At 39.7% G+C, this 52,734-nt stretch overlaps 4 protein-coding genes and 1 pseudogene across 9 annotated transcripts; 3 read left to right on the top strand and 2 right to left on the bottom strand.

Moving 5' to 3' along the window:
• Positions 1-1,365: 1,365 nt before the first annotated feature.
• LOC122654099 lies at positions 1,366-5,400 on the top strand. Of its 2 annotated transcripts, XM_043848077.1 has the most exons (8): positions 1,366-1,703; positions 1,791-1,877; positions 1,959-2,001; positions 2,035-2,249; positions 3,113-3,283; positions 3,414-3,467; positions 3,693-3,839; positions 5,015-5,400. In XM_043848077.1, exons 1-8 carry the CDS (start codon positions 1,476-1,478, stop codon positions 5,390-5,392), a joined length of 1,323 nt encoding a protein of 440 aa, XP_043704012.1. In that variant the 5' UTR covers positions 1,366-1,475; the 3' UTR covers positions 5,393-5,400. The 2 variants fall into 2 exon arrangements, with proteins under 2 accessions (XP_043704012.1, XP_043704011.1); XM_043848076.1 differs by having other exon boundaries at positions 1,369-1,703; positions 1,959-2,249.
• A 2,902-nt stretch (positions 5,401-8,302) lies between these two features.
• LOC122654100 (ketohexokinase-like) lies at positions 8,303-19,968 on the bottom strand. Of its 4 annotated transcripts, XM_043848078.1 has the most exons (13): positions 19,659-19,968; positions 19,415-19,504; positions 19,105-19,182; positions 17,871-17,945; positions 16,587-16,639; positions 12,954-13,104; positions 10,615-10,725; positions 10,167-10,293; positions 9,904-10,007; positions 8,882-9,020; positions 8,645-8,697; positions 8,465-8,564; positions 8,303-8,403 (listed from the first exon to the last, which is right to left on the bottom strand). In XM_043848078.1, the coding sequence occupies exons 1-12, from the start codon at positions 19,920-19,922 to the stop codon at positions 8,481-8,483; spliced, it is 1,329 nt and encodes a 442-aa protein (XP_043704013.1). In that variant the 5' UTR covers positions 19,923-19,968; the 3' UTR covers positions 8,303-8,403; positions 8,465-8,480. The 4 variants fall into 4 exon arrangements, 3 of the variants coding, with proteins under 3 accessions (XP_043704013.1, XP_043704014.1, XP_043704015.1); XR_006331874.1 differs by lacking the exon at positions 8,645-8,697; XM_043848079.1 differs by having other exon boundaries at positions 8,303-8,564; positions 9,904-10,004.
• LOC122654101 lies at positions 11,287-12,733 on the top strand (annotated as a pseudogene).
• An 11,329-nt stretch (positions 19,969-31,297) lies between the features above and the next one.
• On the top strand, positions 31,298-36,282 carry LOC122653809. 2 transcript variants are annotated; one of them, XM_043847752.1, is made up of 4 exons: positions 31,298-31,459; positions 31,490-32,036; positions 33,647-33,910; positions 36,263-36,282. In XM_043847752.1, exons 2-3 carry the CDS (start codon positions 31,556-31,558, stop codon positions 33,892-33,894), a joined length of 729 nt encoding a protein of 242 aa, XP_043703687.1. In that variant the 5' UTR covers positions 31,298-31,459; positions 31,490-31,555; the 3' UTR covers positions 33,895-33,910; positions 36,263-36,282. The 2 variants fall into 2 exon arrangements, with proteins under 2 accessions (XP_043703687.1, XP_043703686.1); XM_043847751.1 differs by lacking the exon at positions 36,263-36,282 and having other exon boundaries at positions 33,647-34,059.
• Positions 36,283-47,936: 11,654 nt separating this feature from the next.
• LOC122656280 lies at positions 47,937-48,732 on the bottom strand. Its single transcript, XM_043850762.1, has 2 exons — positions 48,218-48,732; positions 47,937-48,092 (listed from the first exon to the last, which is right to left on the bottom strand). The coding sequence occupies exons 1-2, from the start codon at positions 48,542-48,544 to the stop codon at positions 48,030-48,032; spliced, it is 390 nt and encodes a 129-aa protein (XP_043706697.1). The 5' UTR covers positions 48,545-48,732; the 3' UTR covers positions 47,937-48,029.
• Between the last annotated feature and the right edge of the window lie 4,002 nt (positions 48,733-52,734).

Below are 52,734 nucleotides of genomic sequence, written 5' to 3'. Positions count from 1 at the left end.
GGAAACTCAACTACAAAGAAAATTAGAAACTAGAGAATATGAGTAGATGATTGTGGAGGGTAGTTTGGTAAGTTGAGTTTGCCTTGATTTCTGAGAGTCAAATCCGGTATGGTAAATGATGGAGAGAGGGAGCCTGACAAGCCAAATTTCTTTCTTTGAAGGAGCATTTGAACCAAGAAGCATCCAAGAATGAAGAATAGAAGAAGCAAACCCGATTAAATTATCTGAATTTATTATTTACACCTTATCTCCATATGCATTTATTAATTTATTCCATAGATGCACCACATGGAAAAGAGTGCATTGTAGCTCAGATCAAGGGATGATTGCTTACAACCCAAAACTCAAACTTCTAAACCCTAGAAGTTATCAGTTTAAATTAATTACTCTTTTTTTTTTTTTAATCATTTCAAAAAGAAAACTATATGATGCTCCCAATTCTATTCTTGGTGGGCCCACTTAGGGTCAATATCAACATGGATCAACACATTAAATTGAACAAATGGTCTTGATCAACATATGGGTCCACCAAATTTTAATTCTAAAGGATGGGTAGGGGATCTTTATCCCCTGCAATTCCCTGCCCGGTCCAGTTTCCCTAGTACCCCTAACAAGGGGGGTTGCAATGACCATTACACATCCCTGCCCGAACACTGTGCCTGGGTAGGGTCTACCCCTTTTATTACAAGCACTAGGGAATTGGACCGGACAGGAAATTGTAGGAGATAATTTTCTATGGGTAGATCAATCAAGTTCATTTGTTTCGAGGTTTCGTCTCTGGACTTATCTGGGTCGAAACTTAGGTTTTGACCATTGATTTCGTTTCGATCAAACCCGAAATCAAGACAACTCGGAGATTTTGATCAGTTTTGACCGATATTTAATACCATGCTTAAATATATTTCTCAAAAATAAAGTTGAGAAAATAAAGACAAGAAGCCCATACACAAAGGAAAGAGATGGTTGAGGGAAGGAAGGAGGTATGTGTGGTTTCAAAAATGTATTAATGGTTCATAGTGAAGAGGCAGATGGGATATTCAAAAGGGTGTAATTAAGAGAGTGTATAGAGACGGATTGGTTGGTCAGAGTTTTTATAATGCGTTTGAAGAGCCCACACAGCTTTCTAAAGTCTCAGCTGGTGCAGACTCAAATGTCAAATGAGTGATAAAGATATGGTGAAGCTGGTGGTGACGATGATGATGAAGCCGCAGTAGTAGCTGGTGAGGGAGAAGCAAACTGATGAACAAGAGCGCAGGTCTGTATTAACGTTCTTCACCCACCAACCATTTTTTCCATCTAAAGCAATAAAAAGGGGTCTCCTTCTTTGGCCTTGCTTTTAATTTCTTTTCTTTGTTGGGTGTTTGCCTGTTTGGTGTTATTAATGCAGTAAGAGAGCGTTGGCTCTGATTTGTTTGTATCTTTGTTGTGGTGTTTGGTTGTTTTACCAGTTATGGTGTTCTAGGTGTTTCAGTCTCATGTGGGCACAGAATGCCATGGAAACTGTAACAATTAGAAGAAGAGGAAGAAGAAGAAGGCCTTCTCTTCTCTTCTTCCTCTCAGTTTTCCTCTTTCTGTTCTTCCAAACATGTACCCTTTCTTTGGCTTTGAATTACACAAACTATAGACATGTTGGAAGCTTGAGATTGGCAAGGATTCAGAGACACCTGGATAAGATAAACAAACCCTCCATTAAAACCATACAGGTACTCTCTTTAATTTCTTCTTTTCTAGATTTTATTTTTCATCAGCTGGGTAGGTCTGGTTTTTAATCTCTAATTGATTTTGTTCAGAGCCCAGATGGAGATGTCATAGATTGTGTCTTTAAACACAAACAACCTGCTTTAGATCATCCTCTCTTAAAGAACCACAAGATCCAGGTACTTATAACACTTCTAATACCTTCTTTTTCTCTTCTCTGTTAGAGTAACTTAGTTATGGGTTCTGTGTTTGTGTGACAGAGAGTGGCACCAAAGAGGCCAAAGGTGAGAATGGTGAGCAGAGAAGGAGAGGTAGTGGAGGAGGAGAAGAAGAGATACAATGGGAGTGAAGGGGTGAGACGTGCATGGCAAACATGGCATCAAGGAGGAGAGGAGTGTCCAAAGGGTACTATTCCAATAAGACGAAGCACAGTGAATGATGTGTTAAGAGCTAAATCTTTGTATCACTTTGGCAAGAAACAACGCAGAAGCCCTCTTCTTCCTCAATCTCGCATCGCTGCTCCTGATGTAGTCAGTGGCAATGGCCATGAGGTATCATCATCTGTTCACTTCAATCCCCTTTGTTCTTCTTCTTCTTCTTTACTTCCCAAACTAATTAATAAGAACTGCTACAACTCATACCCAAAACCAGGGGGAAAAAATGTTTTTCCCCTAATTAACGAGTGGGAGAAAGTTCTCTCTCCGGGAGTGTGGCCTATGCCAGCACAACAAGTTAACGGGTCCAGTTACGGGTGCAATTTGGATCCTCTATAGTGTGCTGCCCGTCCTGCATCGTGCTGCACAGACATAAGGCCACGTGCAATGACCGCCTTACCCCTACTCGAGCGCCTTGCCTGAGTGGGGAGAATCAGTTAGGAGAGTCAATCAGCTGGTTTTGGTATGGGCTGAATCAGTTTCGGTGTGGAAAGGGTGAAAAACTTCGGTTTCGGTTTGGTTTGATTTTGGGTTCTTATCAATTTCTCTTATTGGTTTGTTATCGAATTGATTTAGTTTGGGTTCGGTTTGACAAAGATATCTGTATGCAAAAATTATGGAAAAATACCTTTTTTTAGTTTTTAATGAGTTTTCGGTTGTATCAGGCTACATCGTTTGTTTCGGTTATGGCCCGGTTTTCACATGTTTTGGTTTTGTTTCGGTTTAAGTTGATTTCAGTTTGATTTCAGATGTGCAATACCCCAACCCAATGTTGATCTAATAAGGATCGATTTGGTTCGGTTCAGACTAGGTTTTGACACCCTTAGGTCCAGAGTCCAGTACCTTTATCCAAAACAAAAAAATAATGGGTCTAATACTCATGGTCCACACAATTTTATGCCGCTAGATTGGAATAACTTGATAAACAATTTTATTCTTTTTAATTGGGTGTGTGTGTGTGTCTGTTATGGATTATATAGCATGCAATAGCATACACGGGAACATCACAAGAGATGTACGGAGCAAAGGCAACAATAAACGTGTGGGACCCATTGATACAAGTGGTGAACGAGTTCAGTCTCTCTCAGATTTGGGTTCTCTCGGGATCATTTGACGGAACGGATCTCAACAGCATAGAAGCTGGTTGGCAGGTACTTACTTCCATCTCGTATATCGCATCCACACGCTATCAAATATCATAGAAATTCTAAATTTCTATTTTTTTTTTTATATTTTTAAATTTATTTAGTTTTCTCAAGCGTTGATTCTTCCACTAGTCAGGTCAGTCCGGAGCTTTACGGGGATAGCCGGCCTAGATTATTCACATACTGGACGGTCAGATCTTTTCCTCCTCATATATATATATATTTTGTTTATATTTAAACATTTTTGTGAATGTTAACAAATACACGTGGCGAATGTCAGATGGAGATGATCCATCTGATTGAAAATAAACTCAATTGGACCCTCCTTTCAGAACCAAACGGACCGGGTTGAACCATATGGTCTTCTTGGCATATAATCTTCCTTATTTAATTAAAGATTATTAATTTACTACAGAGCGATTCGTATCAGGCGACGGGGTGCTACAACCTTCTGTGTTCAGGATTTGTACAGACAAACAGCAAGATAGCCATAGGCGCTGCTATATCTCCCACCTCACAGTTCTCTGGCAACCAATACGACATCACCATTCTCATTTGGAAGGTTAGCGACTCTTACCATGAACATGTTACATTTGAAAAAAAAAAAAAAATATTCCTGCTAACCGAATAGCTCGCATCCATCGAAATGGAATAATTACTTTTTTCTATAGATTCACAAATACTCTCTTAAGTTTTTTGTATTTCCCAAAATACCTCTTTTAATCGGAGCGGGATTCTATTTCGATGCCTGCTATTACTAGAAAGGGGAAAATTCTTCCTGCCCGGTTTGCAGGAAAATTGTCATGCTACATCTAACAACCCTTTAATTGATGGGGTTAGTTTGGCTATTTCGATCATTTGTTGGAAAATCAGGTTTTCATAATCTACTTGACCTTAACAAAAGCTGGTGATTCGAGCGAAATTGGTGAGGGCGAGTCACGGTTCATCTTTTTTAAGTGGTTTTCCATTCCGCTCATGTTTTGGGAAGAGGGGGAGGGAATCTCTCATGCCACACTAATCACGGGGAGGAAAAAGTTAATATGGAGCCCAAATAGGTAGACTGCGAGAGGATCTGAGGAAGCATTCTCACACAAGATTTTCCTTTTTTTAAATACCATAATCTCTACTTGTGGTGTTTCGTATACCCTCTTACGGGCCACTGTGAGATGACGCCTCTGCCCCCTGGGTAGATACCTAGGCGTGTTCACTCAGTGGCCCAAACGCTTGTGTAGAGACCATGTGGCCAAATACAATAAATATCATAAATCATTAAAAATTAGACAACTAGAGAAAAAATATATAAAGATTAAGGAAAAAAGAGAGAGGGATGGTTATGCTAGCGGTATACCATATGCTAGCACCCTATATGTCTATCTCTCTCTTTTCCTTTGAAATGATTCTCTTACCCTTCAAAGAGGGCAAGAGAGAAATAGACACATAGGGTGCTAGAATACAGTATACCATTAACATACCCAACCTTTTCCCATAAAAAAAAAAAAGAAGGGATCTATAAATTTTGATTGTGAGAACTATCATCTAAAGACTACGAACGAGGGAGAAGGAAAATGACCAAACTCGAGGAGCTTTGAACCATTTGGGTAAAAATCCCAAGTCATATAACTTTTTAAACACTGGACAAGTTTTCACGGCCCTTGTTTTTTGCCCTTTTGGTTCCTTTCAAGTCAAGATTTTTGATGTCCTGATGGTATTTTGTTTGAACACATGTATCCAAATCAGGATCCAAAGTTAGGGAGTTGGTGGTTAGGGTTCGGCGAAAATACGCTGGTCGGATACTGGCCGGCGGAACTATTCACTCACCTCGCAGATCATGCAACAATGGTGGAATGGGGTGGTGAGGTGGTGAATTCAAGGGCCAACGGTGAACATACATCAACCCAAATGGGGTCAGGTCACTTTGCCGAGTTAGGGTTTGGGAGATCAAGCTACTTCAGGAACCTAGAAATTGTTGATGCAGATAACAGTCTGAGCTCTGCTGAAGATATATCCACACTTGCTGAGAATACTAATTGCTACAATATCATGAGCTCCTTCAGTAATGACTGGGGTACACATTTTTATTATGGTGGACCTGGGAACAATCCACAATGCCAATGACCCATCCATCCATCCATCGTCCATCATCCATCATATTAATCCACACTTTAATTTATAGGATCTTAAATGCAAGTAAATTACCATACTCTCTCTCTCTCTCTCTCTCTCTAGCATCTAGCCTTCTTTGTTCATCAAATCTGTAACTTCCATAAAAATATCTATTGTTTTGTAATACAAAGCTTAAATCTCCCATTTAGTAATATTTTAATCTATCAAAAGTTCAAGGAGGAGATTTCATTGTGCTCTAACATCTTGTTATTTTATCTTGACACACAGAGATCTAAGTACGGATTAGGATCGTCTTCAGGGAGCCCAGCGCCTAGGGCGCACCCAGCGGTTGAGCTGTGCCACATACATCTCAGCGCATGCCTAGGGATGTGTGTAGCACAGCCCAACGGATGGTAGCACCGTGGACGTGCTGGGCTCCCCAGAGACGAGCTAAATTCTCTAAGTACTATTATAGGTGGTCTTATGTGGTCCTTGGGCCTAGATGCCCTTTTGTGCTATCTGTAGGGTTTTAACTCACAAGTTGTTAATGTAGGGCTCAAACTAGTTAATCAACATTACTCTTGTATTTGTTTATAAGAGAGAGAATGTTGTTTGGTCATGTGGCCCCTCCACTAGTGCGGGCACCTATAGGAGCTTCTGCCAGGCATCCAACATGGGGTGGGCCTGTCATTTTGAAACCCCCTGTGTCTGGGTGTAGGGGCACGTGACCAAGTAGTTTCTTTTTTGCCATTATTTATTTATGAGAGAGGGTTCTCTGAAAGATAGCGTGGCTTCAATGCCAGTGTGGGGCTAGTAGGAACGTGCACACGAAAACGTCAACATGGGTGGGATTTTTGCTTTTCGTGAGAGCATGGCGATTGTTTTGTGTTCCTCTGTGTTTGGGCGTAAGGACCACATTGTCTTTCAGGGTTCTTTTTCCCTTTATTTATTTTGAATAATATGACCATAGATGGTGGGTCACACTATATGGGCCCTAACCCATGAATAGGTCAACCTTTGATCCAAAATCTTAATAGAATATGATGAATTCGAGGAGGAAAAGATCAATATTCAGACTTTGAATTACTCTAATAAAAGATGACCCAAAGTCTTTAACTTGATTAAGAGGCAAGTAGAATATTATAATAGAGCTGATAACACGGAAACATAGAACTATTAACTAAAATTTTAAAAATTTGGATTATACTTAGAAGATAGAATAGAATATAGAAAAGAAAGAAATGGAAGTTTTGGGATTTCTATCTCAAAGTGAGATTTTGTAGGCATTATAGGTTTTGAAGTCAGAACTGAAGTAGTAACAGGAATCTCCACATGCAGTCAACACCTCGAAGCATATAAATGAAAAGGAGACCCAAAGTCAGAGAGAGCTTTTTGTATCTTTTGTTTTCTAGAATCAATGTTGCATTAAATTTTGAGTAAATGTAAACAAAGAAGGATGAAAGAAAGAGAGACTCCATTTATGATCCTTTTAAAAGAGTCTGGAAGCAAGTAAGGATTCAGTGAGATGGGCCCATACATGAGCAGTGTAGGTTTGATTCCAGTGTCACATGGAATCAAATCAACCTATGAAGTTGAGATGATGGACAGGGAAGGAACTGAATTAAAGGCAAATATTAGTTGTATTCATTAAATTGCATTAACTACTAGTTAAAAGGGGGGAAGGGGAATCTTGCAGTTCGGGTCTGAGAGTTCAACATGTGGAAGATACAACATCCAACGATGCCGAATTCAAAAAAAAAAAAAAAAAAAAAAAAAAAAAACTGGGTCAATCGAGTTCATACCATTAGATGAAACATCTTTCACATTTTAGAGGGACTTGCAGAGGATTTTAATCCATGAAAGGGAGAGGAGTTGGGAGTTGGGAGTTGGGAGTTGGGAGTTGGGAGCTGAGCTACCACTATTTGGCATTGAATGTGTAGAAACAGTAATCCTCTCTCTGGTTTGTTCATCACCTCGTTCATCTCATATCTCTAAGTGGCCCGGAGGTAGGACAAGCATGGTGTGGAGTATTTAAAGGCCAAAACTTTACTATGTCTAACATTATTGTCCAAGATTTCTTACTTAGGAAGGGTTCATGGTTATGGTCTAGTTATCTTGTGCCCTTTCTAAGAGGCTCTGGGCAGCTGGGACTTTAGGACTAATCTGAATTTCTCCAGGCTCATGTTATGACTAAATGAACCTGGAGAAATTCAGATTAGGGAGATCTAAATTTACCTTGCTTTGCTTCTCTACCTGAATCAATTCTTGTTCAACTTCTTCTGTGTCTTTACTAGACATCCTTGAGCTTACTAGGAGTTTTAAATTTGCAACCAATGAAGCAAGATGGGCTTTAATGGTCATTTTTAATAGAAACTATTTTGTTGTAACTATGGACTTTGGCTATGTAAGGAATGCTCAGTAAGTCAAAGCAAGGAGAATGCTTAAAGGGTTACAAAAAGCAAGATCATTGGGAGCCAAATGCATAGTTAGCTGATGAAATTATGTTTGATGTAGCTTATAAGTTAGCTGGGCATGCTAAGATAGCTAAAGTTAGAGATGATGTAATTGATAATCTGGAATTCTTTCCTCCATTCCTAAACAACAACAAACTCAGCCTTATCCTAACTTAATGGAGTCGGCCACATGGATCCAAACACAATAAAGTAGGGAAAACAGAGTTCGAACCTAAAAAGAGAAGAAAGTATAGAAAAGAGAGATGGGGAAAGAAGTGAAAAATGAAAAAAAGAGAGACTAATGAAAGAAGGAATATAAATAGAAAGATGAAAGATAAAAAGAGGAAAAAGGCACAACCCAACACGTCAAGAGATTCTCAACTACATGAGGGCTGCGACATGGATCCTCACCCTCCAATAGGTTCTGTCATTTAGACTATACATGTCCTTCCTTACCAAGAAAATTCCATGTAAGGTAAAAAGCAAATATACACTGCTTTATCTTATTACACAGTTCAACCAAACGCAAAAAACAACTCCAGCACTCATATTTTTCAGGGTAAGCTGGCCCTAGAACATCCTTAAAAAGAAAAGTGGGTAGCCCATTGGTTCCATTTCCGAAATGAACTGTTTGAAATTTGGTTCTCTTAACATAAAAATGGAACCAGGCGTGGATCCGTGTGCCATGGAAGACCACTTCGAGCTCCTAAGGCTCTACATCCAGCTGCTGCCTGCGGATAATGCCACAGACACAGGTCAGATAAATCTGTATTTGCACAGAATAGTTGCATAAGATAAGAGGGTTACTTACCACTTGAGCAGCAAAGGGCAACATTTTCTCTGGTGGCATATCTGCACAAATAGCTAACAAACACCAGAGAACAGGAATAAGCAAATCCATATCCAGCATCCTCATCTACCAAATTACTAAAACAAAATGATCAAAACTTGACCATGAAAAGCCAGAACAGAACTGTCACAAACACGCACATTAACACTCACACCAAGGCAAAGAAACATATGTAAAAGATGATGTGGTTTCACATACCGTAAAGAATTGCTCCAATAAATGCGTCTCCAGCACCAGTAGTGTCAACAAGCTCAGAAGCTGGTATCTTCTCAGCTGTTCCCACAAACAACCTCCCATTCACCATCCCTATCCCATCCGCTTTCAACCTCTTTACTGACTGCAGAATTCAAAGACAAAAAAAATAAAACACATTTTCTTACTAAATTTATAAAATTTAAATAATGTTCCCTCAACTAATCACGAATAAATATCCAACCTATTAAAGGCTATTCCAATATTACAACAGTTATCATGTTCAAATAAAACCAAGCATAGCCCAGGACTCAACCCAAGAATATGTATCATCCATATAAGTCGCACAAAAAAAAAACTGTCATTATGCAGTTTTGAGTTCATTGTGAAAACAGATTGATTTACTATTTTATACCCCCCCGGCCACCAAAAAAAAAGTGTCGATAGCTGAATTTATGAAAGAAAACAGCGGGGACACACAAGTCCAACAGGTCAACAAGAGACCCCATCTATCCAACAATCAACCCACTCCAATCCTACCCCATTCCCCACAAAACAAAACAGCCAGGGATTTTCTTCTCCCACCTTGGATCTTCAGTCTCCCTCTGGTTCATTATCCCCAAAAGCCCCTGCCTTTTCTGCAAGTGGAATCCTCAATCACACCAACTTTCTCAAACAAATAACCAGTTCAGCCTTTACAACATTTATTGAACAGAATTCCTCCTCAACCTAGAACAAGTTGGTACTCTCTCCATCCTTTTAAGTTAATCAAACACAAACTTGCATTCTATGATAAGTTTCTCCTATCTTGAATATTCAAATAATTTGTTTGCCTAAAAATTCTGGGAGGTTTCAACCTTTTTTTGCTTTTTCCAAAAGAAAGATTACTTGCAACTGTGATCATTCTTACGCACAATTGATAACAATTTTTTTTTACCATCACCTCAAGAATATATTGAATCTCAATTACACTAAATGAGCAAAAGGAGACAAAGAATTGAATTGAAATTCATCCAATATTTTCAGACCTTGGATGGAATACATGCTGGGATAGTGTTTTCACCATTGATCTTCTGCCTTAATAATCCTACTGCATTGTCTACATCCATTTCTTCCAGCTCAGGAATTTCTGCTCTAGGTGATGATCAATCAGTAAATATAAATGTAAAATGCTAAAACAAATCAACCTTTCATAGAAAAACCATCAACTTCCTATCCATAATCTCCCAACCTAACCTCTGGGGATCAGCCTCATCTTCAATGGTCAAGGACCAGTCACAGGTACACTCACCTTCTACACGTCTATCAAGCATTATGCAGCCATCTTCTCCAAGGGTCACAATTATAAATTTGATCTTTGGCAATCTCACAAGCATGGATACAAGTGCACTAGGAATTGATGGGGCCTCTGTCCATGCCTGCCATAAAACAGAGCCGACTGTTAGGTAACAAGTTCCTCAAGCTTCCAGACTGCATACAATAGAAGTTTTCCAGATCTATTATCTAGCAACCAAAACAAAATCTGAGGACGATCAATCAGTACTAACCGATGACTGAATACTAGTAAGACACTAGGTAAGAACACCATAAAATATTGAAAGTGTTCTTAAGACTAATTAAATCAAACAATTTTCAAGTGTTGATGCAAAGCCAGGATCCAGTTTATCGTCAATTTCAACATTTCATGACAAGAAAAGCATAAAATTATCATAATTTATCCTATAACATCAATAACTTACCTGAGGAAATTTCGCTGAGCATACAACATAATCTGCTAAATTCAAAAGACTATCCAACCCTTCCCTTGGTCTCTCAGCATCAACTAAAATAGGTAGTTTCCTGCAACTTGCCTGCACTGGAATAATTCAAGAGAAGGTGGTAACTTCCATCCAATGATTATTGTTATCGGTGGCAGTGGCAGCAAGTAAAATAGGAGAAATATTAGGAAGGCATACAGAAGCACATGGATATGATAGAAATTTTTGATGTGTACATAAGTTCTCAGAAGAAACATGTAATTATAAAGATCCAAATATAGATGTGCACATAAGTTTTTGGAAGAAAAATGTGATTATTCGGATATAAATATAGATGCGCCCAATGATATTGTTGTTGCTATCTGTTCCAATAACGAATCCATTGAAAAGTCTTAATTTTTTTATATATTTTTATGGGAGAGGGTTCTCTGAGCAAGCGGGCATAGAGAAGCCCACCTATGAGGTGCGGTAAAATGGTACTGTACATTAGAGGGCAGAGAGTACATTTCATGTGAGGAGAGAGAGATAGACACAGGTGCTAGTGTACCCTACGCCAGCAGCTCAGAGAATCTTTTCCCTTTTCTAGTAATATAAAGCATGACAGAAAGATGCAACCAAGTGCAGAAGCTAACTCCCTAAGTTCTTCACGTCAACGTCGCTTCTCGGTGTTGTCTCTTTTATGAAATCAAACAAAGGGAAGCAATTTTCCCGTGTTTACGAAAATACATTTCTGAGTTAGTTGGTTCTTCAACAGCCCACAAAGATGCAGCCAAGTGCAGAAGGTAGCCATTGTATCGCAAGGATCTCTGCTCATCCCTGCCCCTCAAATCTTCAGATGGAGGAGAGTTACATTTTGGGGCGTGCGAATTGCTGAGCAAAAGGTTGTGCACCTAGATTCAAAGTCGCAATCTTGGGAGCTGCCGGAGGTATCAGCCAGCCTCTTGCAATGCTGATGAAGATGAACCCACTGATTTCAGTTTTGCACCATTACGATGTCGTCAGTCCTCCCGGTGTAACAGCAGATATCAGTCACATGGACACTGGTGCTGTGGTACGTGGTTTTCTGGGGCAGCAGCAACTGGAGAATGCTCTTACAGGGATGGACCTTGTAATAATTCCAGCCGGTGTTCCCAGGAAGCCAGGGATGACTAGGGATGACCTTTTCAACATCAATGCTGGAATTGTTAAGACCCTCTGTGAAGGGATCGCTAAGTGCTGTCCTCATGCTATTGTCAACTTGATCAGTAATCTGTCAACTCTACCATTCCAATTGCGGCAGAAGCGTTTAAGAAAGCTGGTACTTATGATCCAAAGCAACTTCTGGGAGTCACGATGCTTGATGTTGTGAGAGCCATTGGTGTGATCCAATCGACACCTTGCGGTGCGAAGCCCAGGTGGTTCGTTGGTGGGATTGGAGTCTGATCCAATCGACACTCTGCGGTGTGAAGCCCGAGTGGTTCTCCTTCAAGTTTTCTGTCCAAGATTCGAATACTTTTGTGGCAGAAGTTCTGGGAATTGATCCTAGGGATGTTGATGCTCCAGTTGTTTGGGGCCATGCTGGAGTTACAATTTTGCCTCTTCTGTCACAGGTTAACCCTCCATGCTCTTTCACCCAAGAGGAAATTAACTACTTAACAGACCGGATTCAGAATGGTGGACAGAAGTTGTTGAGGCAGAAGCTGGGGCTGGTTCTGCAACATTGTCATGGTATATGCTACTGTTAAATTTGCAGATGCATGCCTACGTGGCTTGAGGGGAGATGCAGGCATTGTGGAATGCTCTTCCGTGGCTTCTCAGGTGACGGAACTCCCTTTCTTTGCATCGAAGGTAGACTTGGTCGTACAGGAGTTGAGGAGATCTTCCTTCTCAGGCCCCTAAATGAATATGAGAGGACTGGTTTGGAGAAGGCAAAGAAAGAGTTCGCAGCAAGCATTGAAAAGAGGGATTCTTTTGTTAGGAAATACATCAACACCAAATAATACAATTGTCTCAGAGATGCTCACACCTCTGATAGGATAGACATATAAGTTCTGTTAGTTTTTGAATTTGCCTTTTATGAGCCACAGTTCCTTGTAAGCTGCCTCTTAACAACCCCCCCCCCCCCCCCCTTTAATGCTTCTTGGAACAACTGTTTGTTACATGAAAAAAAAAGCATGACAGAAAGAAGGAACAAAAGGTATTCGGGAATCAGCTGAACAAGTATAAAAATAGATTCAAGGACTCTTAAGAAAGTACATTTTCAGGCATCCTATCCAAGATAAGAGGTTTAGTCATTAGTGCTCCCAGAATCAGTGCAGAATGGAATACTCTTTTGCAATTACCTCTTGTGCCAGGACTAAAGCAGTCTCATGCAATCTTCCATCCAAGTATACAAGTCTTGCTCCATCCACTGCAGATGATAAGATTTCCTGGGGAAGCTCATCTGGCACCATGGGAGGGTTTCCCGGAGAGTGAATACAAGTGCGAGTCTTCCTGAAAAAAGCAGTCAAAATTAATATACTGAGGATGCACTTGTACATATCTTACCACATGTACTACAGACAAGTGTTTGCCAATGATGCACTCATGGGACACATCTTGGGTTTCTCTCATTTTTGAGTCATACTCATACTGACCACTTATATGGAAACAGCCTCTTTGCAAAAGCAAGGGTAAGGCTGCGTACATTATGACCCTCCCCAGACCCTGCAGTGGCGGGAGCCTCATGCACTGGGTACGCCACTCATACTGACCCACTTAGTTCCCCAATTGGGTCGGTCTACCAAGGTTCTCTGTAGTTGGCTTCTTGACCCATCAATTTGCTGGTTACAAGTCACAGTATATGATCAGTTGGTCAAATATAAGTCCAAAGTTAAAACCTGCTCCAGGGTTATAGTTGGCTCAAAATTTCCCCCTTGTTTCATCTTTTACATGTTGTAATTAGCAAGTTCAAATTTTTTTTTAAAACGAAGTGTTTCAATGAGCATAAGGATAATTATATTTCCTGCAGATGATACTGTACATGACAAAGTTAAAACATGTCAAAAGGTGACCAACATGACCAGGTCAAAACATGACACTACAAAATCTAAATTTTCTTGCTTATGAATCAAGGTGTGTGAATGAGATACATCAAGTGACTCCTAATATGTACTAGAAAGTACTTTGTCTAAATATTTAGCAAATTGAATATGGTATTTAATGCTTATGACAGACCCAACATAAGGTTATCCCTGGAGAAAGCCTAACCACCCAACATAGACTGGTGGTCTTGGTTATGTGCCTCAATGCACATAAATGTAGGAGGAGGGAACCTATGTACCCTAAGATAAGGTGGTGGAGATTAAAAGAGGAGTCCCTAAGGATATTTACTGAGAAAAAGGTCAAACAGGGAAAGTGGGACTTTAATTAAGGGAGACACCAATGCGATGTGGAACAAGATGATGACTTGTATTAAGAGGGTTGCCAAAGATGTGCTAGGGGAAGCGAAGAGTAGCCGTCAAGCCCCTAGGGAAACCTGGTGGTGGAATGTTGAGGTCCAAGCAACCATTAAGTCCAAGAAAGATTGTTTTAAGACGTAGCAAAGGACTACGAAAACAAAAGATAAAAAGAGGAATAATGATGCCAAAAACGACGCTAGGAAGATTGTGGGGATGGTTAGGGCGAAGAGCTATGAGGACCTCTATATCATCTTAAACACAAAAGAAGGGGAAAAAGTTATATATAAGATAGCTAAGATGAGAGAAAGGAGGAGTAGAGATTTTGATCAGGTGAAGTGATCAGGGGGTGATGGAAGAGTGTTGGTAAGGGACGAAGACATTGTGAAGAGATGGGATGAATATATTTGTGGCCTACTAAATGGAGATAGGTCGAGTAGAAATGACCCGGAAGATTACATTGCTCAACAAAATACTACACGCCATAGATATGTATGAAAGATTAGTGTGGCAGAAGTTAAAGAAGCCTTAAGAAAGATGAAAGCAGGTAAGACACCGGGCCCAGATGAGATTCAAATAAAAGTATGGAAAACTCTAGGTGATTGTGGGGTATATTGGTTAACCAATATGTTTAATAGGATTATGAACACAAGGAAGATGCCAAATTAATGGAGGAGAAACATTGTAGTCCCAATCTACAAAAATAAAGGTGATATCCATTGCTACAATAACCATAGAAGCATAAAGCTAATGAGTCACACTCTGAAACTTTAGGAGAAGGTCATTGAAGCCCGGCTGAGAAAAGTGACTCATATATCAGTGAACCAATTTGGCTTTATGGCAGGTAGATCCATGACAGAAGCTATCTACTTATTGAGGAGGCTCATGGAAAGATATAGAGATAGCAACAAGGATCTCCATATGGTCTTATTAACCTAGAAAAAACCTATGACCGAGTCCCTCGAGATCTAGTGCAGGCATGCAGCATGTTCTAGTGAAGAGAGCGGTGTCGAGTAAATATGTGCATGTAATTAAAGATATGTATGAAGACATGGTGAGTAGTGTGAGATGTGTGAGAGGTCAGAGCAAAGAATTCCCAATTACGATTGGATTACATCAAGGATTTGCCTTAAGTCCGAACCTCTTTGCGCTTATCATGGATGACCTAACCAAGAACATTCCAGACGAGGTTCCATGGTGTATGCTCTTCGCCAATGATATCGTTTTGGTGGATGAGACAAAAGCAGGGATTAATGCTAAGCTAGTGTTATGGAGATCAACCTTGGAAACAAGAGGCTTTAACATTAGTAGAGTGAAGACAGAATATATGATGTGTAATCTTAGTCATATTATGATGGACACTGACACGGTGGCGAGTTGGGGAAATAGAGATACCACAAAAATGACTTTTTTCGATATTTGGGGCCAACCATAAATAAAGAAAGTGACATAGAGGATGATGTTTCACAGAGAATTAAAGTAAGATGGATGAAGTGGAGAGGCGCATCCGAAGTGTTGTGTGATTGACGTATCCCTTTAAAGCTTAAAGGAAAGTTCTATAGGACTATTGTACGACCAATTATGATGTATGGGGCAGAATGTTGGGCAGCTAAGAGGTGTCATATTGAGAAGCTATGTATTGCAGAGATGAGGATGTTAAGATGGATGTGTGGAAAAACTAGGAAGGATGAAGTAAGGAATGAGCATATTAGAGCTGACTGGAGAGTTGCCCCGATCATGACAAGCTTCGAGAGAGTCGTTTGAGGTGGTATGGTCATGTTCAACGGAGGCCTAGGGACGCCCCGGTAAGGGGGAGTGAAATGATCCTGATTGAAGGAGCTAAAAGAGCGAGGGGCAGGCCTAAAATGACCATAGGAGAAGTTGTGAGGAAGGACAAGCATACTCTAGGTCTTGTACCAAGAATGACCTCGGATAGAGCCTTCTGGAGGGCAAGGATCCATATACCAAATCCCATTTAGCTGGGTTTCTCTTGACTTGTTGGGTTGTGCCTCTTTCCTCTTACTTTCATCCTTCTTTTTCTTTTTTTTCTGTTTAGTTTCAATCTTGTATTTGTCATTTTCCATTTTTCAGTTCTCATCTCATTTCCCATCCCTCTTTTCCCCATCTCTTTTTTACCCTTTTTCTGTCTAAACATCAGCCTCCCCTTTGTTTTGTTTAGATCCACGTAGCTGACCACATTAAATTGGGATAAGGCTGAGTCTGTTGTTGTTGGTTATGACAGACCCGAAATTCTTTAAGACATTTTAAATTCATATAATAAGGAAACTAACCATCCTAAACCTCAACTGTCAACACATGCATATTAATACCATACAACAAAAAAGTATAAAAGATAATATCCTATAAAGGTAGAGTATTTAAGATCTGCAGAATTTGAAAACAACACATAAACCAAAAGCTAAAACAGATTTTAGAATGAATAAGGGTCACATCCACATCATTGTATTTGGTACTTCCAAGTATCTTTTGCCATTTAAAATAAAAATATTTCACCACGCACACAAACAGATATCTCACGTTTGGCTGTCAACAATGATGTAGGTAAATGGTGAGTTTCCCTCCTTTGAAACCTGGAATAAGAAACAGAAGGTCTCAACAAAAAAATAATAATGATCCAGAAGATTATTAAAGATCAGATGGGAGTCTCATTGTCACTAGATGCATACATCAAATTGATAAAACTCTTGACAGAATGACAGCAATGAATATCACGATGCACATCAAGGGCAGAAATTAAAACTTGTTTAGAAAACTGATATTAGGTTAGTAGTAAAAGAAATATGTGAATTTCCCAATCACATTCTGTCCCAGAGATCCAATAATAACAATGAATATAGGATTACTTCAAATTTCTTGAAGGTAGGAGTACATTTAAGTGACAGCTGAGGCATAAAAGAATGAGGTTGTGAATACTCATGTTTATTCTAGCCGACACATTCGCACCAGTTAATAGTATTCAACTTCAAAAGCAGCTAGGCAACCAGAAAGATCCGTAGGAAATAAAGCATTCCAAGTACAAAGTTTGAAACTTCAATGCCTTGATCTTAGTAGTGGCAAATTAGATCCTAAAGAGGTGAGCCAAAATGAACATGCACTCCCTCATAGGCTTCCAGGTCTTTTGTCAAATTCCTGTAGTAATCTTCCTATTAGTGTGTGTGTGTGGGGGGGGGGGGGGGGATGTTGGTCAGGCAATGAAAATCAAATTACAGAAAGTCACTCTGATCTGCATCCAAATCTACCTCTTGGACCACTTTATAGTTCTCCACAATCCCAGAAATGATCAAAGACATGCATTATTCAGAATCCCATATCCCAGACTGCCAAGAATTGCTTCAGTTTTTCGTCAAATCAGACACCTAATCAGCATCATGGAAATTTGACAAGTTTTCTCCAGATCAAATTCCCACTATCATAGGAATTTAAATTGCTTATTATGGTTAGAATTTAAACTGCCAATTTTACACTAATGTGAACCTTATCTATGAAGCATACATCCTAAATCCAAACTGACACTTAGGCTGTGTTTAGTATGATTTCTTGGAAGAGATTCTGGGTCTAGAATGCATACCAAACACAGCCTTAGTGTCCATACACCTATGGAATTCCCATCAGATTTTTGTTCTAAGGTCAGTTGCCATAACAGCAGCAGTACACAAATTGTACATTGAAGTATCTGAAACATAGAAAGGATTACAAGTCAAGCGATTATTGCCTTAATTGAATAATAAAGTGATAAAGTGGCAGACGTAAATTGACACAGTTTAATATTTACACTGGATGAAGTAAGCCCATCAAGCTCACCACAGAATAAGAAGTATCTACGCCATCAGCTTTTAGTTCCTCCAGTATAGCTCTCCCTTGAGGATCATCAGCAACCTGGTCATGAAAAACAAACCATCAAGGACATGAATCGAAAGTCTGAGGCGCTTGAGTCATATCAACTAGAACCACGCCCTCTAAATTGTATGTTAGTTCTAGTTTATAACTCATTAAACCATCCCTCAATAGAAATCCAAAATTAGTAGTTTAGTTAAAAATGCGTACCCAGTGCACGAGGCTCACACCACTGCAGGGTGGGGGGGTCTGGGGAGGGTCATAATGTAAGCAGCCTTACCCTTGCTTTTGCAGAGAGGCTGTTTCCAGCAAAAACAATAGTTTGGTTGCATGATAAAAATATCTAAACCTTAGGATTATCCCCTACTACACACCCAAAAATAACCATAAGAAGTTATTCCAACCATAGTTCAAAGTCTCTCTGAGATCTCGGAAAACTCGAGAAACTTAAGCTTCTCGAGACGAGTTATTAGACAAAACAAAAAAATGTAAAAACTCGACCGAGATTTCAAATATTTCGAGAATCTCGGAGATATCTAGGTGAAATCTCGACCTCCTCAGTACTCATAGAGTCATAATATTGTATTGTTGGGACTTGGAAGTTAAGACGTGGAAGCCTAGGGTAGTAAAATGTCTATGACTTATGTATTATTCATTGTACTTAGGTTGGGTGTCTATGTAATATGCATTGTGGACACTTTATTGTACCTTGTGGTTTGTAGTAGAACCTTTAAGTCTTTAACTATTTCTTAAATAATTATTCAATATTATGTGCATACTTTACTTGTTTTACTTGCCAATTATGTCTCATATCATTCAAACAATGTGTAGAATAGGCAATATTACATTAAGGGTTCGGCCTTTACTGCCAACCAAGGGTTCAAATCCAAAACACCAAATTAGATGTTTTTTTTCCTCAATTTGAACCATTAAACATGTTTATTAAGCCTAAAACAAGCTTACCATAAAGTTTCGAAGCCAACTATGGCCATATGCCCACCAAAACATAATTCCGAAACACAAAAAAAAAATACACTATCTTGCCGAGATCAAGATCTCGAGATCAAGGAAAACTCGACTTAGTCCAGCCTGAGTTCGAGATCGAGTTTTAGAACCTTGATTCCAACATAGTAATAATGCATAACTCACCTAAGTTAAAATGAGGGAATGAGAAAAGATTAAAGGAAATAAAATGTAAGACCTTAGAAATCAGTCTTGAATTGAGACCCAAACGTGCAGCACAAGTCAAAGCATTCCCCGCATTCCCACCTCCTTGAACCTGCAAAAGAAACAAACCGAGGTAAGACATTTAACCACAAACCCAAAAAACCAAAAAAAAACCATCTAGTGACAGGATTCACAGGACTTATGATCAGAAACCTTATACTTTCTCCAAATGGATACCAAAAGTTGAGAACCCGTTAGCAATTTTGAGTCACTAGTCTCAATACAAAGTACTAATAAAATTTGTCAAAGGCGTAAATTAGAACATCTGGGTGCATATGTAGTACCAGCAAGCTAGTGCTACGGATTTTGTCATCGGGTTTAGGATAAGCAGACACGGCTGCCAAGAAATCCACTGCAACAGCGCCACAACCAACCTGCCAGCCAAAAGAGGGGGGGATGGGGACCCACAAAGGAAATGAGAGGATTTTATGATAAAATGCCTCAAGGGAAGCAGAGAATGCAAAAGGTCCCATGTTGTTAACAGAGAACAAGCTTATAGAAGATGGAAGGAAAAGGAAGGGAACGTACAACGATGCGCTTCTCAGGGAGCGGAGGAATCGAAGGTGAAGCAGCTTCAGCTGATGCCCGAAATGATGGGGGCAACGAAGACATGATCAAGCACTTGCTCTTCCTATTCCTGCAATTGACTATTGAATGTTGGACACAAGAGTTGGAGAAGCTGCAATGTAAAGCAGCACAGGAAAAAGGGAAAGAAGACAGATGGAGGATGGGAAGGGGAGATATGGTATACGTGGAATTTGGGAATGTGTAGGGCAATGACAACATCATCATCGTCACCACTGTTTTCCTCTGGAAATTTACTTGCACTTTCCAGGCTTTCAGGGCGGTGGGGGCGTGTTAGTTTGGACTTTGGAAAAGTGTGTAGTGGAGTTGTCGAGCCCTACGAGCCCATTGCAAAGGCTTATAACTCATAAGTCCCAACCCGATCAAGCCCACTTGTTGCAGAAAATGCTCAGCGGCTCAGCCTGTGGAGAACGGAGAGAGATTTTGGAGCATAAATTTTTTTTTGTTAGATTTGGACCATAAGTGATGTGCTGGTCAGGGGATGTTGTGGTGGATAGCGAAGCGCGAGACAGCGCATGGTATACCGCAAGCTGGGCAAAAGGATGGGATTCTGGGTGGGAGTGTGGGACACTGCTAATGTCTCATTTTTTTCTCCTAATTGGCTGCGTTTGTTTCGATGTAAAATTTAAAATTTTACATGTAATGTTGTGCAAAATTTTCCTGTGTTTGTTAAATCCCATACATAATTAGGTAAAATGTTTAATGTCCTTCTACCCATCTGAGGTTTTCTATCACCTACATCCAAGTTATGCCAGTATGGGCTGTGTATCATTCACCTCACTCATCGTGTGGTTGGTCACGCCCATCTGACGGAATCGTTATCCCCTCCAATTTGCTGCCCCCTTCAATTCCTCACATGGGATGGAAATGACCACCCTACCCCCTACCCGAAAACACTGCCCAAAGGTGGGATATATCCACTCCCCCATATTAGAGGAATTGGGAGAATTGGAAGGTGCCCGCGAATTGGAGGTGATAATTATTCCATCTGACGTGTGGAGAAATAATGTATGCTGACAAACCAATGCCCACCAACTATTTGTGAAAAATGCTCAAATAGTTTTCAGATGTCTCAAGAAAATGGATTATGAATCTTTTTAAAGAAAAAGGATGTAAGGGAGTTTGCTCTGTTAATGGTGGAACAGATAAAAGCAGAAAAGGGAACTTGCTGTGTTAACGGTGGAACTGGCAAAGTACAGTTAAACTTGAACTTCAAGATAGATCGCTAAGGATGAAGCAAATTGGGTTGATTCTGCTTCACTACTACTGAACAAGATACCCATTCCTCCCTTGTTATATCCGAGCTCGGACTTCTCAATCTACACAACAATGTGCAAGCATGCCACACAAGACGGTTGCAGTGTCAAGTTGCGCAATATGGTTGAGCTCCCTCTCGATGAAATTGATATGGAGAGCGGCGAAAACGGACCAGCCACAAGCATTACTAGAGAGATAGAGAGAACGGTGGATACCCCGAGTCGAACCTATTTGGGGTGAGGACCATCAAAGTTAATCTGAGGGAGTTGAGAGAGGTGTAGACCAAGGGTAGAGGGATTCCTTGTGAGAAGAAGAAACGGAAGCGATCCTCTTTGGGGCTGCGGCAACAACGGTGGCTAATGCATTAGTAGAAGCAGAGGTCATGATTTCGAGACAGAGTAAGACGTCAATATTGAAGTGTTTCCCAATGTTGCAGACAAGAATCCGACCCCAAATTAACCGAAAAAACCGCCAAAAAAAAGGTGATTGGATGGAAGATGTTTCATTGTAGGTTCATGTAAATGATCTTGTGCCAGATTAATATCTTTCTGATGGCCTTGATTCCTTTTAGCCATGGAAACTTAATCTCGCTTCTTCATCTCCTGCCTTTTTTTCCCTCATTTCTCCTCATAAAAAATGAAAATCGAAAGGTCACGACTCACGAGTCAGTTGCATAAAATTTTCCAAAGCCTTTTTCAGTAAAGTGGAGTCTCCAATAAAATTTTACTTCAAGAAAATTTTCCAAATAACAAAACAAACAATGGAAAATCTATTTTTTACATTTAAATTTGTTTTACAGAAGATTTTACGCCAAAAAAAAAAAAAAAAAAAAAAAAACTGGAGCTAATGAGAAAAGAGGGGGAAAAAACAAAAATACAAATCATAAACAAACGCTTCAAGTGCGATGCGTGGCCCCTACACCTAGACATAGGGCCACGCAAAATGATTGCCTTTTCATGGGGGATGCGGCGGTCATTTTGCGTGGCCCTATGTCTGGCATGCAAGGACTGCATGTCGCATTCAACCAGGTGACGTTCTCTTTCCCTTGTTCCCCGAGATCAAATAATTCAAACGTTGAACCATGGCCTTGTACCCCCTTACCATATTTATAACACCATTATCCTTTTTTTATACAAAAAACATTTCTCTTGTCAAGCTAGAAATCTCCAAAAGATTGGAAACCAAATGCCATTGTCATACTCTTCGAATATAAACTGGTAAAAGCTCTGCCGAATCCTTGCCATCGATCCAGATTTCTGCAATCATCCACCCCAAAGACGCTTCATGGTTAAGACTAAGGAAACTGCCCTACAATTCTGCGTCCAATTGCTGACCTGCCACCATACAACCTAAAGCTACCAAAACAAAGTGATCTTCAAACAAATACCATAAGATCATCCTGAAGCATTTAAGAGGGGATTAGAAATTCTTGCGCAGATTAAGATAGGGTACTTCAACAAGGGCAAAGAAGAGAATACTTGGGAAAATAACAAATATAATCTCGTTCAAGCAATCTAGAAGGAGTAGACAAATAAAAGGGATAAAGGTTCGTATCCACCAATCCAACAGTTAACATTCTGAATGACCTAGCTTTAGCAGTATTCGCCATAATCTTATTACTAAGAGAGGCCAAAGAAAATTGCAACTCTAATGATAAACACACAAAAGAACCAATGAAGGTCAGCATGGCACAAAGAGCTATTAGCATAAAAAGAAGTGTTGAAAGCAAGAAAAGAGGAGCTGGATAACAATTCAGTTCTCAAGCCCAATGGACCCGTAGCCCATATTCTTTTAGACCAATCACCAGAGAGAAGAACATGTCATAAAGATTCACTATGCGAGCAACATAAAACACACTGGGTCTCAAGAGGAATTCATTTCCTAAGATTCCCGTGACTGGAAGACCACCATGTAAAACGCACCAATAAAACATCTTAAACTTAGGATAAAGCTTAAGTTTCCAAAAGAAACGCCATCATCGGGATATAGGTCGGTTAGAGACGAAGAACGCCACCAATGGTCCTAGGTTAAAGATAAGAGTATTTTAACAATTTTCCTCACAACGTTAGAAGGCAAACAAGAAGAAAGATCAACATTCCAACTTGAACCAACCAAAAAATCACTCACCCAACTATTACACCCACAACTAGTACTGTCAAGAGAACACAAAATTGAGGAAGCGAAGGAATCCATAGATCTCACCAAAAATTGGTAGACCTGCCCTTTCCCACTTTCCTAAAGACAAAATTTTTTAAAAGGGGCAAAATACCAGAAATATTGTTCCCAATACAAGAGCCTTTCTTGGACAGCACCTTCTTATCAAAGGGAAATTTTTGATAAAAGTACTTGGCTCTTAGTACCTCAACCCAAAGAGCCGAATCCTTAGTAAGCATTCTCCAACCTAATTTCACCTATAAGGCCTTATTAGAGGTAGCAATATCACACAAACTCAACCCCCCAACATGTATTAGGGAACAGATCTTGCCCCAAGAGATCAAATGAAGTTTCTTAGACTCCCCTTGTCTCATTTTTCTTTGGTTACTAAGTCTTTATGTGTAGTTATATAACATACTAGTAACTTAGATTCTTTATGGGTTAGGACTATGTTAATGGATAATGCCAACTAGGGATGTAAACGGATCAGATTCGGCTCGGATAGTATTATATCCGCATCCGCATTTGATTAGCTATCAGAAGGATTCGGATACGGATATGGATATGGATCGGATATTTTATCCGTTTACATGTAAATATAGGTTTTCAGATAGCTATAGCCTATCTATATCCGCATCCGTTTAGCTTTCGGATGGATTCGGATAATGCTAAATGGATACGGACACTATGGAAATGATTTTTGACTATTCATTTACACCCATAATACCAACCCATGTGGAGTTTCGAATACAAATTAAAGCTAAAGAGATAGCTTTTATACCCATTTGTTTAAAAGGGTTTCGGTGAGGTACGATTTAAGGGATGGAATAATTGTACGGATTTCCAAAAACACAGAAAAGTGAGGCATTTGGTTAGATGAGAATGGAAAGTTTCCAAACAACAGAAGGAATTGAGCTTTCCCTGTTTGCTGATGTGTCCTCCACCCCCTCTGTTTTCAAAGTCCTAACAAATTGGTGGGACTCTTGTACTGTTCATGGAAAATCACACTTTATCTTATCGAGATTTGAATCCTTTACATCGCTGAGAGAGCAGGGAGGCCTCTCATAACTATAAATAAGCCAATTCCCCTACATTCTAAAGCACCTTTAAAGAGTGCAAGTGTGATTTGCAATTGAGAATCAAAGCCCTTTGTAAGTTATTGCAATTTGTTAACACTCTAGAGTCGAACCTAAGTTGTGCACACCATAGTTCGTGATTTCGGTATCGGCTGGATCGGATCAGCCGATATGGATTGGGATCGCCCAAACTCAGGTAAATATGACACTTTTGCCCTTATTTTCTTATAATAAAAAAAAGGGAGAATTGCCTAGATCTCCTAGATAAAAAAAAAGATTTGCAAAATTGATAGATATAATTTATATTTTACAATGACAAGTTATGACGTTGAAAAGATTTACCAAATCCCCATCCCAATAAAAAAGGTTACATGAACAACCTAAAATACCCCTGACAACCTTCCTTTTCTTCATCTTCCTCCCTCCCTCCACTGGAAACCTGCCCAGTCTTTGTAACTTTCATCCCTGAGTGGGCATACGGTAGATTGGCAACCCGTTTAAATCTAATAAGGACTTGGTTCAGAGGTAGCTACAGTTACGAATTGAAGTTCAAGGTAACTACCTAAAGAAGATAATGGAAGAGCAACAATGGCTCGGTGGTTTCTTGGGGAATGCCTGGTTCTGTGCTTCCTGCGCTACCCTTTGTGTGGAAAACCAGTTAATCAAATCCAAAGAAACTGCTCACAGAATTCAGTGGAATTATCCCAAAATAAGAAATTTGAAAGAGCAAATTTTGCAATATTGAAAAAAGAAAACAAAGGAGAAACTTTCTTTGATTGCACTTCAACTCCAACTTCATTCCCTCACATCCAACAAATTCCCTTTTGGAGAAAACCAAAGGTAAACCCTATTAAACAAATTGAAGACTAAAACTATTCAATAAACGTGAACCCTAAACCTAACATTGGAAGGAAGCAGAAGAAGAAAATGGATTTCTTAGAACCAAATCAGTCTTATGTCTGACGTCATAGATTTCCTGACCTGAGCAAGCAAATGAATTTCTCAAAACAAGATACTGATTTATTCAATACAGAAGAGTCCGAGCAGGAAGAAGAAGAGTAAGAGTGAGTGAGGCATGAAGAGGATAGTCATGGCGATCTTCTTCCTCTGCTTCTTCCTCCAACGGTAGCGGTGGAGAGACTAATAGTTGCGGAAAAGGAACCAAAGCGCAGACATATATTTCTTAAGAGAGAGAGAGAGAGAGAGAGAGAGAGAGATTGTTTGGGATTTCTTATTCATTCTATTCCTAGCTGCTTGGATTGTTTTTCCTTTTATTGAATGATTCATTAAGGAAGGAGACCATGGTAGTGGGTTTGCAGGGGAGGGGTGGGAGGGTGGCGGTGCTGGTGGTGGGGGCGGGTTAGTAGAGGGGGGAAGAGGGGGATGGAGGAGAGAGAAAGATGGGGGGTATTTTTGGTTGTTCTTGTAGCTTTTTTTACTTGGATGGGGATTGGAAAAATCTTTTTAATATGGTAGTTTGCTATTGTAAAATATAAATTATACCTACCACTCCTGTAAATCTTTTTGTTATCAAATAGATGAGTAGATCTAGGCAATTCTCTCTAAAAAGAAACTATTTTTTTACATTTTTACCCCTGTTTGTATAGTTGGATCGGATCGATAGCAATCCGATCCGACCAAAATCGACCAATCCGATCCGATACCTCAAACCATGGTGCACACCCTTAGGACATCTATATTATATCATCTTGAAGCTCCGTAAGCTGAACATCAGTGATATGCCAATGTTTTCACAAGATTTAGTGTTTTTTCAATGGATTTTTTTTATTTTTTTATGTTTTTTTGTTAGTTTGAGCATTTTATATTCTTAGTTAGTTTAGGTCTTTCTTTTTATTCTCTAATTTATTTTGGATTATTTTTTTATTTTTCATATTGCTTTTTAGGATTTGCATATTGTATATTTTTTTGTTATTATTTTGTATTCGTTGATTTATATGGTTTTTTGTATCCTTTCGATCCTAAATCAATAGGATAATTCTGCATTTGTAACATACTCCTTATATTTTCCAAATTTTTAATATTTATTTAGATTTTATTTTTACATTATATGCATTTTTTAAAAATAGGGTATTATTGGTGCACAAATTTATATAAATGTGAAATGCCTTTCCGTATTGAATCTATTGACCCCGTGTTGATATAGAGACCATGTTGCTAAGCAAAATACCCTCTCCATGTATATATTTATGGGAAGAAAGTTTTTTGTGGGGGAGTGTATTATCCACGTCTAAACATAGAAGAGATGAAATGATCGCCCAACCCCCATGAAAGACAAAAATCTCATTCCCATGATGCCAACGCATGCTCTCATTGACCCCATACACGCAAGGGCCATGCTTGACACTTCCCTATAGAGAACACCAACCCATACTTATTCTACTTAAATGCATATTTCAATGTTGCAGCTTTTAAGTGAATGGTATGGTACAAGTTTATAAACCAGTTAGCTAATAGCTCGATTGGGCTCACCCCATTTATTTCTCTACTTTTTGTCTAAAATTTTTTGCCTTTCTGTCTTTCCTACATTCGGATCAGCTACCCACATGGGTACGGTTGGGGACAGATCACCCCTCTTTAGTTGGATTTCGAGAAGCCAAAAGGTCTTCATGTCCTTCAACTTTAATCCTCAATGTCATCTCTAATTAATAAAAGATAACGACAAAGAGTTTTTCTATTTTTGACGAAACAATGACTCAAGCATTTTGCTTTTAATTTGATGGTGACATTTGTGAATGAGACATTATAAGTATAATTTTTTTCCTATATTAATAAGGTTACCCTAATTCATAGATGAATCATATTTGGTTTTTTTCATTAGAAGGAGAAAGCTCATGAGTGGACTGTAAAATTAAATTTATCATTTATTTTTAGTGAAAAAGACCATCTTCAAAACTTTTTATTTAAAATTTGGGTTAGATATGTTGTTAAATTTGCCTTAAAATTTTATTAATAAAATAAAAATTGTATTGGGATAAATTTCTATAAAAGAATTATGTTTTTTCGATTGAAAAATAACTGTATAATCTTTCTTCATTTTTTATTCCTAAGACGTAAACCACTTGGAGGAGACAAATCATCTGGAAGGATTACTTTTTACTTCTCTATTAGTAAATAAATTATGTAGTTTATTAGAAAAAATACATATTTCCTCTTGGTGGATCCATTTTTTTTAAAATATTAATTTTATGTTAAAAATGAAAATTACAAAGGAAAGAAATTTTATTTCTCACTAGTTTATGGTTATCATCACAATATCTCCTTTATTATACCTATTACACAAAATTTCTTTGATAAATATCTTGGGAAAAGATTCACACATTGTCGATGTGCAGATTCTTTTCCATGCTCTCTCGCATAAATGAATATTTCATATTTTTATTTTATCTATTTTAAAAATATGGGATCGACATAGATTGATACATTTTTTTTAGACCACTAAGTGGTGATAGCATATAGATTCCTTCTCATGATGGCAACAGGAAACCCTCTCCCTAAATATTCTCTCATTATACCACTTTATTATTGTCACGGCTTACCCCTCTATTTTTTTTTTTTTTATTCTTTTTATATAGATTTTAAATTTAAGAAGAAAGAATGCCACCCGATCGTGCGTATGGGCATGCACCTACACCCACACATAGTCGGGCCTGAAATGACTGATACATCCCTACCTTTCCATGGGGGTGGGCTGGTCATTTCACGTCGACTGTAATTGGGTGCAAGTACACAAACGCCCAGACGCACGATGGGGTGCGTTCCTTTTCCCAAAAATTTATTATTGTACTTTGTAACCCCCTTAAAAGCAATTGATGCTACAAATATGTCTTTTTCTTTTTAATGAAAGACTAATACGTCTGCCTATACTATGTATTGAAAGCACAAAATTGTATTAACCTCCCATTCGCCAAACTCATTTTGTTTATATTGTGGGACCCTCTCATTTATGGTCTAAAGTGGATCTCAAGAAAGAAGAAACCATGTGATTTACATCTTTTCTCCATTGCCATATTAAACCATTCATCTCCAATTTACCTTTAACAAATCAACTAAGGGAGGTAATGTTAATATTTGTGAAGAAAGACATTAAATATGTAACACTTTATATGTGTGGGTGTGCTTTTTGCCCTAATAATTCAGACTTTGGACAAAAACATACACTTTTTGCCCTAATAATTCCGTACAAAAAGAAAATGTATCTAATAAAAAAACAATTATTATCATAGTGAAATGAATGCTAAAAGTTATGTAGCATGTAGTAATAAACTGAAAATATGGACTAAAAAACCATTTGTAGGCCACACCTACATAGGTGGGCTGATTCTGAAGGGTCGTTAAGAGGATGTAGGAGCTGAAGGGTATTTCAGTAAATTATCTGTATAGAGTTTCACAACATATTTGTAGCAAGGGTTCTTTCCCTATAATCGATCTAAGCATGTAGTAATAAACTTATCTTGAGATAAAAGATGGTTTTCATAATATTTTTTACTTAAAATTATTACAAGTTTATTAGGACAGTCTGGCTCGATATGCATATTGGGACTGATGATCATTTTTAGCCATGTGGACAGTCCATAATTGGTTTAGTCAACTATCCTTTGGATAAGTTACACTAATTAGCCATGTGTCAAATTTCTGTAAGTCAATCAAGTACTTGTCCTTTAAAGCCATGCATTCTTGTATTTTTTTTAGTCCTATTTAAGTACACATTTCAGAGCTCTTATATTTTCAAAGCTTTACTCTGTCACTTGGCAAATTTTATTTGTTACTCAAACTTAACATATAGGTAAGAACCTTGACTCTACATATCCATAAAATTTATGGCCCATTGATCTGTCACAAAAAAAAATATTTACGCCACCCTGAAGAACTTTTTAGGATGATTTTTTGGATATATTTACCCCAAAATTATTAATTAAATAATAAATTTCAAAAGAAAATAGAACTTTTGAGTTTTTTTTTTTTTATGAGAGATTAAAGGAAGGTAAAATTGCCAAATATTTTATTGGGCAAGAGATTGTCTGGCCGTGTAGTCCCTACATCATCACGGGGGCAACCAAAGCTGCAATCTGATTTATGTTGAAAGATTTATATTTTGGTCAAAACTTATTTGGTGTATGTGAATGCTGTTTAAAATCGTTCTGAATGAAAATATTTTTTAAATATCATAACAAAAAGAATATTTTACTGCACTTTGGGTTTTTAACAATGTTATATCATATTAAAAAAAATCCTAGCATTCAAAAGTTGAAAATTGCATTAATCGCCGAAAATCCAGTTTTTTGTTCTTGAACTGGAGGTTGACTTTTTATCCTTTTTTTAAAACTATTTTTATTAGATTTAAATAAGGGATATTTGATTATTTATAAATAATATCTTAAGTAAATGAAATAACAAATATAAACTATTTACTTTAAATAAGCATCACCCTTGACAACTATGATTCTTAGTACACTGTGCATACACTAGTAAACTTGGGTCAAAAACCACAAGTATCATTTTGATTTTTTTTTTGTGTGAAAATGGTTCATGCATTGTGTTTAGAATGTCAAAAATAGGTTGTATAGAAAAAATCAGATTAAAAAAAAAAAAAAACCATTTCTAAGCCTTGAAATCACCGCCTCAAGTTGGCTGGGAAAAAAATTCTTGGTTTTGACTGGATTTCGACCATATCGAGTGGGTGAATTTACTGCCCCATCCTTCGTGTAATCAAATATCCCATGCATGTTGATTCTGCTGCGTACGCTCTCATTGACCCCTTCATTGATGTAGGGACTACATGCCCAGACATCGATTTTTATGGGCGCACATGTATGCTGCACCTAGACACAGAGGGGGCGAAATGACCGTCCTATCCCCATGAAAGGTAGAAATGCCTGGACTTCTCTACCCTTTGTTTGGGGGAGGATAGAGATAGACACAAGGAGCACGAGTGAGACCATCAGTGAACCAAGTCAATCCCGTTCTAGTTTGCACTCCGGTTCTTGATTCCTTTCGAATCCTTTCCAACTATGTGCGATTGCACTCCTTACCTACTATCCTTTCAAGTGCAGTACACTATCCAATGCACCTACGGGGCGCATTGGGTGGTGTACAACACTTGAAAGGATAAAAATCCATTACTCTTCTTTTGTGGTGCACCGGTCGATGTGTCATGTAGGTGAAGTAGATAGTGCACTACACTTGAAAGGATAAAAATTCAGTGAAAAAACGGATGGAGAAACAAGAAAGCGGATGTGGGCCACACTCCTAGACTGAGAACCACTTCCCCATATGAACACATACTTTTATGATGATTGAAATATTTGCTCCACTCTCAGCCTCTCTTCTCAAATCTCAGTGCGGATTGAGAGACAAGAACATGCACTACAATCAAGAGCTGGAACTGCTCCTTATTTAGTCCATATATATTTAATTTTTTCAGCGTTTCTGCGTTGGAAATGGGAGAATTATCAAATGGGTCCTACACTCCCACCAACAACATTCATTAATTTGTGTCCTCCTCGCCTCTTTCTTTGGTAGATTCAGAAGACTATTACTTACACATCCTTTTCCTTGTCCAGAATCCAATGCAATCACATATCAAATTTTGTATCCATAGCAGCTTCCAGTGTTCTTACCGAGTTGTTTTCCAATTGTACACATCCTTTTCCTTGTCCAGAATCCAATGCAATCACATATCAAATTTTGTATCCATAGCAGCTTCCAGTGTTCTTACCGAGTTGTTTTCCAATTGTACTGGTCTGTTAGTGTAAAATCTTTATGGTGGGACTTATTAACATAAACATAGCAGCTACCAGTGTTCTTACCTGACGCCATTTTCTACCTTACCAACCAAATAACCAATGCCTGCACATGCCACCCCACAAAACAACTTTGCATTCTAAGTGAGTAATTTTATCAAACACATGGGTCATATAGTTGTGGAGCCAACCATAAAAATTCCATCATATGGTGCCCGTGTTTGGATACGTATATCCATCCAATGTATCAAATCTACTGTGTTTAACTCTGGCAAGTCATCTTTATTCTTCACGGGCTCTGGTTGACAACTTCGATTAATGATGTGAGTTAACTGATTGAGGAGAGCTGTCCTCAGCACAGTGGAAAAACAACTTAAATGATATATGCAGGGAATGGCTCATACATGGAAGGAGCCTCTGCCTTCTGCAAAGAATTTATGGTCCTTCACCACCATCATGTCATCTAGATATTCTATTCCAAAAAAAGTGAATTACTAGCATCAATTACACTCCACCACACTTTGGGATTCTCTTCTTTTGCTCCTTCATTACTGGAAATTCATTCCATTACCTTCTTGACTTCAATCAATAAATGAGCAAAGGAAACAAGAAGAGCTGTGGTATGGGTAGCATCATAAGCAAGAAGGAGAGCAGCCCAGGTAAGGAGCTCGGCTACATGGGGCTTAGGGAGAAGATAAAGCTATTACAGGATGAGATTCATGAGATAAAGCAATTGAGAGAGATGGAATGTCAAACCCACGAGCGACAGGTGAGGATCAGTGCGTGGAAGGAAGCAGAGTGGAAGGATGAGAGGAAGAAGTTGAGAGAGGAGGTGAGGAGGTTAAGAAAGGAATTGACAGCCAAAGAGGTGAGAATTCAGGGGATGGAGAATGGTGTAGTTGCAGGGAAAAGTGACAGTAAAGAGTGGCAATTGCAACTGCTGGGAAGCAAATTCTTGGTTGAGCACTTGAGGGAGGAACAAGCCCGTCGGGATGAGGCTGTGGAGAAATGGAAGAGACTCTACATTGCTATCAAGACAGAGCTTGACACTCTCATTCAGAGAGCTCATCAAGGTGACACAATCCCCCCCTCTTTCACTTTCTCTCTCTCTCTCTCTCTCTCTCTCTCTCTCTCTTAAACACACACACACATTCAGTGTGAAGATCTCCATGGCCACTGACATGATTGTTGATTCAACAATAACAAAGTTTTGGGAAAAAAAAGATTGTCGTAGGAGCATGGCTCCTGATAAGGTGGAATGATCACCTCGCCCTGTCTCCATGAAAGGCAGAAATCCCATCCCTTTTGATGTATTTTGGCGTGTTTTTATTAGACAACAAACTCTCCCCCTAAAGTTTTTGTTGAAATTGATGGCAAATCACCAACCTGCTTCGTTAGTTTCTTTAATAAAACTTCCATCACAAACAACCATACCAAATCCAAGTTGTGTAAGCAACAGAAGATGTACTTATAGCAACAGAAAGAAGAAACCTGTAGAGGTTTTGATCAACAACCCACCTATCGATATTTGCCATCACCTAGTGGGGATGGGGTTGCTAGTGAGAAATCATTGATTTCTACTACTACACGAAAAGTAGCTGGTAATTGAAAAAAACCAGCAATGAAGAGATTTCTTTAAAGAAGAGTTGAATCTGGAACTAAAAAATATAGATGAGCTCTTAAGGTATTCTGATCCAAGTCCTAACATCCTTGCTGCCCATATCCTTTTTGAGAAAAGACACGAAAGAGACAAATGGCATTCAGTTTCCTTTTCCTTGAGGTAAAAAACACATGCATAATCAATGCAAAGAGACCAATTCAGTTCTCTTTAGTGGTAATTCCCCCATTCAACAGTTTCTAGAGAGACATCTGAACTATGATGGGATTTGGTTTTCCATAATATACATCGTTTCATATATGTTATATCCATGGTTTTAGTGCACACTATCGGAATGGGTATCGACAACACGCAAAACCGATATGATATTGATACTGATACGGTATCTGCCTGAATCGATTGTATCGGATAGAATTACCCCTGAAATTCCTTAAAAATGAGTTTTCTGATCATTTGACCCCTTGTCCGTACCGTGCTATCGATACGGTATTGGTGACTAGCAAAGCCGATAAATATCGCCCGATATGGACGATACGATATTGATACTTAGAACCATGGTTATATCATCCTCATCACGGTATGGTATTTTTAACATTTTACTCTGTTGCTTCTATGTTTCTTACATCCTCATTTATTGTTTTCTCTCCGACCTTGACGGCTTGACCATGTGGATGATACCATTCTCTGTGTCTGCATTGGAGTGTGAGAGATCCCCCCCTTACATTGGCGTCAAAGGAAACCCTCTCCCTTTTTTTTTTAATGGAAAAAGGTTCACTAAACTAGTTGCAAAGTTTCTCCTCCTCACATGATATGACTTCTTTGGCTCTACGTATGAAACCATTTCATTGCCTCTCATTGGTGTGCTCCTCTATGCTACTTGTTGAGAGAACCCTCTCCCTTTCTTAATTTTGGTCAGGCTTAATATCTTTTTAATTTATTTTTCCATTTTCCATTTTCTCAGAGGACCCAATGTGCCATTGTTACATGAACTACCCTTACAAAAAGTATATGATCTGATTTAGTTTACAATTGGGAAGTTAACAGTGTCAGCCATTACTACTGCAGGAGATAGACTGTATTGGGGAGAGGAGCAGAACACCATAGAAGCATTGAAGAGGGAATTGAATGGTAAGGAAGAAACAGTCCAAGACTTGAAAGCCAAAATAGCTACCATGGAGAAGGAAGGAGTCAAAAAGGAAAGGGAGGTAGACATACTGAGGCAGAGCCTACGAATCTTGAGCAGCAAGAAAAGGGTCACCCATGTTACTAAGGGTCCCTCTAAGAAGCTTGGGCATGTAAAATTTGATTGGTGATGGCCACAGCTGGTAGCCTGGTACATAATTTGTTTCTACTTTCAGGATATTACAGTAAGAATGCCCGTAAAGAATTTGATCAAGCACAACGATGCATGAATTCAAGAATCAGAAACAGAAGAAAAGATGAAATCTAAGTAAATAAAACTCTTTTAAGTTAAAGGATAATACCTCTCAATGCACATGACTGCTCAAAAGGCTCCATGTTCCTTAAGAGGACTGTTGCTTGTTACAACAGATAGATGAACTTACAAGCATGGTTTCGAATTTCAGATTTCACCATCAGGACAGTTGAAAGCATTTTTCGCTTTCTTCTATAGTTCTATTGTAATATGACCATAACTTGGAGTGCAAAATTCAGTGAGAAAAGCTTTGGAAAATTTTCAAGTTTATTTATTATGTTTTCCCATTTGCAAGCCAATATTTTTGTTTCCAATTCAATGGCATGGATGGTGCCAAGGAGCAAAATATTTTGGTTCTTTTCATGAAAAAAAAAAAGAAGCAACATTTTGGTTCTGAAATCTCCTATATTATTATTAGGACCTTTTTAAGTGCACACAGACATATGCCATACGCTTTAAAAGTAAAAAAGAGCAGCAGGAAAGTCCACAAAAAATTTAATCACCATGAACTGTACACTTTTTTAGTTACACTAAGGGTCACAATATTACATTTTCCTTTGAATGGATGTTCCTGTACAAGTATGACAGTCTTAGCATGCTGCTTGATGACATTCTTGGAAATACTTAAACTGAAGCAGCTGCGAATATTGTGAAAATTCATGCTGCAAGACCAATATTTAATCATGTGATAACATAACCTTCTCAGGTAACTGATAAGCTACCTTCACTGGTGGTATTTGAGCCCTCAACAGTCCGATAATTTGTTCTCACATGCTGAAGAAAAAAATTTCAAATGTCACAATTTTGGTAACAACGCAATGAGACGGAAAAGGTAACGGATATGCACACACTTTCCACACTAATAATGTTTCTCCGGAGTAATAATATATCTTGTAAATATCAATCAAACAGCACCCCAGTAGAGAGCAATATCAATTTGCAGCATATGTTAATGTTATGTTCACAACGAAGTATCCATACAAAGATAAAGAAATATGAACTTAAAGTTTCCTGAACATAAAACTCCATATTTCTTGTTAGCCAAAAAAAAAAAAAAAAGGTTCAGACTCCTTGGTCTTGCTGTCTTGCAGCAAACACAGCTTACATACGTTTTTGGCAGAAGTCCTAGTAACACATGGTTTGATTAATATCATGCTTATCAAAAGAAAATGAAATGGAACATCTTGCATCCAATTACAGGTGCAATAATAGTTTCAAATTGTATTGTTTCAACCCCCCACCCCCTCAAAAAAAAAAAAAAAAAGAAAAAAAAAAAAAGAAAAAAATGTGTTAGAACTATCAATGATGAATGAGGGGGAAACCAAAAATTTATTCCTACTGAAAGCAATTGTCACATCCTCTTCTATTAATGTTTTTTTTTCTCTCTTTTTTACTTATTTCCTTGTTGAGCAGTACTATTCAATTTCATGTACTAAGAAAACTTAAATTTATCAAAAGATTCGACCATCCAAAAAGAAAAATATCCAATGTATGATTTCCCTTAATTTTTTTTTGGGCAGGGGGGGGGGTGTTGTTAAGGAATAAAGCATTAAGTGGTATTGCAGGGATATTTTAGTCTTAGATATTTCTGTCTGCAGGGTAAAATATTTCATTGAAATTGAACTGAGCGAGAAATATGGTTAAGCAGTGTATACGATACATCTTCATGTGCAGGGTAGTACCAATATGCTCTATGCAAATAATAATATTCATCAACATGAAAAACTACGGTTTTTCATATTTCACCAACTAGGGTTTCAGAGAGAACAAAAAATACCACAGGTTGTTGAACACCTAAGAGAGAACCCTAATGGAACTCTCAAAACAAGAATAAGGATAGTGGTGAATGATCGTTTAAGGCTCTAATACCATGTAACAAGGCAAAGCAGTAAGAATAAACAGCCAAGAAGAAAAGGAAGAAGAGAAGGATAAGATAATGGAGAAAGAGAAGAAGAGAAGAAGAGAAGACGGAAAAGGAGGACTACCGATTGGGAGAAAAGAGAAATGTTGAAGTTGTGATGGTCTGTTTGGTAATTATGGTGACAGTTATTCATGGTGATGTTTATCATGTATGGTGTTCTTTAAGTTGTGAAACTAAGTAGTCTATCATGGGGGGTCGTTTATTTGTTTTAGTTGTGTAAATAAAGAGAAACATGCAGAGAAAGAGAGACAGGAGGAGGAGAAGAGAGAGATTGAGAGAGCAAGAGGCTGGCTGCTCTCACTTAATGAGAGAGGGCCAGAGAAGATATATATATATATATATAAAGTACAGGGGCAGAAAAGGAAAAACAAAAGAAAAGAGGGGAGCCCAGTTAAGATTTATAGATGATTGATCCTAGTAATGAAGGAAAGGTTTACAGCATGAAGGAGAAGAAGAAGAGAGAAGAACAGAGGAAGAAGAAGATAGTTGGAGAGAATCGTGGAATGTTAGGAGTAGCTTCTCCTAACATCCATTTACTTCATTAAACCATTCTTAGGAAATTATAAGGACCTCCCTAGGGAGGTAAAAGAGAAACAGAAATAAAAGTTAAAAATACAACTCTAGTGACATATGACATAGACTAGACATGTACTAAAGTAACCCTAGTACATACACTCTAACACTCCCCCTCAAGCTGTAGAATAAATGTCATACATTCCCAGCTTGGACAATAAGGTACTAAATAGATCAGGAATGAGACCCTTGGTGAAGATATCTGCTACTTAATCACCTGTCTCCACAAAGGCAGTACAAATACACCCAGAATCCAGCTTCTCTTTGCTGAAGTATCGATCAACCTCAGTATGTTTGGTTCGATCATGCTGAACCGGATTATGGGCAATGCTTGTAGCAGCTTTGTTGTAGCAATAAAGTCTCATTGGCCCTTCAGTTTCAAAACTCAAGTCTTAAAGAAGTCTTTTTAGCCATATAAGCTCACACACTCTATGAGCCATGGCCTTAAACTCAGCCTCTGCGCTGGATCTAGCTACAACTAATTGTTTCTTGCTCCTCCAGGTAACTAGATTACCACCCACAAAGGTACAGTACCCAGAAGTAGATCTCCTGTCAGAGACTGAACCAACCCAATCAGCATCTGTATAGCCTTCAATGTGCAAATGGTTATGCTTGGCAAATAGAAGGCCTTTTCTTGGACAGGATTTCAAGTATCTAATGATGCGATACACTACGTCCAGTTGTCCACTCCTGGGAGCATGCATGAACTGACTCACCACTCCAACCGCATAAGAGATGTCTGGTCGAGTCAAGGAGAGATAGGTTAGTTTCCCAACTAATCTTTGGTACTTGCTTGCATCTATAAGAGAAGAACCACATTCATTACCAAGCTTATGATTTGGATTAATGGGAAAAGTTGCTGGTTTGCACCCTATCATGCCTATCTCTTTCAAAAGATCTAAGACAAATTTCCTTTGGCAGATGCTGATTCCTTTCCTTGATCTAGATACTTCAATGCCCAAAAAGTATTTCAAGAGTCCAAGGTCTTTGATCTCAAACTGTCTAGCCAGATAAGACTTCAAGCTGTTTATCTCCGCAACATCATTCCCAGTTACCACAATGTCATCAACATAGACAATAAGAGCTGTAACTATACCATTACCTCTCTTGATAAACAAGGTGTGGTCAGCTTGACTCAGATAATACCCATTCTTCAGGTAGCTTGTCTAAATCTCTCAAACCAGGCCTTAAGAGACTGCTTGAGGCCATAGAGAGCTTTCTTTAAGAGACATACTTTCCTTTCAGCTGAGGGACACTGAAAACTAGGTGGAGGCTGCATGTGCACTTCTTCTGCTAAATCTCCATGAAGAAATGCATTCTTCACATCTAATTGGTACATTGGCCAATCTTTATAGGCAACCACTGAAATAAGAACCCTGATTAAGTTATGCTTGGCCACAGGGGCAAAAGTCTCCTGGTAGTCAATGCCATACACCTGACTATACCCTTCTGCAACCAGCCTAGCTTTGTATCTTTCCACTGTACCATCGGATCTATACTTGATTGTATAAACCCATCTGCATCCAACTGGAGTTCTCCCCCAGGGAAGATCAACTAGTGTCCAAGTATTGTTCTTCTCCAGAGCCACCATTTCCTCAGACATTGCTTGCATCCATTTTGGATCGGATAAGGCCTCTGTGACATTTTTGGGAATGGAAGAAGACTCAAGGGCAATGGAAAAGGCAATACCTGTAGGAGAAATAAAGTCATAGGAAACAAACTGGGCTATGGGATTAGTACAGGCTCTCTTCCCCTTTCTCATAGCAATGGGAAGATCTAATTCAGAAGGAGAAGAATTACCTGATTGAGGAGGATGAGACTGAGGATGTGGATCCAAAGAGGGGTTTTGGCAGGGTTGCTTATACCATGGTTGCTTTCCTTTTCCCTTCAACAAGCATTCACCTCTTGTGAATACACCATCTTCCTTGAATCTTATTCCCATGTATTCTTTTTATCTGCTAGCATCACCACCACTACTAGCATCAATATCAACAACACCATCAGCATCAGCATCATCACCAACATCCACTTCTTTGTACTTTCCAATATCAAATAGGAACGGGGAAGTGGAGGTAGGCAAGGGCGATGGAAAAGGAATGACATCAGCATCCAATTCACTGCTAGTACTCTCCCCCTGAACAGGATGGTGAGGGGAAGAAAAGTAAGGAATAGACTCAAAGAAGGTGACATCTTTGGAGAGAAGTCGCCTTCGGGAAGGATGATGGTAGCACTTATACCCTTTGGTTGAATCAGAGTAGCCTAAGAAGATACACTTGAGAGCTTTGGGATCAAGCTTGTTGCGGGCTGATTTGTTAACATGAACATAACAAACACAACCAAAGACTTTTGGAGGCAAGGAGAAAACTGAGGATTGAGGAGAAAGAAGAGCCAGGGAGGATTTGGAGCCAAGAAGTGGAGTTGGCATCTGGTTAATAAGAAAGGCAGCGGTACGAAGTGCAGCAAACCAGAAAGTCTTAGGCACATGCATGCCAAAGAGAAGATCCCTGGTGATTTCCAGCAAATGACGTTTTTTTTCACTTAGCCACCCCATTTTGCTGGGGGGTGTCAACACAAGCCAGTTGATGGATGATGCCATTATAGTTGGAACTTAAAGATAGATCGAATCTAGTACGAGAGAAGAGATTTACAGCAAGAAGAAGGAGAGAAGTGAAGAGAAGAAGAAGAGAAGAGGATGGGAGAATCGATTGTGTGTTGAGTGATTCTCAACACATATATTACTTCATTAATAATCTCTTCCAAATTACATAGGCCTCCCTAGGGAGGTAAAGGGAAATAAAATAAGAACAAGAAAAATACAACTTGGACATGTCTTATAACAGGACAATGATAGAACTACCCTTATACAAGATATTCTAACAAATCTAACATTCCCCCTCAAGCTGGAGAATAAATGTCATACATTCCCAGCTTGCACAATAAGGTACTAAATAGACTAGGAGTGAGACCCTTGGTAAAGATATCTGCTACTTGATCACCTGTCTTCACAAAGGGAGTACAAATGCACCCAGAATCCAGCTTCTCTTTGATGAAGTGACGATCAACCTCAATATGCTTGGTTCGATCATGTTGAAATGGATTATGGGCAATGCTTATGGCAGCTTTATTGTTACAATAAAGTCTCATTGGCCCTTCAGTTTCAAAGCTCCAGTCTTGAAGAAGCCTCTTCAGCCATATAAGTTCACATACTCCATGAGCCATGGCCCTAAACTTGGCCTCTACACTGGATCTAGCTACAACTGGTTGTTACTTGCTCCTCCAGGTAACTAGATTACAACCCACAAAGGTACAGTACCCAGAAATAGATCTCCTGTCAGAGACTGAACCAGTCCAATCAGCTTTTGTGTAGCCTTCAATCTGCAAATGGTTATGCCTGGGAAATAGAAGACCTTTTCCTGGACAGGATTTCAAGTATCTAACGATGCGATACACTGCATCTAGATGTCCACTCCTGGGAGCATGCATGAACTGACTCACTACTCCAACTGCATAAGAGATGTCTGGTCGAGTCAAGGAGAGATAGATTAGTTTCCCAACTAATCTTTGGTACTTGCTTGCATCTATAAGAGAAAAACCACATTCATCACCAAGTTTATAATTCGGATCAATGGGGGAAGTGGCTGGTTTGCACCCCATCATCCCTGTCTCTTTCAGAAGATCTAAGACAAATTTCTTTTAGCAAATGTTGATTCCTTTCCTTGATCTAGATACTTCAATACCCAAGAAGTATTTCAATAGTCCAAGGTCTTTGATCTCAAACTGTTTAGCCAGATAAGACTTCAATCTGTTTATCTTAGCCACATCATTCCCAGTTACCACAATGTCATCAACATAGACAATGAGAGCTGTAACTGTACCATTACCCTTCCTGATAAACAAGGTATGGTTAGCTTGACTTTGATAATACCATTCTTCAGAATGGCTTGTCTAAATCTCTCAAACCAGGCCTTAGGAGACTGCTTGAGGCCATAGAGAGCTTTCTTCAAGAGGCACACTTTCCCTTCAGCTGAGGGACACTTAAAACTAGGTGGAGGCTGCATGTACACTTCTTCTGCTAAATCTCCATGAAGAAATGCATTCTTCACATCTAATTGGTACATTGGCCAATCTTTATTGGCTGCCACTGAAAGAAGAAACCTGATTGAGTTATGTTTGGCTATAGGGGCAAAAGTCTCTTGGTAGTCAATGCCATACACTTTGACTATACCCTTTTGCAACCAGCCTAGCTTTGTACCTTTCCACTGTACCATCGGATCTATACTTGATTGTATAAACCCATCTGCATCCAATTAGAGTTCTTCCCCTGGGAAGATCAACTAGTATCTAAGGATTGTTCTTCTCTAGAGCCACCATTTCCTGAGTCATTGCTTCCATCCATTTTGGATCGGATAAGGCCTCTGTGACATTTCTGGGAATGGAAGAAGACTCTAGGGCAGTGGAAAAAGCAATACTTGTAGGAGAAATGGAGTCATAGGAAACAAACTGGGCTATGGGGTTAGTACAGGCTCTCTTCCCCTTGCTCATAGCAATGGGAAGATCTAATTCAGAAGGAGAGAAATTAACTGACTGAGGAGGATGAGACTGAGGATGTGGATCCAAAGAGGGGTTTTGGTAGGGTTACTTATACCATGGTTGCTTCCCTTTTCCCTTCAACAAGCATTCACCTCTTGTGAATACACCATCTTCTTTGAATCTTATTCCCTTGTATTCTTTTTTCCTGCTAGCATCACCACCACTACTAGCATCAATATCAACAACACCATCAGCATCAGCATCATCAACAACATCCACTTCGTTGTACTTTCCAATATCAAATAGGAATGGGGAAGTGGAGGTAGGCAAGGGAGATAGAAAGGGAATGACATCAGCATTCTATTCACTGCTAGTACTCTCCCCCTGAACAGAATGTTGAGGAGAAGAAAAATAAGGGATAGACTCAAAGAAGGTGACATCTTTAGAGAGAAGTCGCCTTCGGGAAGGAGGATGGTAGCACTTATACCCTTTGGTTGAATCAGAGTAGCCCAAGAAGATACACTTGAGAGCTTTGGGATCAAGCTTGGTACGGGCTAATTTGTTGACATGAATATAACAAACACAACCAAAGACTCTTGGAAGCAAGGAGAAAACTGAGGATTAAGGAGAAAGAAGAGTCATGGGGGATTTGGAGCCAAGGAGTGGAGTTGGCATCCGGTTAATAAGAAAGGCAGTGGTAAGAAGTGCATCAGACTAGAAAGTCTTAGGCACATGCATACCAAAGAGAAGACCCCTGGTGATTTCTAGTAAATGGCGGTTTTTGCTCTCAGCCACCCCATTTTGCTATGGGGTGTCAACACAAGCTAGTTGATGGATGATGCCATTATTAGTAAAGAACTGTTGGAGCCCCCCATACATGTACTCACCCCCCTTATCAGACCTAACAGGTTGGATTCGAGTACCAAACTGAGTACTGATAAGTTGATAAAAATCCTTAAAAGCATCACAAACATCACTCTTTTGTTTAAACAAAATAGTCTAAGTAGACCGAGAATAGTCATCCACAAATGAAACGAAGTAACGAAATCCAGATAAAGAAGTAGTAGGGGAAGGCCCCCAAACATCAGTATGAACAAGGGAAAAAGGTGCAGTAGATCTATTACCACGATAAGGATAAGATGTACGACAATGTTTAGCACAAATACAAGATTCACACTGAAAAATATACGATGAAGGGAAAAAATTAAACAAGCGGGATAACTGTCTCCTCATAACAACAAAAGAGGGATGACCCAAACGATGATGCTAAAGTATTACAAACTCCAAAGTACTACGGTCACTTCGACTACAAACATAAGCTACAGCAGTAGATTGAGCAGGTAACCGTGGCTCAAGAAGGTAGAGTCCTCCTTTCTCAGTCCCACTGCCAATAACCCTATTTGTCCCAAAATCCTGAAAGACACAATAAGAAGGACAGAAAGTGACACAATAATGTAAGGATTTGGTTAGGTGACTCATTGATAATAGGTTAGTGGCAAAATCAGGAACATGAAGGACAGACTCAAGGGAAATAGAAGGAGTAACTCGCACATTACCCTTACCCGAGACAGAAGAAAGGGAACCATCAGCAACCCTTACCTTGTCCCAGCCAGAGCAAATGGAGTAGGAATCATAATACTGTGATCCAGGTGGGTGCAGTAGGAGGAGCAGACGAGACCTGCAGAGCTGAGGCAGAAGTAGTAGATCCTCCAGAGGTAGAACCAGTAGCTGACCCTCCAAGGTGAGACATCAGCCGATGGAGGGCTGCAATATCATCCTGTGAGAGGGCATTAGGAGCCGACTGGGGTCCAGGTGGCTTAGACTTAGATGTCACAGAGTGAGACCTAGCTCCCCCTCACTTTCCTCCATGGGCACTAGATGAACCACCACACATACCAGGGGGCTGTCCATGAAGTTCCCAACACCTGCCCTTAGTGTGTCCAAGCTCGCCACAATGATCACATTTGAATCTCTCACGGTGATCTCCACGAGGTAGCCCTTAGCCTTTCCCCCCACTTTTCCAGTCTCTGTGGGAACTAGAAACAAGAGCATATCTCTCTGTTGATGGTGAAATATCCATAGTGGTTCTCCTGGTTTCCTCACTTTGCAAGTAACTGCACACTTCATCCAGAGATGGAAAGGGAGATCTTCCTAAGATTTGCAAGCGAAGAGGTTCATACTCTGGGTTACGACCTCTAAGCAAAAGAAGGATCCTTTCCTTTTCTTGGCTCCTGTAGACTATTGCCTGATTATCAGAATTGGACAACTGGAGGTTGTTATAGTGATCATATTCCTCCCACAAGCTAATAACAGAGTTGTAGTACTCAGATATACTCCTATCACCCTGTTTAATATGGATGATCTTTTGGAGGATTTGATACACCTTTGTTGCATCTCCAACTCTATCAAAAACTTTGGAGACACTGTCCCAAATATCTTTCGCAGTCTCCTTACTCATAAACCTCCTACCTATCTCAGGTTTCATGGAGAATATCAGCCAAGTCATAACAGTGGAGTTCCCAGTCTCCCACTTGAGATAGCCTAGATCAGTTGTAGTAGGAGCTGTTATAGACCCAGTAATGTATCCCAACTTTCCCCTACTGCGTAGAGACAACTTCATAGAACGGGACCAATCCAAGTAGTTAGTATTGTCCAACTTCACAACAGAGATTTGGGTGTTGGGGTTATCAAAGGAAGCCATGGTTGGGAAACCACTACTCAGCCTGCCAGCTGTAGTTGGTCCACTGACCTCAGAATCTTGTCCAGACACAGTAGACATAATGGGTAGACACTTCAACAATCAATAGTGTACTGCTCAAATGGGGAGTACCCTCAACCCAAACAAAGTAGGCAAGCCAGCAAACAAGTCCCCAAACAGCCAAATTAACCAAACCGAGAACCAATACCAAAAAACAGCGAGTGTATAGGGAGTAAAGGCTTGTATAACATCAACCAAACTGTTCTAATACCCAATAACCTTCAGTCCATAGCAACAATAAGTGTAAAAGGAACAAACAACTCCATTCGTATCAACCAACACACATCCAATATACTTAGCTTCAAAAAAGGATCAAACCAGAGCCAAAAAACAGAGCTGGTGGTACCTTGAGAGCTTCACAGTTTGGAGCTATGCTCCTCAAACAGGTCCTCTTTTCAACCGAGTGGTGGTGGGGTTTAAAAGACTACCCCTAGGCGATTCACAAGTAGCAAACCCCTTCCCAAAAGATGGGAAGATGAGGGAGAAATAGGGGAACCACTTCTTCAGCTGTTGGAAAAAACTGGGTGGCTGTAAGAGCTTCAATCTTCATCAATAGCCACTAAACTCCATCCATGGTGTGTTGGTTTAAAGAATAAACCACCAAATAGTGTAGTATGTGTATACTTCACATAGTACAGTCTCTAATGGAACCCTTTGTCCTCTTAGGGTTCTAAAGAGAGGTGAAGAACAAGACAGCCAAGCTTAGTCGACTCTCAAACTAGATTGCCTTGCTCTGATACCAAGTTGGAACTTAAAGATAGATCGAATCTAGTAAGAGAGAAGAGATTTACAGCAAGAAGAAGAAGGAGAGAAGAGAAGAGAAGAAGAAGAAAAGAGGATGGGAGAATCGATTGTGTGTTGAGTGATTCTCAACACACACATTACTTCATTAATAATCTCTTCTAAATTACATAGGCCTCCCTAGGGAGGTAAAGGGAAATTAAATAAGAACAAGAAAAATACAACTTGGTCATGTCTTATAACAGGACAATGACAGAACTACCCTTATACAAGATATTCTAACAACTCAAACAATTATCAGTAAAGAACTGTTGGAGCCCCCCATACATGTACTTACCCCCCTTATCAGACCTAACACTTTGGATTCGAGTACCAAACTGAGTATGGATAAGTTGATAGAAATCCTTAAAGGCATCACAAACATCACTCTTTTGTTTCAACAAAACAGTCCAAGTAGACCTAGAATAGTCATCCACAAATGAAACAAAATAACGAAATCCAAATAAAGAAGTAGTAGGGGAAGGCCCCCAAACATCAGTATGAACAAGAGAAAAAGGTATAGTAGATCTATTACCACGATGAGGAGAAGATGTGCGACAATGTTTAACAAAAATACAAGATTCACACTTAAAAACATAAGAGGAAGGAAAAGAAGTAAACAAGTGGGGTAATTGTCTCCTCATAACAACAAAAGAGGGATGACCCAAACGTTGATGCCAAAGCATTATAGACTCCAAAGTACTATGGTAACTCCGACCACAAACATAAGCTGCAGCAGTAAATTGAGCAGGTAACTGTGGTTCAAGAAGGTAGAGTCACTGATAATAGGTTAGTAGCAAAATCAGGAACATGAAGGAAGACTCAAGGGAAATAGAGGGAGTATCTCGCACATTACCCTTACCCGAGACAGAAGAAAGGGAACCATCAGCAACCCTTACCTTGTCCAGCCCAGAGCAAATGGAGTAGGAATCATAATATTGTGACATACCAATCATGTGATTAGAGGCTCCAGAGTCAATAATCCAGGTGGGTCTAGTAGGAACAGATGAGACTTGCAGAGCTGAGGCAGAAGTAGCTGACCCTCCAAAGGTAGAAACAGTAGCTGACCCTCCAAGGTGGGACATTAGCCGGCGGAGGGCGGCAATGTCATCCTGTGAAAGGAAATCAAGAGTAGGCTGGGGTCCAGATGTCTCAGACTCAGATGTCACAGAGTGAGCCCTAGCTCCCCCTCGCTTGCCTCCACGGGCACTAGAGGAACCACCACGCATACCAGGGGGCTGCCCATGAAGATCCCAACACCTGTCCTTGGTGTGTCCAAGCTTGCCACAATGATCAAATTTGAACCTCTCACGGTGATCTCCATGAGTTGGCCCTTGGCCTCTTCCCCCACTTTTCCAGTCTCTGTAAGAACTAGAAACAAGAGCAGATCTCTCTGTTGATGGTGTAATATCCATAGTTGTTCTCCTGGTTTCCTCACTCTGCAAGTAGCTGCACACGTCATCCAGAGTTGGAAAGGGAGATCTCCCTAGGATTTGCAAGCGAAGAGGCTCATATTCTGAGTTAAGACCACCCAGCAAAATAAGGACTCTTTCCTTTTCACGGTTCCTGTAGACCATTGCCTCATCCTCAGAATTGGACAGGTGGATATTGTTATAGAGATCATACTCCTCCCATAAGCTGATAACTGTGTTGTAGTAATCAGATATGCTCCTATCACCCTGTTTCATATGGATGATTTTTTGAAGGATTTGATACACTTTAGTTGCATCACCAACTCTATCTTTAATCTTGGAGGCACTATCCCAGATATCTTTTGCATTCTCCTTACTCATAAACCTGCTACCTATCTCAGGTTTTATGGAGAATATTAGCCAAGTCATGACAGTGGAGTTCTCAGTCTCCCACTTGACATAGCCTGCATCAGTTGTAGCAAAAGCCTTGATAGACCCAGTAATGTATCCTAACTTCCCCCTATTGCATAGGGACAACTTCACAGAACGGGACCAATCCAAGTAGTTGGTATTGTCCAATTTCACAACAGATATTTGGGTGTTGGGATTGTCAAAGGGAGCCATAGTTGGGACACCACTGGCCGGAATTGGTCCACTGACCTCAGAATCAGCCCCAGACACCGTAGACATACTGCCAAACAACTCAGGGGAATGCAAAATAAAGCCTTGTATAAATGGGGAGACACCTCAACCCAAGCACAACAAGAAGAACAGCAAGCAACAGGCAAGCCAAGAGCATACACTTGATGAAAAAACACAAACTAAATGCTTCCACAAACCAAACAACAGCAGCACATATCATCCAAGGCTGTAACACTAATCAAATCTGCCACTCATAGTAGTTAAGAACCACACAAGATAGCACAGCAAAATAATAATCCCTACAGACGCACCTGTTTGGACTTCATCCCTGATTTTTCAACTCAATCCTTACTATCATTGTTTGTCTAATTGGATAGCACATTGAATAAGCTTTTGTGGCAACACTTAATTGAGGTACTTGAACAAATTTGTTCTGTCCCAAAAATTAATGCATCAGATACTATATGATATTGGACTTTAGGATCGACTTGGTCACAAAACATCACTTTTCTAACTCCCTGAGAATTCCTTTGAGATATTCTCTAAAAAGCTTCAGCACATTTGGTGCATGTTCGGGTAAGCTTCTGGGGAAGCTTAGCTTCCAGAAGCTGGCTGGCTTGTCAAGGATAAAAAGGAGAGTGCAACATGAAGGCTTGTTTTGGAATCTTTTTCATTGCGCATGTGAGAAGCCTAGATGCTGGGCCTCTCATGTTTGGGCTGTAAAATTTTCAATCCAACTCATCCAGTTGGATCCACTTCTTGCTTATTGGGAAGCTGAAATTCTCAAACACAGAAGCAGAAGCTTAGAAGCTTACCCAAATACACATTCGGAACCTTAAGGAGCTCAAGAAGAACCTCATAAGTTTTAAGACAGCACCCATGTGTCTCTTTTCAAGTGTGACACATAGGTTCTGCCTATATTTCTGAAGGGATAACACCAACCATTGATGTTTGAGAAATTGACTTGGGTTTCCTGGTCTGGAGAATCCACACTTAGGAAGCCAGTCCTGCTCACAAGTCCAGTTTCATCACAAATGATGATCATCACATCGTAAAAGAAAGATATGAAAATCCACCAAAAAACATGAAAAGCCTTTGATAGAGTTGAGCTAGAAAAGCAATGGACTGCTGATAATACATGGGATTTATACGATTGAATCTGGCTCCAAATTTTGATTACATGCAAATCCAAACCATATTCTGTCTATCCAACAATGTCAATTGCGGCATAACGTCACAACGTGGCACATAAAGGTGAACCACACAAGAGTGCCTTATTAAATTGAATAGAGAATGACAATTACATGAAGTTCAATAGTTAAAAAACAAGTGGAGTTAAATTTGTGATGAAATCATAAAGCAAGAAGTCTACAGAAACAATTCAGAAGTAAAATTTCTTACTCTGATAGAAACACAGTCTGACAGTCTGCAGCATCGACTTCTTTCTTTCCAATATTTTCCTGCGCCAAATGAAAGTCGAAAGCTCAAAAGTCAAAAAAAAAAAATTTGATATTCGTCCATTAAAGAAATGAACCCGAACTCCAAGAGATTGGTGTCAAAAGGATCAGGTACAGTAAACACTTACCGGTGGGCTAGTGTAGGCTTCAAAGGAGAACCCAGCAAGTATAACAGAAAGATTGATATCAAAAGGAGGCCGTTCACTCTCTTCCTCAATCGAAGATTTCTGTTCAACCTCGGAATTCGGCTTACAGAAGCAACATACTGAATTCTTCCCATCTCTGCCTTTATGATTCAACTCCGAAACCCTAACTTTCTCTGGAACCCCAGTAAAGAACGCCTTGGCAAGTGAAGTAGAGCCAGGATTCCGAAGCTTCGGAAGGAGCTTAGTAGAAGGAGAGCAGAAACAGTGAATCCAATAAGCTGGGCCTTGGTAACTTCTGACCACAGACATGGCTGGCAACTTGTGAAGTAACTAAACTAACAAACTGTTGCCACTGCAATTCGGCTCGCAATTTTGGGGAATTTTGGAGAAGATAAGGTGTATTCCTTTGTTCCCGGTGGATGTCTGGTAGTTTCAGTTGATTCGCTTTCGTAATCTTTCGTTCTTCAACGTAAACAGGAAAGAAGATGCGAGAAAGCTGTGGGACCATCGTTGAGTCCAGTTTAGAATTGAACAGAAAGAAAATTATTTTTATTAAAGATTTCACGATTCACCGTAGCAGACAACTTAATTAACGTTCTACCGTAAACAATATATCATTTCCCTGTCACACCTCAAATTTAAACCTTCTATATATTTGGCTCTGAAATTAACTACTACATGGCTACTCTTACTCTCTCCCTCTCTCTTTGATGGGATAGAACCATATTGTTCAATTACCAAGTTTGTTGTACGCATAGTTGTCAAGGCATCGCCTCGTTGGTGTTGTCTTGTGTCTAGGACCTCTAGGTCCCCTGCAACACCTTGAGTCACTTAAACATTGTAACAACTATGATTAGATGTTGATCAAACGTGATAAGTGATTGTGATTGTTCAATGCTTCAACGAAAACCATGTAAGATAGACTAAGACTAATTTTGATGAGTACTATCAATTTTTTAAATGTGATAAAGATTATAGGGAAAATCCGTAACCAAAGTTGATTATAACAAGATTGTAATCTTACTTTTTTTACCAGTACGGTGGCAGTAGAAACATGTAGACGCTGCATTCTTCTGCTAGCGAGAGTGGCATTCAAAAATGTGATGTCCTAGGCGTTTACAGTAATGACATTCCATACGAGAGGAATAAGTAGGTAGTGGACGACTGGAAACCATGAGAACAGCATCAGTCAGGGTAGGATCAGAGATAGCCATGCGAGTCTCAACAGCAATAAGTTCAGAAAGAGCTTGATCAACAGTAGGCAAAGGTTGTTGGGAGAGAAGAGAGGCCCGTGTAGTCTCCAAACTCTCATCACGTGCCATGAGAAATTGAACCAAGCAAGTGGGCTCACGGTGAGTGCGATAAATCGCAATATCAGTAGAACCCTTGAGGTGAGGTCCAATAAGTGTAAGTTGATCCCATATTGCTGACATAGTGGAGTGGAAATTGAAAATAGACTGCCCTTTCTTGAGTTTCAAACCATGAAGTTCAAGCAAAAGTTGATATTAACGAGAGCGATCAGAAGGAATGTACCGGTGTGCAAGAAATTCCCAAACTTCATTCAGCGTGGTATACTTACCAAGAAGAATACCAATTGAGGTGATAGAGGTATTGGTGATTTAAGAGATAATCTTGTGAATGTTGTTATCCCATTCGTCCAAACGTTTCCCAAATGCATCAGTGTCCTCAGTTGATTGCTTTGTTGGAACAACCTTGTCTCCGGTGACATAACGTCAAAGAGTATGCCCCTTAAGAAAGCTAGTCATAGCTTGAGCCCAAGGAACGTAGTTGACTGTCCCTTCTAAAATTATGCAAATGGGTTGAGTGACATCGGTAGTAGCTATAGGGACTAGGGTGGCTAGGTGTGGGATTTGGGATTAAGTGTAACAGGGGTTAGGGATGGATAGGTGTTGGACTTGGGATGGTTGGTTTAATGGAGATGAAGACAAAATGAGAGGGAGAGAAAGTCAAAGAAGTAGATACATGTAAAGGGTGGATGATGGATTGAGTAAGCTGTCACGTGAAGGTGTGAAAAAAAAATGATGTTGGAATTGATGGGTGGAATAAAATAAGGTTGGTAAGAGACAACAGCGGCAAGACTTGTAGCTGCAGGACTAGGTATGGCTTGGAGTGGTGATTCAAAATAAAAACGAGATTGAAAGTTCGAATCAACCTAGTAACTGAGGTATGAGGCAACGGTTTGAGGAAGCAAAGACAAAAGGTATCAATCACAGATGCAGGTGATTGTGGTCGAGACAGCAACGGAACAGAGCTAGTTGAGATCCGTGCAAAGGAGACTCCCTTTGCAACAACAACAGAATGAACAAACGATCAACGGATAGACGACGAACAGACGATCCCAAACCGGGATGGTAGCAAGACAAATCCCAAGGCTGGAGCTCTACGGATGCAAAGCTATGACGTGGATTCAAGACACTGCAGGGGAATCGGCAATAGAACTGTGCAAAAGTGAGATAGAGATGGATGCTTGCAACGGCTGCTCTATTGTTGACGATAGTGAAACCTAGAGAATAACTAAAGCGACTAGAACGACTAGAACCAGATAAACCAAGCTTGAGAGTTCGAGAGCTCTGATACCATGTTATAAACTATGAATCTCAGTATCTTTCATTATTGTTAAATGGTCATTTATACAAGAGTATACATAACAATTGGAAAGAAAATCAACATTACAGTTGCAGCTACCATGCTAGCATTAACACTAATGTATAGAAAGTCAGCAATTACAATCAATGTATGTTAACACATCTCTCCCTCTCTCTTTGATGGGATAGAACCATATCATTCAATTTCCAAGTTTGTTGTATGCATAGTTATCAAGGTATCGTCTTGTGTCTAGGACCTCTAGGTCCCCTCCAACACCTTGAGTCACTTAAACACTGTAACAACTATGATTAGATGTAAGGCACAAGGAGTGCAGTCACCTGGCACCCTCAGTTCCTCCTTAGCATTTCTCAAGACTTCTCAAGCAAAAGCAATTGCTAATTCCAACTTTGAAAGCACCCCGTCTCTCTCCCAAATCAAAGGTGTTGCATGTGAGGAGTACGTGCGACAGGAGGTTTGAGGACTGCTACATGGTGACGCGTTTGACTTTGGGTGAACCTGTTTGCTAAGTCAAGGAATTGTTGGGACAGGTTTGGTAATTATGGCTTTGTGGTCTGCCCATGGGGGGTCTCTAGCAACTGTATGATCCACCTATATTGACTCTCTTTCCCTTCTATCCTTCTTCTTTCTTCTTCCTGCTAAATTCCTACTTACTCGGGCTCACCTACCGAGTGACTATGTGGCATCACCCCATGCAGGTATGGTCTTGGGCATTGATGCCTAGGAGGTAAGGTTATCATCTTCAATTCTTTGATGAGGAACCTGCTCTCTGCTACGGATTGGTTCTTCTTCCCATTTGCTCCTCTTTTGCCTTCTCTCTTATTTTCTCAGGTTGTGTTTTGCGTTCTTCTTTGTTATATTGCTTCTGGGTTTTGGCTTGATGTATGGTTCCTCCTTAACTGGGCCATACACCTTGCTGCTATTCTTTTGTTGATATTATTTCTTTGTTGAGTTGTTTTTCTTTCTTAATTGGTCATTGCTTAATCCTTACTTGGGGTTTTGCATATAAGGCCTATCTCCCTTAATTCCTTGTAGTTGTTTGTTCTGGTTTGCTCTCTTCCCATGCCCAGGCACTTCCCCTCATCAGGACCTCCCGGTGGACATTGTGGTTGTCCCTATCGTGGGAGACGTGGCCCCTCTTCTGGTTCTGGGTTTGGCTGGCGTGAACCGCTACCATGCTTTCACCCAGCAGCCGCTGTAAAGGAAATTCATGGTAATGGTTCGGGGTCGGCTGCTATAGGGTCACTGGCTTCCAATAGTTCTTCCCTGCAGTTTTGTTACAAGGATAAACCTATGCTCTTTGGATTTTCTGTGGGCCTTCCCAAGCCTTCTAAAGATAGTTTTCTCAATCAATTTATGAGCATTTGGGAACCAATTAGAGTATCAGGCATTACTTGGCTGGAACATGGTAAATTTGTGGTGGAATTTGACTCCCATGTCGCTCATGACAGGTTACTGGCCCTTGGTCCCTGGTGGTGTGGACAAACCTTAATTAACCTTGTTACCCATCCTCTAAAAAATGAACTGTTTGCATTTGAACGTGATGTCGTACCTTTGTGGGTCCAAGTTAGCCCTCTTCCCTTGGAAGCCTTTTCTTTTGAAACAATCAAACAAGTTGTCTCCTGTATCGGTAAGGTACAAGATTTATTTTTAAACACATCTGAACTGGGTTTACCATCTAAAGTAGCCCGGGTTAAAATACTTTTTAAATGGAGGAGACCTGTCTACACTCATTCCAAAATATGGAATAACAGAGGAGATTCTTTACCTGTGTACCTGAAATACGAGGTGTTTAAAATTTGTTGTATTTGTGGAAGAATTTGCCATGATGAAATTAATTGTCTTTCCAACTCTGAAAATGGGACTCCTAGCAA

The sequence above is a fragment of the Telopea speciosissima genome, chromosome 3, assembly GCF_018873765.1.
Source record: "Telopea speciosissima isolate NSW1024214 ecotype Mountain lineage chromosome 3, Tspe_v1, whole genome shotgun sequence".
Lineage (NCBI taxonomy): Eukaryota > Viridiplantae > Streptophyta > Magnoliopsida > Proteales > Proteaceae > Telopea > Telopea speciosissima.
The sequence above is the reverse complement of the archived record's forward strand: the minus strand, read 5'-3'. Positions and strand labels throughout refer to the sequence as shown.

Bases quoted from the DNA above. Each gene is read 5' to 3' on its own strand.
- LOC122654100 (XM_043848078.1), bottom strand. From the start codon at position 19,922: ATGATGATGTTGTCATTGCCCTACACATTCCCAAATTCCACGTATACC. The intron at 19,183-19,414 runs GTACTACATATG...TTTCTTTTGCAG, and splicing joins TCCGTAGCACTAGCTTGCTG to GTTCAAGGAGGTGGGAATGC. The intron at 16,640-17,870 runs GTGAGCTTGATG...TTCTTATTCCAG, and splicing joins TAGATACTTCTTATTCTGTG to GTTTCAAAGGAGGGAAACTC.
- LOC122654099 (XM_043848076.1), top strand. From the start codon at position 1,476: ATGTGGGCACAGAATGCCATGGAAACTGTAACAATTAGAAGAAGAGGA. The intron at 1,704-1,790 runs GTACTCTCTTTA...GATTTTGTTCAG, and splicing joins CCTCCATTAAAACCATACAG to AGCCCAGATGGAGATGTCAT. The intron at 3,840-5,014 runs GTTAGCGACTCT...TATCCAAATCAG, and splicing joins TCACCATTCTCATTTGGAAG to GATCCAAAGTTAGGGAGTTG.
- LOC122656280 (XM_043850762.1), bottom strand. From the start codon at position 48,544: ATGTCTGTGGTCAGAAGTTACCAAGGCCCAGCTTATTGGATTCACTGT. The intron at 48,093-48,217 runs GTAAGTGTTTAC...CATTTGGCGCAG, and splicing joins AAGCCTACACTAGCCCACCG to GAAAATATTGGAAAGAAAGA.
- LOC122653809 (XM_043847752.1), top strand. From the start codon at position 31,556: ATGAGCAAAGGAAACAAGAAGAGCTGTGGTATGGGTAGCATCATAAGC. The intron at 32,037-33,646 runs GTGACACAATCC...TTACTACTGCAG, and splicing joins CATTCAGAGAGCTCATCAAG to GAGATAGACTGTATTGGGGA.